We start from the raw sequence: 72089 nt of genomic DNA, 5'->3' as shown, positions 1-72089 counted from the left end.
TCTGGGAACATGGTGGAACTCACACCCCTCGAAGGGGTCGCTGAGCTGCTGGATGAGGAAGCGGTAGCTTGCCATGTTGGCGTCCCTGGCGTCTCATTCGCCAGAAACTTGCTATACCACCAAGTCTGAATTGCCAAAACATATGAGCCGCCGGATGCCAATCTCCTTGGCGAGCCGGAGGCCGTGGGAGAGTGCTTCATACTCGGCGACGTTGTTGGAGGCGGCGAAGTGGATCTGGAGAGCATACTTGAGCTGGTCTCCTTTCGGAGACGTCAAGACGATGTCGGCTCCCAGACCCGCCCGCATCTTCGAGCCGTCGAAGTGCATACGCCAATGCATAGAGTCTGGAGGCGGCGGCTCGAACTGGGTCTCGGCCCAGTCGACTAGGAAGTCGGCCACCACCTGAGATTTGATGGCGGTGCGAGGCTCGTACCGAATATCATGGTCCGCCATGGCGATGGACCATTTGGCAATTCTGCCCGTGGCATCACGGTTGCACATGATTTCTGAAAGTGGAGCAGTGCTCACCACAGTGATGGCATGCTCTTGGAAGTATTGCTTCAACTTCTTTGCAGCAAGGTAAACACCATAACACATTTTCTAGTAATGTGCGTAGTTCTGCTTGGAGGCGGACAAGACCTCTCTAAGGTAATAGACAGGGCGCTGCACTGGCAGTGCCTTGCCCTCCTCCTTCCGCTAAACTACCAACACTACACTAACCACGCGAGTGGTCGCTGCAATGTATATGAGTATGGGTTCCCTTTCAGCCGGTGCTGCCAAGATTGGCAGGCTCGAGATGACCCGCTTGAAGTCGCGGAAGGCTTCGTCCGCCTGGTCGTTCCACTTGAACTTCGTCGTCTTCTTCATGAGCTGGTAGAGTGGAAGGGGCTTCTCGCCAAGCCGGGTGACGAACCGGCTAAGGGACGCCAGGCAGCCGGCGAACTTCTAGACGTCTACGATTCGAGCCGGCCGCACCATCCGCTCGATGGTGCCGATCTTCTCGGGGTTCGCCTCGATGCCACGACCGGACACGAAGAACCCCAAGAGTTTGCCGCTTGGAACCCTGAAGACGCACTTCTCCGGGTTGAGCCGGATCTTGTACTCGCGCAGGTTGGCGAACGTCTCCCGCAGGTCGTCGAGGAGGCTGAAGTGCTGCTTCGTCTTGACGACGATGTCATCCACATAGACGTGGATGTTTCTATCGATCTGTGGTAGTAGGCACTGCTACATGCAGCGTTGGAACGTCGCACCAGCGTTCTTCAGACCGAACGTCATGGTGGTGTAGCAGTAGGCCCCAAAGGGCGTGATGAAGGAGGTCTTCAGGCGATCGGCTGGATCCAGCTTGATTTGATGGTAGCCTGAATAAGCATCCAGAAACGACAGCAATTTGCAGCCTGCAGTGGAGTCGATCACTTGATCTATCCTAGGCAACGCGAAAGGGTCTTTCGAACATGCCTTATTCAGGCTAGTGTAGTCGATACACATTCGCCAGGTGTTGTTCTTCTTCAGCACCAGGACTGGATTAGCCAGCCAGTCCGGGTGGAAAACCTCCATGATGAAGCCGGCTGCAAGGAGCCGGGTGATCTCTTCTCCGATTGTGCGCCGCTTCCCCTCGGCGAAGCGGCGCAAAGGTTGTTTCACCGGCTTTGCATCCGGTCGCACGTGAAGTTTGTGCTCCGCGTACTTCCACGGAACACCCGACATGTCCTTGGGGGACCATGCAAAGATGTCCAGATTCTAACGGAGGAAGTCGACGAGCTCATCTTCCTATTTGGGGCTGAGGCCAGCCCCGATGGTGACGCACTGCTTGGGGTTGGCAGGGTCAAGTGGGACCTACTTGGTCTCTTTGGCCGGCTTGAAAGAGCCCTCGCCGTCCGACTGGGACGGAAGAGAAGGAAACGCCAGCTACTCACTAGCCTGGGCCACGAGCTGGTCGATCTGCCGCTTCTCCTCAGCGATCACCACAGCGTCGGCGAGGCGGCTGCTATCTTGGGCACACTCGAGCGACTTCTTGTAGTCGCCAGCAACAGATGATGCCCTTGGGACCCGGAATCTTCATCTTCAGGTAGGCGTAGTGCGGGATAGCCATGAATTTGGCCAGAGCCGGTCTGCCCAGCAGCGCGTGATACGGGCTGTTGAGGTCCACTACCTCGAACCATATGGACTCTCGGCGGAAATGAGCTTTGTCGCTGAAGAGGATGTCCAGCTGGATTTTGCCAATGGGCGAGCAGGACTGTCCAGGCACGATGCCGTGGAAGACAGTACTGGTCGGCAGGATGTCCGTCTCCTTGAGCCCGAGCTTGAGGAGAGTGTCGAGGTAGAGGATGTTGATGCTGCTGCCGCCATCGACCAGCACCCGGGAGAACCGGCAGGTGAGCCTCTTGGAGGCGAAGGTGTGGTCGAGGACGAGCGCATATGAGCCCGGGTTGGGCATAACCGCAGGATGGTCCACCCGACTCGATGTGATTGGTTTGTCAGACCAATGCATGTACTGGGGAACCGGGGGAACCGTGGCGTTCACCTCGCGCCGTCTCTAGCGCAGGTTGTGCTTGTCGTCACCTTCACTGGTGAAGACGATGAATGCTCTGTCTTGATGAGGGTAGTCGTCATGGAGGTGGCCGTCGTCGCGAGGCGGCGGTGGTGGATCCGGAGCAGGACCAGGAGCCGGTGCACGAGGCGCCGCCTGCGCACCTGGGGGAGCCGGCAGGCCGTCCCCTTGCGACAGCCGGCGCGCGAAGCTGCACTGTCGAAGGGTGTGGCTGGATGGCTGCGCCCCAGAATGTATCGTGCAGGGGCGTCGAGCAGTTGCTCGAAGGACTGCTTGGGCAGCCAATTCGTGTAGTTCCTGTTGGAACGCTTCCGCGGAGGGCCGGCTTGAGGAGCCGACGTCTCGCCCTCCACGCTGGCTACCAACTTGCTGTTGGAGCACGAATCCATTCATCCGCCTTGCGCTTGTTGTTGTTCTGGCCGCCTCGGTTGTCCCCGGCCGGCTTGGGAGTAGCCGGCGTAGGGACAACTTTGTCCGAGGCGATCACCTTAACGCGCATCGCCGAGTCGGCCGTGGCGTACTTGTCCGCCTTGGCCATGAGCACCGCCAGAGAGGTGGGCTCGGAGCACATAAGCTTGTGCTTGAGGAGGGTGACGTCTCGGCAACCGTCGATGAAGTACTAAATGGCTTGTACCTCATGCACCCCCTCGCAGGAGTTGTCGAGCTCTGTCCACGGGGTGACGTAGTCGCGAAGGGGTTCGTCGGGCTTCTGGACGCACATGGCCAGCTCGCGAGGCCGGCCGGGGCGCTTGTAGGCACTAGTGAAGTTGCGGACAAACGCCTCCTCGAAGTCCACCCAGGAGTTGACGCTGCCGGCCGGAAGGCTGTTAAGCCAAGTCCGAGCCGAGCCGGCCAACATGAGTGGCACGTAGCGAACCGCTACGCGCTTGTTGCCCCTGGCGATGCCGACGGGCGTGGTGTAGTCGATCAACCAGTCCTCTGGCTTGGCCGTGTCGTTGTATTTGGGCGTATCCCGAGGCAGGGTGAAACCTCGGGGGAACGGCTCCCCTCGGATCCGGGGGCCGAAGCAGTCCGGACCGATGGGACCGTCCTCCTCCAGGAGGGCTGTCTGGGCCAGGACGATGAGACGCCTGTGGCCGTCCCGATCATCCCGGGGAGTGCGAGCGCCAATCCGAGTGGCGAGAGGGGAGGCGCCTCCCGAACCACAGACATGAGTTCTTCCCGGATGAAGAATCTCACACTCCGAATCGCCTTCGTCGCCTCCGCGACGCCTGCCCAAAGTGTGCTCGCTCTGGTGCTGGGAGCGCCGGTCTTGGCTTCCCTCGTCCCTCCAGCCGGAGGTGCGATGCGAGGAAGATCCTTCTGCGTGATGCTGACCGCTAGGGTTGCGGCGTGCTCCGGGGTTGGGTCCCGGAGATTCTGACTGGGCCTGACGGGGGTCAAGCCGAGTCTGTTGCTGGGTGGCGGCGTCAAGGAGATCCTTGACCCGCTTCTCTTGGAAAGCGCGCTCCTCGCCTTCCAGGCTCGCCATCTCGTCCATGGCCGCATGCGCCGCCCGCATGTTGGCTGCAGGGGTCTCGTAGGTGGGCTGATCGCCACCTAGGACTTCGGCAATGAACCGGCCGCGGCTGCGGACCGATCCAAGCCGTCTAGGGGCCTCGGAAATCGTAGTGAAGCCGTATGCGGAGTTATACTCACGCTGCGTGGCCTCCATCCGACGCTTGGCCGAGGCGACAGTGATGCCCTCCTCCAAGATATGCTTGCGAGCCTCCTCCAGTGAGGCCCGGGCGTCGCTAGGGTTCGCGAAAGCAGCGACGGGTGTCTTCAGGACGACGATGGCGTCCTGAAGTGTATCTGCGGTGGCAACAGGAGGCTCACCAGCGTCTGCTGATGCCTTGCCCTAAGCCGCGCTGGTGCCAGCGTCGATAACCATCACCTCCACGATGTTGGAGACGGTGGCGACATGGTATGGGGTGAAGAACCCCACCGAAGGCGGAGGGTCATCGAAGACGAGGACGTTGCTGGGATACACGTCATGGGCAGGCGTCTCAGCGATAGAGAGCCTGCTGAATCTGGCGCAGAGCGCCTCAACGTCGAAGTCCTCGCCGAAGTAGCACGGACCGTCATTGAGACGTAGGTCGCTAAAGAGAATGCTGAGGTTCTCCATAGCAGCAACGACGATGCTAGGAAGCGCCTCGTCATCAGAATCTTCGTCCGAATCTGCATGGCGGACAGGGACGTCGATCATCATCGGTGTTGCCTCGTCGAAAGCGGGCTCCACGGGCATGCAAACCGATCCGGACGCGATGTATCCAGTGGCGTAGGTGCAGGGCCCCGCCCAGCGCGTAAAGCCAGCCGATGCCGCGATCGGCACCACGGTGGGCGCCAAATGTTGGTGAATACTTACAACATATGCCATAGGTAGGCTAAAGTCGGTGAGAACCGAAGGGACAAAGGAGGGCGCTGGGAACGAGGTTGGTACAAGCATGGAACACATGATGTACCCAGGTTCAGGGCTCTCCGTAGAGATAAGACCCCTAGTCCTGCCGGAGTGTTTGATGTGTATGAATGGATTACAATGTCGCTCGTGGAGCTGTGTTGGGAGGAGGAAGAGGGGAGCAGCCGGCTCGTCTCTGCCTCTCTCTATGCGGTTGGTGGGTATGAAGTGTTGCTCGTATGTCGAATGATTGGATCCCCCTGCATGGAGGGCGACCCGGGGTTTTTATAGGCGAACCCACCGGCCTACAATATGGATAAAGGGTACAGGAGTGGGACCCAGTTGGCAGCCTCGCTGGCTGACTAGGGGCCCACGAGAGTCTTGTCTTGTCGCTTGAGGGGCCCGCCAACTGCATGGTCTCGATTGGCTGTGGGACCCGCCGGCTGGCCAATGGATCTCTCGCGTAAGGTTGACGCCGAGCACGCATTGTACGTCGAGCGTCCTCCAGCGAGATTCGTCATGGGCAGGTGGTACGACTGCCTCCACTATTCCCCACGCCGAGTGCAGTAATGGAGTGGGAGTGTGACGGTCCGACACTATGCTAGGTGATGGATCAGAGCCGGGGTAGGTCAGCGGCGTGGCCGCCGACGCTCGTACTCACTGGATGCTCCGATCCAGTACCTTTGCTGACGCGTAGCTACCTTTAATCGTAAGGTCTCATCCTGACCTACAATCTAATGTGACTTGTGATCCTTGGCCGGCTAGCCAGCTCGGTTAGCCGGCTTGGGCACGGCCGCCTCGTTCCTAGCCGGCTGGACTGACCAAGCTGGTCAGGAAGAGGTAACCGTCTCGACTCTAGACGGCAGGGGTTGCCTATCCGGCCAGAGAGATGGTCGCCTCGTCCTCCAGCCGGTAGGCGTGGCCTAGCCGGCCAGAAGACTTGGGCCTTGGGAAACTGTGTTTGTTTATATCCTTTGGGCAGGAAATAAAGGAGTAGGCTCGATGAGCCTACCCCGGGGTTATCCCCCCGACAGTATCATCATTTCACCTACATAGCATGTGCTAAAAAGTTGAGAGGATTGCGGAGAAAACTGGATGTTGTTCGTGTACAAATCGGACAATCTCTTTTGAAGTATCACGGTTTCCTACGAAAACTCATCTGTTACAAAAGGGATTTCATTTTTTAAACTTATTTGAACTCGAAACTTTTTGTGTGTTCAAAATGCATCATTCAAGGCCACATCATAAATTTTCAACACTTTCTGAGTTCATTTGGTATTTTTCATTCATTTACTGATTTTTTGACCTAAATGACCCAGAAATTGAAAAGTAGTACAGATGAACTCTGAATAAGTTGAAAGTTGGCATGTTATCATCATTTCATCCACATAGCATGTGCTAAAAAGTTGAGAGGGTTGTGGCAAAAACTGGATGCACTTCGTGTACAAATCGTACAATCTCTTTCGAAGTATTTGGGTTTCTTACGAAAACTCATCTCTTACAAAAGGGATTTCATTTTTCTGAACTTATTCGAACTCAATACTTTTTATGTGTTCAATGTGCAGCATTGAAGGCAACATCATCAATTTTCAACACTTTCCGAGTTCATTTGGTATTTTTCATGCATTCAGTGATTTTTTTGAGCTAAATGACCCATAAATTGAAAAGCAGTACAAATGAACTTTGAATAGGTTGAAAGTTGACATGGTATCATCATTTCACCTACATAGCATCTGCTAAAAAGTTGAGAGGGTTGCCGCAAAAACTGGATGCACTTCGTGTACAAATCGGACAATCCCTTTCGAAGTATCAGGGTTTCCTACGAAAACTCATGTGTTACAAAAGGGATTTCATTTTTTTGAACTTATTTGAACTCAAGACTTTTTGTGTGTTCAAAATGCACTATTCAAGGCCACATCATCAATTTTCAACACTTTATGAGTTCATTTGGTATTTTTCATGCATTTACTGAGTTTATTTGAGCTAAATGACCCAGAAATTGAAATTTACCTTTCGTCCTGGTTGGTGCCTCAAACCGACACGAAAGGGCATATTTCGTGTCGATTGGTGGCACAAACCGGGACTAAAGGACTGTGCCTGCCATGGTTTTGCAAATATACAACAAGGAAAAATTGTTTCACTACAACTAAAAAGAAATTGATCTTTATAGGATTCCAATGGAAGATATTGCTATCCTATGCAAGAAACCCTCAATTAACTATCCAATGGAACATATATAGAAACTGCATATTGCTATCCAATGGAACCTAGAGAGATCACTGTATGGAATTTTCATAACCTTGGATCAAAGAACGCCGCATAAAATTGTTTCACTACAACTAAAGAGAAATTGATCTTTATAGGATTCCAAAATGGAACATATTGCTATCGATCCTATCCAATTTTCATATCCTATGAATTGATCAAGAAACCCTTAATTAACTATCCAATGGAACATATATAGAAACTACATATTGCTATCCAGTGGAACCTAAAGAAATCACTATATATATGCAATTTTCATAACCTTGGATCAAAGAAAGCCTCAAAACATACCTCGCCCATTGGAAGATCAAGACATGGAGTTTGAAACATAGTTGGATGACGGCAACACCTTGTTGATCGGCCGTGTACTCCAGATCAAGCCTCAAGAACTTCTCATGCTCCACTGCGGCGTCAAGCCATCCCTTAACTACCTAAGAAAATGCGGCATCTGCCTGCTGTTGTTCGTGTACACGACATCGAGCTTGGTCTTGCCATGTGCGAGCACCTCTCTGTAGCGAGTTGGCATGGTGGAAGAAGAGAAGGAAGAAGAGAGGGGAAGAAGAGAGGAGAGAGAGAGAGAGAGAGAGAGAGAGAGAGAGAGAGAGGAGAAGAACAGAGAAATGGCGACGGATTCTGCTTCGGTTGTGCTTTTCATCGCTGGAAACGAAGCGAGATGCAAACCGTTTGGACCTTTAGTCCCGGGTTGATCCACCTGTTGGAATTATGCCCTAGAGGCAATAATAAATGTATAGTTATTATTATAATTCCTGTATCAAGATAATAGTTTATTATCCATGCTATAATTGTATTGAATGAAAACTCATTTACATGTGTGGATACATAGACAAAACACCGTCCCTAGCATGCCTCTAGTTGGCTAGCCAGTTGATCGATGATAGTCAGTGTCTTCTGATTATGAACAAGGCGTTGTTGCTTGATAACTGGATCACGTCATTGGGAGAATCACGTGATGGACTAGACCCAAACTAATAGACGTAGCATGTTGATCGTGTCATTTTGTTGCTACTGTTTTCTGCGTGTCAAGTATTTATTCCTATGACCATGAGATCATATAACTCACTGACACCGGAGGAATGCTTTGTGTGTATCAAACGTCGCAACGTAACTAGGTGACTATAAAGATGCTCTACAGGTATCTCCGAAGGTGTTAGTTGAGTTAGTATGGATCAAGACTGGGATTTGTCACTCCGTGTGACGGAGAGGTATCTCGGGGCCCACTCGGTAATACAACATCACACACAAGCCTTGCAAGCAATGTAACTTAGTGTAAGTTGCGGGATCTTGTATTACGGAACGAGTAAAGAAACTTGCCGGTAAACGAGGTTGAAATAGGTATGCGGATACTGACGATCGAATCTCGGGCAAGTAACATACCGAAGGACAAAGGAAATGACATAGGGGATTATACGAATCCTTGGCACTGAGGTTCAAACGATAAGATCTTCGTAGAATATGTAGGATCCAATATGGGCATCCAGGTCCCGCTGTTGGATATTGACTGAGAAGTCTCTCGGGTCATGTCTACATAGTTCTCGAACCCGCAGGGTCTGCACACTTAAGGTTCGATGTTGTTTTATGCGTATTTGAGTTGTATGGTTGGTTACCGAATGTTGTTCGGAGTCCCGGATGAGATCACGGACGTCACGAGGCTTTCCGGAATAGTTCGGAAACGAAGATTGATATATAGGATGACCTCATTTGATTACCGGAAGGTTTTCGGAGTTACCGGGAATGTACCGGGAATGACGAATGGGTTCCGGGAGTTCACCGGAGGGGGGCAACCCACTCCGGGGAAGCCCATAGGCATTTGGGGGGGTCACACCAGCCCTTAGTGGGCTGGTGGGACAGCCCACCAATCCCCTATGCGCCAAGAGAGAAAAAAATCAAAGGAAAGAAAAAAAAGGAAGAAGTGGGAAGGGGGAAGGACTCCCTCCCACCAAACCAAGTAGGACTCGGTTTGGGGGGGGAGAGTCCTCCCCCCTGGCTCGGCCGACCCCTTGGGGATCCCTTGGACCCCAAGGCAAGGTCCCCCTCCCTCCTCCTATATATATGGGGCTTTTAGGGCAGATTTGAGACGACTTTCTCACGGCTGCCCGACCACATACCTCCATAGTTTTTCCTCTAGATCGTGTTTCTGCGGAGCTCGGGCGGAGCCCTGCTGAGACAAGATCATCACCAACCTCCGGAGCGCCGTCACGCTGCTGGAGAACTCTTCTACCTCTCCGTCTCTCTTGCTGGATCAAGAAGGCCGAGATCATCGTCGAGCTGGACGTGTGCTGAACGCGGAGGTGCCCTCCGTTCGGTACTAGATCGTGGGACTGATCGCGGGATTGTTCGCGGGGCGGATCGAGGGACGTGAGGACGTTCCACTACATCAACCGCGTTCTCTAAACGCTTCTGCTGTACGATCTACAAGGGTACGTAGATCACTCATCCCCTCTCGTATATGGACATCACCATGATAGGTCTTCGTGCGCGTAGGAAAATTTTGTTTCCCATGCGACGTTCCCGAACAGTGGCATCATGAGCTAGGTTCATGCGTAGATGTCTTCTCGAGTAGAACACAAAAGGTTTTGTGGGCGGTGATGTGCGTTTTGCTGCCCTCCTTAGTCTTTTCTTGATTCCGCGGTATTGTTGGATTGAAGCGGCTTGGACCGACATTACTCGTACGCTTACGAGAGACTGGTTTCATCGTTACGAGTAACCCCCTTTGCTCAAAGATGACTGGCAAGTGACGGTTTCTCCAACTTTATTTGAATCGGATTTGACCGAGGAGGTCCTTGGATGAGGTTAAATAGCAACTCATATATCTCCGTTGTGGTGTTTGCGTAAGTAAGATGCGATCCTACTAGATACCCTTGGTCACCACGTAAAACATGCAACAACAAAATTAGAGGACGTCTAACTTGTTTTTGCAGGGTATGATTGTGATGTGATATGGCCAACGATGTGATGTGATATATTGGATGTATGAGATGATCATGTTGTAATAGAAATATCGACTTGCATGTCGATGGTACGGCAACCGGCAGGAGCCATAGGGTTGTCTTTATACTAACATATGTGCTTGCAGATGCGTTTACTATTTTGCTAGGATGTAGCTTTAGTAGTAATAGCATAAGTAGCATGACAACCACGATGGCAACACGTTGATGGATGATCATGGTGTGGCGCCGGTGACAAGAAGATCGTGCCGGTGCTTTGGTGATGGAGATTAAGAAGCACGTGATGATGGCCATATCATGTCACTTATGAATTGCATGTGATGTTAATCCTTTTTGCACCTTATTTTGCTTAGAACGACGGTAGCATTATGAGGTGATCTCTCACTAAAATTTCAAGACGAAATTGTGTTCTCCCCGACTGTGCACCGTTGCTACAGTTCGTTGTTTCGAGACACCACGTGATGATCGGGTGTGATAGACTCAACGTTCACATACAACGGGTGCAAAACAGTTGCGCACGCGGAACACTCGGGTTAAGCTTGACGAGCCTAACATGTACAGACATGGCCTCGGAACACATGAGACCGAAAGGTCGAGCATGAATCATATAGTTGATATGATTAGCATAGGGATGCTTACCACTGAAACTATACTCAACTCACGTGATGATCGGACTTGGGATAGTGTAAGTGGATCATGAACCACTCAAATGACTGGAGAGATGTACTTTTTGAGTGGGAGTTTAGCATATAATTTGATTAAGTTGAACTCTAATTATCTTGAACATAGTCTAAGTCCACTTTGAATATATTTGTGTTGTAGATCATGGCTCACGCAAGTGTCATCCTGAATTTTAATACGTTCCTAGAAAAAGCTAAGTTGAAAGATGATGGAAGCAACTTTGTAGACTGGGCTTGTAATCTTAAGCTAATCTTACAAGCTGGAAAGAAGGATTATGTCCTTAATGCTGCGCTAGGAGATGAACCACCCGCTACGGCTGATCAGGATGTTAAGAACGCTTGGTTAGCACGTAAGGAGGACTACTCAATAGTTCAATGTGCAGTCTTGTATGGCTTAGAACCGGGACTTCAACGTCGTTTTGAGCATCATGGAGCATTTGAGATGTTCCAGGAGTTGAAGTTTATCTTTCAGAAGAACGCCCGGATCGAGAGGTATGAGACCTCCGATAAATTCTATGCTTGCAAGATGGAGGAAAACTCGTCTGTCAGTGAACATGTGCTCAAAATGTCTGGGTACTCAAACCGTCTAGCTGAACTGGGGATTGAACTCCCGCAAGAAGCTATCACTGACAGAATCCTTCAATCACTGCCGCCAAGCTATAAAGGCTTTGTGTTGAACTACAACATGCAAGGGATGAACAAGTCTCCCGGCGAGTTGTTTGCGATGCTGAAAGTCGCAGAGTCTGAACTCCGTAAAGAGCATCAAGTGTTGATGGTGAGCAAGACCACTAGTTTCAAGAGAAACGGCAAAGGCAAGAAGGGCAATTCGAAGAAGAGCGGCAAGCCTGTTGCCAATCCGCCGAAGAAACCCAAGGCTGGACCTAAGCCTGAAACAGAGTGCTTCTATTGCAAGGGTATGGGTCACTGGAAGCGCAATTGCCCCAAGTATCTGGCAGATAAGAAGGCGGGCAAAGAAAAATCAGGTATATTTGATATACATGTTATTGATGTGTACTTAACCGGCTCTCGTAGTAGTGCCTGGGTATTCGATACCGGTTCTGTTGCTCACATTTGCAACTCGAAGCAGGAACTGCGGAATAGACGAAGGCTGGCAAAAGACGAAGTGACGATGCGCGTAGGAAACGGTTCCAAGGTTGATGCAATCGCCGTCGGCACAGTGTCACTTCAACTACCATCGGGATTAGTGATGAACTTAAATCATTGTTATTTAGTGCCTGCGTTGAGCATGAACATTATATCTGGATCTTGTTTATTGCGAGACGGTTACTCCTTTAAGTCTGAGAATAATGGTTGTTCTATTTCTATGAGTAACATCTTTTATGGTCATGCACCGAATGTGAGAGGATTGTTCATATTGAATCTTGATAGAGATACGCATATACATAACATTGAGACCAAAAGAGTTAGAGTAAACAATGATAGCGCCATATTTTTGTGGCACTGCCGCTTGGGTCATATTGGTGTAAAGCGCATGAAGAAACTCCATGCTGATGGACTTTTGGAGTCACTTGACTTTGATTCACTTGACACGTGCGAACCATGCCTCATGGGCAAGATGACTAAGACTCCGTTCTCCGGAACAATGGAGCGTGCAAGTGACTTGTTGGAAATCATACATACCGATGTGTGTGGTCCAATGAGCGTGGAGGCACGCGACGGATATCGTTATTTTCTCACCTTCACTGACGATTTAAGTAGATATGGTTATGTCTACTTGATGAAGCACAAGTCTGAAACATTTGAAAAGTTCAAGCAATTTCAGAGTGAAGTGGAAAATCATCGTAACAAGAAGATCAAGTTCCTACGGTCTGATCGTGGGGGTGAATATCTGAGTTTCGAGTTTGGTACTCACTTAAGACAATGCGGAATTGTTTCGCAGTTAACATCGCCTGGAACACCACAGCGTAATGGTGTGTCCGAACGTCGTAATCGTACTTTGTTAGAAATGGTGCGATCTATGATGTCTCTTACTGATTTGCAGTTATCGTTTTGGGGTTATGCATTAGAAACAACTGCATTCACTTTAAATAGGGCACCATCGAAATCCGTTGAGACGACACCATACGAACTGTGGTATGGCAAAAGGCCAAAGTTGTCGTTTCTTAAAGTTTGGGGATGTGATGCTTATGTCAAAAAGCTTCAGCCTGAAAAGCTGGAACCCAAAGCGAAAAGGTGCGTCTTCATAGGTTACCCAAAAGAGACAGTTGGGTACACCTTCTATCTCAAATCCGAGGGCAAAGTGTTTGTTGCTAAGAACGGAACTTTTCTCGAGAAGAAGTTTCTCTCGAGAGAATTGAGTGGGAGGAAGATAGAACTTGACGAGGTTGTCGAACCTCTCATCCCTCTGGATGGTGGCGCAGGGCAAGGGGAAACCTCTGTCATTGCGACGCCGGTTGAGGAGGAAGTTAATGATGATGATCATGAAACTCCAGTTCAAGTTTCTGTTGAACCACGCAGGTCGACGAGATCACGCGCTGCTCCAGAGTGGTACGGTAATCCTGTCTTATCAATCATGTTGTTAGACAACAATGAACCTGCAAATTATGAAGAAGCAATGGTGGGCCCAGATTCCAACAAATGGCTAGAAGCTATGAAATCCGAGATAGGATCCATGTATGAGAACAAAGTGTGGACTTTGGAGATACTGCCTGAGGGCTGCAAGGCTATTCAGAACAAATGGATCTTTAAGAAGAAGACGGACGCTGACGGTAATGTGACCGTTTATAAAGCTCGGCTTGTGGCAAAGGGTTTTTCACAAGTTCCAGGAATTGACTACGATGAGATTTTCTCTCCCGTAGCGATGCTTAAGTCCGTCAGAATCATGTTAGCAATAGCTGCATTTTTCGATTATGAAATCTGGCAGATGGATGTCAAAACGGCATTCCTTAACGGTTTCCTTAAGGAAGAGTTGTATATGATGCAACCCGAAGGTTTTGTCGATCCTAAAAATGCTGACAAGGTGTGCAAGCTCCAGCGATCCATTTATGGACTGGTGCAAGCATCTCGGAGTTGGAACAAACGCTTTGATGAGGTGATCAAAGCATTTGGGTTTATACAAGTGGTTGGAGAATCTTGTATTTACAAGAAAGTGAGTGGGAGCTCTGTGGCGTTTCTAATATTATATGTGGATGACATATTGCTGATTGGAAACAACGTAGAGCTTTTGGAGAGCATAAAAGGTTACTTGAATAAAAGTTTCTCTATGAAGGACCTAGGAGAAGCTGCTTACATACTAGGCATTAAGATCTATAGGGATAGATCAAAACGCCTGATAGGACTTTCACAAAGCACATACCTTGATAAAGTTTTGAAGAGGTTCAAAATGGAACAGTCCAAGAAAGGGTTCTTGCCAGTGTTACAAGGTACGAGATTGAGTAAGACTCAGTGCCCAGCAACTGATGAAGATAGAGAGCATATGCGCTCCGTCCCCTATGCTTCAGCCATAGGCTCTATCATGTATGCAATGTTGTGCACTAGACCGGATGTTAGCCTGGCCATAAGTATGGCAGGTAGGTTCCAGAGTAATCCAGGAGTGGATCACTGGACGTCGGTCAAGAATATCCTGAAGTACCTGAAAAGGACTAAGGAGATGTTTCTCGTGTATGGAGGTGACAAAGAGCTCGCCGTAAAAGGTTACGTCGATGCAAGCTTTGACACAGATCCGGACGACTCTAAGTCGCAAACCGGATACGTATTTATTCTTAATGGGGGTGCAGTAAGCTGGTGTAGTTCCAAGCAAAGCGTCGTAGCAGATTCTACATGTGAAGCGGAGTACATGGCTGCCTCGGAGGCGGCTAAGGAGGGTGTCTGGATGAAGCAGTTCATGACGGATCTTGGAGTGGTGCCAAGTGCACTGGATCCAATAACCTTGTTCTGTGACAACACTGGTGCCATTGCCTTAGCAAAGGAACCAAGGTTTCACAAGAAGACCAGACACATCAAACGACGCTTCAACCTCATCCGCGACTACGTCGAGGAGGAGGACGTAAATATATGCAAAGTGCACACGGATCTGAATGTAGCAGACCCGCTGACTAAGCCTCTTCCACGGCCAAAAACATGATCGACACCAGAACTGTATGGGTGTTAGATTTATTACAATGTAATTCACATGGTGATGTGAGGGCTAGATTATTGACTCTAGTGCAAGTGGGAGACTGTTGGAATTATGCCCTAGAGGCAATAATAAATGTATAGTTATTATTATAATTCCTGTATCAAGATAATAGTTTATTATCCATGCTATAATTGTATTGAATGAAGACTCATTTACATGTGTGGATACATAGACAAAACACCGTCCCTAGCATGCCTCTAGTTGGCTAGCCAGTTGATCGATGATAGTCAGTGTCTTCTGATTATGAACAAGGCGTTGTTGCTTGATAACTGGATCACGTCATTGGGAGAATCACGTGATGGACTAGACCCAAACTAATAGACGTAGCATGTTGATCGTGTCATTTTGTTGCTACTGTTTTCTGCGTGTCAAGTATTTATTCCTATGACCATGAGATCATATAACTCACTGACACCGGAGGAATGCTTTGTGTGTATCAAACGTCGCAACGTAACTGGGTGACTATAAAGATGCTCTACAGGTATCTCCGAAGGTGTTAGTTGAGTTAGTATGGATCAAGACTGGGATTTGTCACTCCGTGTGACGGAGAGGTATCTCGGGGCCCACTCGGTAATACAACATCACACACAAGCCTTGCAAGCAATGTAACTTAGTGTAAGTTGCGGGATCTTGTATTACGGAACGAGTAAAGAAACTTGCCGGTAAACGAGGTTGAAATAGGTATGCGGATACTGACGATCGAATCTCGGGCAAGTAACATACCGAAGGACAAAGGGAATGACATACGGGATTATACGAATCCTTGGCACTGAGGTTCAAACGATAAGATCTTCGTAGAATATGTAGGATCCAATATGGGCATCCAGGTCCCGCTGTTGGATATTGACCGAGGAGTCTCTCGGGTCATGTCTACATAGTTCTCGAACCCGCAGGGTCTGCACACTTAAGGTTCGACGTTGTTTTATGCGTATTTGAGTTGTATGGTTGGTTACCGAATGTTGTTCGGAGTCCCGGATGAGATCACGGATGTCACGAGGGTTTCCGGAATAGTCCGGAAACGAAGATTGATATATAGGATGACCTCATTTGATTACCGGAAGGTTTTCGGAGTTACCGGGAATGTACCGGGAATGACGAATGGGTTCCGGGAGTTCACCGGAGGGGGGCAACCCACTCCGGGGAAGCCCATAGGCATTTGGGGGGGTCACACCAGCCCTTAGTGGGCCGGTGGGACAGCCCACCAATCCCCTATGCGCCAAGAGAGAAAAAAATCAAAGGAAAGAAAAAAAAGGAAGAAGTGGGAAGGGGGAAGGACTCCCTCCCACCAAACCAAGTAGGACTCGGTTTGGGGGGGGAGAGTCCTCCCCCCTGGCTCGGCCGACCCCTTGGGGATCCCTTGGACCCCAAGGCAAGGTCCCCCTCCCTCCTCCTATATATATGGGGCTTTTAGGGCAGATTTGAGACGACTTTCTCACGGCTGCCCGACCACATACCTCCATAGTTTTTCCTCTAGATCGTGTTTCTGCGGAGCTCGGGCGGAGCCCTGCTGAGACAAGATCATCACCAACCTCCGGAGCGCCGTCACGCTGCCGGAGAACTCTTTTACCTCTCCGTCTCTCTTGCTGGATCAAGAAGGCCGAGATCATCGTCGAGCTGTACGTGTGCTGAACGCGGAGGTGCCGTCCGTTCGGTACTAGATCGTGGGACTGATCGCGGGATTGTTCGCGGGGCGGATCGAGGGACGTGAGGACGTTCCACTACATCAGCCGCGTTCTCTAAACGCTTCTGCTGTACGATCTACAAGGGTACGTAGATCACTCATCCCCTCTCGTAGATGGACATCACCATGATAGGTCTTCATGCGCGTAGGAAAATTTTGTTTCCCATGCGACGTTCCCCAACACCACCAACCGGGACTAAAGGGTGATACGAACGGTTGCCACCACCACTTCGTCCCGGTTTGTTCTACTAACCGAGACTAAAGGGGGATACAAACGGTCCACCTGGTCCCGGTTTGATCCACCAACCAGGACTAAAGGTGGATACGAACGATCCCTGTCTATTGGTCCCAGTTCGTGTCTGGAACCGGGACCAAAGGGTTGACACGAACCGGAACCAATGATCCATGATGCCCGGCTAGCGCCCTCGCCTCACGAACCGGGACCAATGAAACCATAGGTCACGGCTCGTGAGTGATCCGGGACTAATGAGATTTTTCTACTAGTGAATGCTAAAGGGAGAGAGAATGGAGTGGCGAGGTGTGGCGGTGCTCGCCGGCCATCACGTGGTGAAGCCGAGGTCCAGGTCGTCTTGCGATTGCTGACCTGCTCCTCTCTTTTTCCCCGTAGAACATTATTTTTAGTTGGTCCTGTAGATGCATCCATGCATGCGTAGCTTTTCAATCTTGCAAATTAGAGAATTTGATTATTACGTACATATTGGAATTCCACTGGTATGACGTGAACCTAAGTACCTTTACTAGCTTTCTGGGTTCTACCTGTAGTTGGCGGCATTTTTTTTATACTCTGAATCCTGTATCCCATACTTGATTTTTTTGGCATAAGAATAAATATCTATAGATCGCTGTTGTGTGAACAGTACAGATGATATACTTGATTTCACTGCTCCTAAATCACTTACAGCTAATTGAACTTATTGCGGAAACTTGGAGCATCCTGAGATCCGTGATGTGGTAGTTTGTTTCTTGCATATTACTTCCACATATATGCCAGTAGATATTTATTCAGAAATTACGGGCATTTGCTGCCGTCAAACCAGTGGATGGACGGTATACAAAATTACAAACCACAAATATTCTAGCCACTGTAAAAAAATCCCATACTATTTTAGCGCATCATGCATCAATAGAATTTTGGACCCTGGTTGAATGCATCCGCTACTAATCCACAATCCAGCAAGCAAAGAACTGTATTCTCAATCGATTCATCGTTTTAGTCATTAATGGCCCTTATTGAGTGATCCAATTCCTCGACGGGGACAACGTTGATTTATGAAAAGTGGTATTTGCACTCTAACATGTAATATCAAATTATATATGTCACGTGTGATGTTTTGTTTCTCCCGATGCAACGTACGAGCAATTTTCCTAGTTCATAGTAAAAGACAAGCTTACCCTTTATAACTTTTGAGGGGGTACCAAAACAGGTCACTTGTCATTGCAAAAATATATAAGAGCATCTTCAATATGCATTCAAAAATTACTCCGCTCGTTAAAATATTCGCTTCTTGGGCACCGGAGAGAGGAAACAACGCTCAACAGAAGCTCTAACATAAAGTGCACACAAAAAACGTCAACGCCTGCACTGCAAATTTTGAACGCGCTGGCTTTCGGCTGCATTATTGAGGCGTCGGATTACACGCGCTGGCCGTTGCAAGTTGGGCCGCCGGATTGGCTGCCGTGTTTTTCTGCATCTGTTAGAGAACAAAGTGTTAGCACGCCGCATTATTGCTATTTCGACGCTGAAAAAAAATTAAAGCATCCATTGGAGATGCTCTAAGAGCAACACAACAGATAGCTTTGGCAGGCACATACCTGAGCAAGCTTCCCTTTTTTCATATTTGGCGGTTTCACCAAAGCTTCCTTGTCCCAACCTGAATGAAAACAAGCCATCCCGATAAATAAAGTTTAACCGGGATAAGATAAGTTTTTTGCTAAAAGTGTACCTTCATGTACTCCGTTAACGTGGAAATTAACCACGGGGCCTGATTTGACCGGAGCTTTAAAATTATTCTCCAGCTCCACCTCCATGTGATCCTCATGTGCTGGTTCCCCCACAACTGCAGCAGCTGGTTCCTGTCGCATGTGATCCGAATGTGCTACTTCAACCGGAGAAAAAGCGTTGATCGCAGCCTCCACTCTGGAGTGGTCAGTGTCCTCAAGGTCACTTGGGATGAAGAAAACATGTGGCATGTTATGGTGGTTCCTTGCCTCAGCTTCCCACGCTTGCCTTGCTTCTTCATCCACATCAGGATGAAGGACAATTTCCTTTAGTTCAGGGAGGTGCCTGATTCCGACGCACGAGAGACCATCTAGATTCTTACAGATCAGCTGGAGCGAGCTAATGGCCAGCCCACCTCCATCTTCAATTGATAGGACCAATGGTCTCACAACTTTCAGCACAAGACATAGGCGCTTCAGGCTCCTGAACTTCCCATCTTCTATGACGAAACCATCGCCGTCGATGCTGTTCGCAGTCATCTTCAGGTACAACAATTTAGCCATCTCGCCAATGACTGACAGAAGATGTTGAGTCACAGTCATGCTAGTCGAAATGCTTAGCGTAGTGAGATCATGAAACAAGGCAACAAACTTAGGCAATGTGGCTGAGCTGGAGTTTCCGTGTAGCTTGAGCGAGCTGAGATGATATGAATCTCCTGCCCTCGAGCTGTGGTCTTCACAAAGTTGATCTAGAACAGTCAGGGAACCTTGGGGCAATTTCTGGAAGTGAAGGGACAGGGAGCGATCATTTAGCTCATCCATAGGAGGTTTCTTGATGTACTTTTGGATGGCCTTGAAGAGTTGATTATTCATGTCAATCTGACCTTGTTTGGTTTCCTCACCCTCACACCATATCTTGACCTTGTTTAACTTTTTCATATGGTCCATAAGTTGCAAACATCCCCGACCATTGTCGGCAACAATCCCCGCAACGGTCTCCAGCATACATTCTTTTGGCGGCTTCTTCATCTTGACGGGATCTTCAAGCTTAAACTTTCCAATCAGATGAATCAAACAGGGTAGTCCAATGGCCTCCACAGGGAGCACATTCACCCTTGTCTTGCTTACATCAAGTGTCTCCAGCAACTTCAGTTGTGCAATTTCCTTGGGTATCTCTGTGATATCAGGCCCGAGGCTTAGATATCTCAGATTCCATAGCTTGCATATGTCTTTAACATGACAATCTTTCACATCAATGCATCCTTCCAGGTCTAACACTCTTGCAAGTTTGTACTTGTTGAACCTGGAAATAGCACCACCTGCTTGCCCTGTGACAGTCAGAGATCGGGCCCGAGATAAATCCATGTCGGGCTTGATTTCATAATTTCCACATTGGCTATCATGGATAAACAAGTGGCGGACTTTTTTGTGCTGAGTACCAAAGGGCATGATGAACTTCCTGCACATGGATTTGTGCAACATGAAGGCGTGCATGATACCATGAATTTTGCACGCCTTCTCTATGAAATTACTGATTGGTACAGCAGGCAGAACAATACTCCTGTGGGTAAAGGCCTTGAAATTCTCATCAGCTACACTTTGGTGCCTCCCTTCATAATGGCGTGCATATCCTTCAGCCAGCCATCGCCTGATTATTACGTTCTTTTTTAGTGGACGGTCAATTGGGAATATACCTAGATACAACAAGCAGGTCCTTACAGTGTGATTGGACAGACTGGTGTAGTTTTCCCTAAGCACAACTCGAAGCCTTGCAAAGTTAGGCTCGTCGTCTTCGCGTTCCAGATATGTACCCAGGTCACTGCATAATTTTTTGCAGAATTTCCCCGTAGGTTCCATTTCAGAGCCTAGTTCGCAGGCCACACTATAAAGTGCTAGAGGAAGACCATCACATTTCTTCAGCAGTTTTTCTGAACCCATCACTATCTCAGGTGTATCTCTTCCAAGCAGAGCAATTTTTCTAGAATCTTCCTCTCCAAGACTTCTCATGTTATACACATGACCAAAGGTACATCTACCCTCTTCGCGGGGATGATTGCAGCATCTATTAGCTACGAACCGATTGTTCGTTGTCAAAATTATTCTCCCATTATTCCTGAAGGCATTCCTCACTGTATCCCAGTGTATCAAGTGCTTCTTCTTAATGTCATCAATAACGATTAAATGCCTGAAAGGTTCAAAAAAATGATTAAATACCTGATAGACAATTCGGCAAATGGAAATAAAAGTATAACACACATAGTATACTACAACCGATCTATAACTTTTCATATCAAAACAAATATTTTTAACTTTGTAAAGAGGGTGGAGTGTTGCAGCATTTGCTAGGTGACAACTATTTCTATTCACGCACGTTATAATCACAATCGGAGATCAAATCAGATGATTTGGAGCTCTGGAAGGGTACCATGCTTCAGGCTAAAAATAGTTTTTGCTACTATGAACTATATTTAAAAAATGTTTACTGTGATCAATAGGTTAATTTTTTTTAATGGAGGCAAAAGATTTGCCTCATCCATTAAATCAGGAGAGAGTTTTTTTTTCAACCTTCCCCTCCGCGCCCCCCGTGCGGACGGCCGAGGGGCCCCAGCCCTAACCGCCGGTCTCTCCCCATCCCACCCCTCCCCTTCGCCGTCGCTGGAGGAAACCGTTGGGCTAAGCCCAGGTGGCTGACGACGGTGGCGGAGGAGCCCCTTCTTCTCGCGCGCGTGGGTGGCGCGAGGCATCCAGGCGCGTGGATGTGCGTCCCCAGATCCGAGCCTCTTCGCGGTGGTGGCTCGCTCCCGGCGGCGAGCGGTGGAGCTGTTGCATCTGGCCATGGCGCTGCATCTCCTCGGATCGGTGGCGGCATGGAGGGATTTGGTGGGCTGGTCGGCTGCACGCGTAGTTGGCCCTACGGTCAGATCTGATCTGGCCTGAGTGGCTAGCTCACTCCCCGGTGTCGGAGATCGGTGGTCGTTGGTTCGCACGATGCGAGATGGAGGTTCGTCGAGCGGATCCGGGTGAAAACCTAGTTCTTGGCTTTTCGCTAAGTCCGGCGATGGCGGCACTCTTCTGTGGCGTTACCTTTTTGAGGCCATCACCATGGAGAAGCTCAAGACCTCTATCCGCTACCTCCGGAGAAAACCCTAGATCAGTAGATCGGATGACGGCGGCGCACAGGTGAGATTTTTCCTCTTGGGGATGTCATTCTTGGAGGTGTAAATGGGCTTGAGGGACCAGTGAAGGGCTTCTTTGGTGGAGTGGGGCTTCATCTTACTCATTGATGGCGGTGGATCTCGGTGGCATTTCGCAGCGGAGACTCCGCGTCTGATGCACGGAGATGGACTCGCGCAGGAGGTGGACGCTCTCTGATGTCATAGTGATGTCGATGGCAGAGAGGTCTGGCAAGTCGGTGTGTTAGTTTCTACTCTGAAGACCGAATGGTGGAAGATGGCGGCCACGACGCATGAGAGTGCGTCGGACCGGTTTGTATCCTAAACCCAATATGTGGCTCAGTTGGGGCTTCCGGCTGTAGATGTTAGGCTTTGGTGCGACGTCTATTTGATATTAGGCTCGGACTATCGGTACCCCTTCATCAAATGGTTAGGACTAGCGACAGTTGTTGTTAAGATGGTGGTTTCGAACAAACTGATGTACTACTTGTGGTCTTTACGAATAGTTAATAAAATGTTTGCATGCATCTCCAGATGCAAAGGTCGGGGAAAATCCTCGTTTTCTAAAAAAATCAAAACATAATAGAGTTCTACAATCACCCAAAATTACGGATGACAACTACTCGCATGATAACAAATGCTCTAAATTCCTGACACCGACGATAACCCAAAGCTTGGCCAACACAAGGATCTTGTGTAGGAGGATTAATGACGGAGCACTCTTATGTCGGAAAATCCTAGCATTTTGCTCGTTCCAAATAGCCCAGAAGACGAGTATGATCAGAAGGCCGATGCTCACCTATTGGGATTTTGTTTGCCGGTTCGTCTATCCCACCACTCAAGGATGGAGCCATCAAGGTGGAGGTGTCCATGTACACAAGACCAAGCTTTTGTATGATCAATGCCCAAGGTCTAATTGTGTACCGACACTTGAAGAGTAGATGGGTACCTGTTTCTTGCATCCTTTTGCAAAGAGAGCAAAGGACACAATTAACCCATCCATGCTTCTCCAACCTATAGGCGGTTCAAATCCAATTTATAGAGTCAGCTGTTAGTTTAATCCAAACATATACTCCCTTGGTTCCAAAATAATTGACTTAAAAATGACTTAACTTTACACTAACTTTAATACAAAGTTGAATCATTTTTGAGTCACTTATTTTGGGACGAAGGGACTATAAGTTTGGCTAGAAATGTACTAGTGTGTCAGGCTTGTAAGGCCACGCGCGACTCAAAATGGGAGTACTAGCTAGTTCAAATCTGATTAGAATTAGCAAAGGGTGATCAGCTTTGCCGGTTGATTAGTTTAGGGAAGTTATCATGTTTGAGTCCATGGCGTGGTAGGATAGGCTGTCCTGCCGTGTCCGTGTGTGCGCGAGTCTAGTCCTACTAGATTTGGTTAGTCCTCTCAGGTACGTGTAGGTATAGGTCTCAGTTGGGTGGCTGCTATGCTATATATAGATAGCAAGAGTCAGCAGATTTGTGTCCGAAGAAAAGAGAAATAAAGAGAGAAGAGGGGCACGACACGTGTGCTCGTTCGCCGTGATTTGATGTGATCGATCTGTGGACGATTTCCAACAATTGATATTAGAGCAAAGTCGAGGTGAAACTACATTTGCCCCGGGGTGGCGAGCCGACTAGCGCCTCGCGATGAGCGATATAGTCGCTGAGTGGTGGTGCGACGTGGAGGATTTGGTGGTGCTCATTGAGAGCGACGAAGAGAAGGTAGTGAGGGTGTTGTCAGAAGCGACACAAAAGTGATTGTTGTTCGGCGGAATGAACTAGAGTAGGGCGACATGATGTCGTCGACAAGGCAATGGTGATCGTTGATGATTGCGGGGGCGCTGAAATTGTGGCACTGAGAATATCATCGAGATCATCATTGGAAAGTGCAAGCAGGAGACGACAAAGTTGTGTGCCGTTGACAAGGTGTGCACGTCAGTTCTTGCAAGATGTGTCCAAGAGCTCGAGCTTTGAGTCTTCTGCTGCAGTTGAGGTACATCACTGATCAAGAAGAACTGACAGCGAGAGGGAATGAAAAAGGGTAATTCTGCCTTGCGTTTTCATTCATGATCAAGGAGTTCCAGCGAGTTCGTATACAGTAAAGTTGAGTTGCACATATATGACGAATTGTGTTGCTGCTGGACAGGAGGTGTCGTTCTGTCACGAACGACAAAAAGAAAAAGAAATGTGACGGGTGAAGAGATGTGTCCCCCTGTGTCTAAGTAACCGATGTGAAGATGAAGATCAACGTGAAGATGGATGAGGGAGTCCTGGATTAAGGGGTCCTCGTGGAGCTGAACCGTGGACCACGTCATCGAAGTCCGGATGGTGGGCAAACCCCGTACGTTGGAAAGAAAGCTCTGAAGACTGGCGTGGACTCCAAAATTAGAAGGACTAGGTCGGCTCACCTACCCCGACTGTAGTCGATAACTTGTAAACCCTAGGGCCCCTAGTGTCTATATAAACTAGAGGCCCCTATCCGAGTAGAACGGGCTGAATCATCTAGGGTTTTACATATACGATCTCGAGGTAGATCTACTCTGTAATCATCTTCATCAATACAATCTAGCACGACATAGAGTATTACCTCCATAGGAGGGCCCGAACCTGGGTAAACATTTGCCTTCCCCTTCTTCCTACAACCCATCGATCCAAGGTCCACAGTTCGGGATCCCCTATCCGAGATCTGCCAGTTTTGACACTGACATTGGTGCTTTCATTGAGAGTTCCACTGTGGGATCTCCAAAGGGTTCGATGGCCACGCCGGGTGATCAGCGAGGAGATCTGCAACAGGGACTTGTTCGTCCTCGGAAACAATTTCGCATTCAGAAGCATCGTTTTGCACGCCGATCCCGCTGGCCGCCTCGGTCAGACCAGAATTTTTTTTCCCCGGTGAGGAAGTCATGTTCGGGAGCCTAGAGTTCACTGCCGACCCCGGGGAGACCTTGTGTTAACAAGGCTTTCGTCCCCATTAAAGGAGCTCACAGACCTCGACGCTTCGGCCTCCGAGGCCGTGAACCCAATTATCGAGACAAACTTCATCCCTGATCCGACCTTGAAGCCTGCAATGCTCGGGGCATCCGAACTCACGTCAGCCGAGCTCTCCTCGAGGGTGATTTCAAACACCTTTGGGGGATTAAGGACATAGGCTAACCCCAAGCATACAAGCAGTGCAAGCACCGCCGGGATCCCAACATTGCACAAATTTGCTATGTGTATCTGTTGAATACTAAACATGAAGCTCTACACTACTTTAAAAGACAGAAGTTGAGAATCAACTTGAAAAGAAAATTCAACGAGTCTGGTCTGATCGTGGTGGAGAGTGCTTCTCGAATGAATTTGATTCTTTTTGTGCGGAACACGATATTATTCATGAGAGGACGCCTCCCTATTCACCCCACTCAAACGGGGTTGCCGAATGGAAAAACCGTACTCTAACTAATTTGGTTAACGCCATGTTAGATTCATCGGGTTTATCCAAGGCATGGTGGGAGAGGCTATATTAACTGTGTGTCATGTCCTGAATAAAGTTCCTACAAAAGTTAATAAGGTCACACCCTATGAGGAGTGGTCGAAGAGAAGGACGACGCTCTCGTACTTACGTACTTGGGGCTGCTTGGCGAAAGTCAATGTGTCGATCCCTAAAAAGTGTAATCTTGGACCAAATACTATGGTCTGCGTTAATTTGGGCTACATTAAGAATAGCGTTGGCTATAGATTTCTAGTACTGAAATCTAAGGTACCTGCGTGAAGGTCGGTACAATTATGGAGTTGATGGATGCTACATTCTTTGAGTATATTTTTTCTATGCGAGATATGCAAATCACTTCTAGGTAGGAATCCGAGGAACCTCCCGAGCATGTCATTCCTATGGAATATTATGAACGAACACATGATAAAAATCCTGAGGATGATGATGAGGAAACTCTTGGTTGGGGAAAGAGACAAAGGACTGCAAAGACCTTTGGTGATGATTTCTTCGTATACCTCGTGGATGATAACCCCACTTCTATTTCAGAAGCGTATGCATCTCCAGATGCTAACTACTGGAAAGCTACGGTCCGTGGGGAGATGTATTCCATGATGGCTAATAGGACATGGGAAATTACTGATCGTCCCTATTGTTGCAAAACATTGGGATGCATGTAGGTGTTCAAAAGTAAGCTTAGGCCCGATGGTACAATTGAAAAGTACAAGGCTAGGCTTGTGGCCAAGGGTGTTGGAATTATGCCCTAGAGGCAATGATAAATATAGTTATTATTATAATTCCTGTATCAAGATAATAGTTTATTATCCATGCTATAATTGTATTGAATGAAGACTCATTTACATGTGTGGATACATAGACAAAACACCGTCCCTAGCATGCCTCTAGTTGGCTAGCCAGTTGATCAATGATAGCCAGTGTCTTCTGATTATGAACAAGGTGTTGTTGCTTGATAACTGGATCACGTCATTGGGAGAATCACGTGATGGACTAGACCCAAACTAATAGACGTAGCATGTTGATCGTGTTATTTTGTTGCTACTATTTTCCGCGTGTCAAGTATTTGTTCCTATGACCATGAGATCATATAACTCACTGACACCGGAGGAATGCTTTGTGTGTATCAAACGTCGCAACGTAACTGGGTGACTATAAAGATGCTCTACAGGTATCTCCGAAGGTGTTAGTTGAGTTAGTATGGATCAAGACTGGGATTTGTCACTCCGTGTGACGGAGAGGTATCTCGGGGCCCACTCGGTAATACAACATCACACACAAGCCTTGCAAGCAAAGTAACTTAGTGTAAGTTGCGGGATCTTGTATTACGGAACGAGTAAAGAGACTTGCCGGTAAACGAGATTGAAATAGGTATGCGGATACTGACGATCGAATCTCGGGCAAGTAACATACCGAAGGACAAAGGGAATGACATACGGGATTATACGAATCCTTGGCACTGAGGTTCAAACGATAAGATCTTCGTAGCATATGTAGGATCCAATATGGGCATCCAGGTTCCGCTATTGGATATTGACCGAGGAGTCTCTCGGGTCATGTCTACATAGTTCTCGAACCCGCAGGGTCTGCACACTTAAGGTTCGACGTTGTTTTATGTGTATTTGAGTTATATGGTTGGTTACCGAATGTTGTTCGGAGTCCCGGATGAGATCACGGACGTCACGAGGGTTTCCGGAATGGTCCGGAAATGAAGATTGATATATAGGATGACCTCATTTGATTACCGGAAGGTTTTCGGAGTTACCGGGAATGAAGAATGGGTTCCGGGAGTTCACCGGGGGGGGGGGGGCAACCCACCCCGGGGAAGCCCATAGGCATTGGGGGAGCCACACCAGCCCTTAGTGGGCTGGTGGGACAGCCCACAAGTTCCCAATGTGCCAAGAGAAGAAAAATCAAGAGGAAAGAAAAAAAAAGGAAGGAGGTGGGAAGGAAGGGGCTTGGGGGTCCTTGGACCCCAAGGCAAGGCCCCCTCCCTCCCACCTATATATACGGAGGTTTTAGGGCAGATTTGAGACGACTTTCTCACGGCTGCCCGACCACATACCTCCACGGTTTTTCCTCTAGATCGCGTTTCTGCGGAGCTCGGGCGGAGCCCTGCTGAGACAAGGTCATCACCAACCTCCGGAGCGCCGTCACGCTGCCGGAGAACTCTTCTACCTCTCCGTCTCTCTTGCTGGATCAAGAAGGCCGAGATCATCGTCGAGCTGTACGTGTGCTGAACGCGGAGGTGCCGTCCGTTCGGTATTAGATCGCGGGACTGATCGCGGGATTGTTCGCGGGGCGGATCGAGGGACGTGAGGACGTTCCACTACATCAACCGCGTTCTCTAACGCTTCTGCTGTACGATCTACAAGGGTACGTAGATCACTCATCCCCTCTCGTAGATGGACATCACCATGATAGGTCTTCGTGCGCGTAGGAAAATTTTTGTTTCCCATGCAACGTTCCCCAACAATATATTGGATGTATGAGATGATCATGTTGTAATAGAAATATCGACTTGCACGTCGATGGTACGGCAACCGGCAGGAGCCATAGGGTTGTCTTTATACTAACGTTTGTGCTTGCAGATGCGTTTACTATTTTGCTAGGATGTAGTTTTAGTAGTAATAGCATAAGTAGCACGACAACCCTGATGGCAACATGTTGATGGATGATCATGGTGTGGCGCCGGTGACAAGAAGATCGTGCCAATGCTTTGGTGATGGAGATCAAGAAGCACGTGATGATGGCCATATCATGTCACTTATGAATTGCATGTGATGTTAATTCTTTTATGCACCTTATTTTGCTTAGAACGACGGTAGCATTATGAGGTGATCTCTCACTAAAATTTCAAGACGAAATTGTGTTCTCCCCGACTGTGCACCGTTGCTACAGTTCGTCGTTTCGAGACACCACGTGATGATCGGGTGTGATAGACTCAACGTTCACATACAACGAGTGCAAAACAGTTGCGCACGCGGAACACTCGGGTTAAGCTTGACGAGCCTAGCATGTGCAGACATGGCCTCGGAACACATGAGACCGAAAGGTCGATCATGAATCATATAGTTGATATGATTAGCATAGGGATGCTTACCACTGAAACTATACTCAACTCACGTGATGATCGGACTTGGGATAGTGTAAGTGGATCATGAACCACTCAAATGACTGGAGAGATGTACTTTTTGAGTGGGAGTTTAGCATATAATTTTATTAAGTTGAACTCTAATTATCTTGAACATAGTCTAAGTCCACTTTGAATATATTTGTGTTGTAGATCATGGCTCACGCAACAGTCACCCTGAATTTTAATACGTTCCTAGAGAAAGCTAAGTTGAAAGATGATGGAAGCAACTTTGTAGACTGGGCTCGTAATCTTAAGCTAATCTTACAAGCTGGGAAGAAGGATTATGTCCTTAATGCTGCGCTAGGAGATGAACCACCCGCTACGGCTGATCAGGATGTTAAGAACGTTTGGTTAGCACTTAAGGAGGACTACTCAATAGTTCAATGTGCAGTCTTGTATGGCTTAGAACCGGGACTTCAACGTCGCTTTGAGCGTCATGGAGCATTTGAGATGTTCCAGGAGTTGAAGTTTATCTTTCAGAAGAACGCCCGGATCGAGAGGTATGAGACCTCTGATAAATTCTATGCTTGCAAGATGGAGGAAAACTCGTCTGTCAGTGAACACGTGCTCAAAATGTCTGGGTACTCAAACCGTCTAGCTGAGCTGGGGATTGAACTCCCGCAAGAGGCTATCACTGACAGAATCCTTCAATCACTGCCGCCAAGCTATAAAGGCTTTGTGTTGAACTACAACATGCAAGGGATGAACAAGTCTCCCGGCGAGTTGTTTGCGATGCTGAAAGTCGCAGAGTCTGAACTCCGTAAAGAGCATCAAGTGTTGATGGTGAGCAAGACCACTAGTTTCAAGAGAAACGGCAAAGGCAAGAAGGGCAATTCGAAGAAGAGCGGCAAGCCTGTTGCCAATCCGCCGAAGAAACCCAAGGCTGGACCTAAGCCTGAAACAGAGTGCTTCTATTGCAAGGGTAAGGGTCACTGGAAGCGCAATTGCCCCAAGTATCTGGCAGATAAGAAGGCGGGCAAAGAAAAATCAGGTATATTTGATATACATGTTATTGATGTGTACTTAACTAGCTCTCGTAGTAGTGCCTGGGTATTTGATACCGGTTCTGTTGCTCATATTTGCAACTCGAAACAGGAACTGCGGAATAGGCGAAGGCTGGCGAAAGACGAAGTGACGATGCGCGTAGGAAATGGTTCCAAGGTTGATGCAATCGTCGTCGGCACAGTGTCACTTCAGCTACCATCGGGATTAGTGATGAACTTAAATCATTGTTACTTAGTGCCTGCGTTGAGCATGAACATTATATCTGGATCTTGTTTATTGCGAGACGGTTACTCTTTTAAATCTGAGAATAATGGTTGTTCTATTTCTATGAGTAACATCTTTTATGGTCATGCACCGAATGTGAGAGGATTGTTCATATTGAATCTTGATAGCGATACGCATATACATAACATTGAGACCAAAAGAGTTAGAGTAAACAATGATAGCGCCATATTTTTGTGGCACTGCCGTTTAGGTCATATTGGTGTAAAGCGCATGAAGAAACTCCATGCTGATGGACTTTTGGAGTCACTTGACTTCGATTCACTTGACACGTGCGAACCATGCCTCATGGGCAAGATGACTAAGACTCCGTTCTCCGGTACGATGGAGCGTGCAAGTGACTTATTGGAAATCATACATACCGATGTGTGTGGTCCAATGAGCGTGGAGGCACGCGGCGGATATCGTTATTTTCTCACCTTCACTGACGATTTAAGTAGATATGGTTATGTCTACTTGATGAAGCACAAGTCTGAAACATTTGAAAAGTTCAAGCAATTTCAGAGTGAAGTGGAAAATCATCGTAACAAGAAGATCAAGTTCCTACGGTCTGATCGTGGGGGTGAATATCTGAGTTTCGAGTTTGGTACTCACGTAAGACAATGTGGAATTGTTTCGCAGTTAACACCGCCTGGAACACCACAGCGTAATGGTGTGTCCGAACGTCGTAATCGTACTTTGTTAGAGATGGTGCGATCTATGATGTCTCTTACTGATTTGCCGTTATCATTTTGGGGTTATGCATTAGAAACAGCTGCATTCACTTTAAATAGGGCACCATCAAAATCCGTTGAGACGACACCATACGAACTGTGGTATGGCAAGAGGTCCAAGTTGTCGTTTCTTAAAATTTGGGGATGTGATGCTTATGTCAAAAAGCTTCAGCCTGAAAAGCTGGAACCCAAAGCGGAAAAGTGCGTCTTCATAGGTTACCCAAAAGAGACAGTTGGGTACACCTTCTATCTCAAATCCGAGGGCAAAGTGTTTGTTGCTAAAAATGGAGCTTTTCTCGAGAAGGAGTTTCTCTCGAGAGAATTGAGTGGGAGGAAGATAGAACTTGACGAGGTTGTCGAACCTCTCATCCCTCTGGATGGTGGCGTAGGGCAAGGGGAAACCTGTGTCGTTGCGACGCCGGTTGAGGAGGAAGTTAATGATGATGATCATGAAACTCCAGTTCAAGTTTCTGTTGAACCACGCAGGTCGACGAGATCACGCGCTGCTCCAGAGTGGTACAGTAATCCCGTCTTATCAATCATGTTGTTAGACAACAATGAACCTGCAAATTATGAAGAAGCAATGGTGGGCCCAGATTCCAACAAATGGCTAGAAGCCATGAAATCCGAGATAGGATCCATGTATGAGAACAAAGTGTGGACTTTGGCGATGCTACCTGAGGGCCGCAAGGCTATTCAGAACAAATGGATCTTTAAGAAGAAGACGGACGCTGACGGTAATGTGACCGTTTATAAAGCTCGACTTGTGGCAAAGGGGTTTTCACAAGTTCCAGGAGTTGACTACGATGAGACTTTCTCACCCGTAGTGATGCTTAAGTCCGTCAGAATGATGTTAGCAATAGCTGCATTTTTCGATTATGAAATCTGGCAGATGGATGTCAAAACGGCGTTCCTTAACGGTTTCCTTGAGGAAGAATTGTATATGATGCAACCCGAAGGTTTTGTCGATCCTAAAAATGCTGACAGGGTGTGCAAGCTCCAGTGATCCATTTATGGACTGGTGCAAGCATCTCGAAGTTGGAACAAACGCTTTGATGAGGTGATCAAAGCATTTGGGTTTATACAAGTGGTTGGAGAATCTTGTATTTACAAAAAAGTGAGTGGGAGCTCTGTGGCGTTTCTAATATTATATGTGGATGACATATTGCTGATTGGAAACAACATAGAGCTTTTGGAGAGCATAAAAGGTTACTTGAATAAAAGTTTCTCTATGAAGGACCTAGGAGAAGCTGCTTACATTCTAGGCATTAAGATCTATAGGGATAGATCAAAACGCCTGATAGGACTTTCACAAAGCACATACCTTGATAAAGTTTTGAAGAGGTTCAAAATGGAACAGTCCAAGAAAGGGTTCTTGCCAGTTTTACAAGGTAAGAAATTGAGTAAGACTCAGTGCCAGCAACTGATAAAGATAGAGAGCATATGCGCTCCGTCCCCTCTGCTTCAGCCATAGGTTCTATCATGTATGCGATGCTGTGCACTAGACCGGATGTTAGTCTGGCCATAAGTATGGCACGTAGGTTCCAGAGTAATCCAGGAGTGGATCACTGGACAGCGGTCAAGAATATCCTGAAGTACCTGAAAATGACTAAGGAGATGTTTCTCGTGTATGGAGGTGACGAAGAGCTCGCCGTAAAAGGTTACGTCGATGCAAGCTTTGACACAGATCCGGACGACTCTAAGTCGCAAACCGGATACATATTTATTCTTAATGGGGGTGCAGTAAGCTGGTGCAGTTCCAAGCAAAGCGTCGTAGCAGATTCAACATGTGAAGCGGAGTACATGGCTGCCTCGGAGGCGGCTAAGGAGGGTGTCTGGATGAAGCAGTTCATGACGGATCTTGGAGTGGTGCCAAGTGCACTGAATCCAATAACCTTGTTCTGTGACAACACTGGTGCCATTGCCTTAGCAAAGGAACCACGGTTTCACAAGAAGACCAGACACATCAAACGACGCTTCAACCGCATCCGCGACTACGTCGAGGGAGAGGACGTGAATATATGCAAAGTGCACACGGATCTGAATGTGGCAGACCCGCTGACTAAACCTCTTCCACGGCCGAAGCATGATCAACACCGGAACTGTATGGGTGTTAGATTTATTACAATGTAATTCACATGGTGATGTGAGGGCTAGATTATTGACTCTAGTGCAAGTGGGAGACCGTTGGAATTATGCCCTAGAGGCAATGATAAATATAGTTATTATTATAATTCCTGTATCAAGATAATAGTTTATTATCCATGCTATAATTGTATTGAATGAAGACTCATTTACATGTGTGGATACATAGACAAAACACCGTCCCTAGCATGCCTCTAGTTGGCTAGCCAGTTGATCAATGATAGCCAGTGTCTTCTGATTATGAACAAGGTGTTGTTGCTTGATAACTGGATCACGTCATTGGGAGAATCACGTGATGGACTAGACCCAAACTAATAGACGTAGCATGTTGATCGTGTCATTTTGTTGCTACTGTTTTCTACGTGTCAAGTATTTGTTCCTATGACCATGAGATCATATAACTCACTGACACCGGAGGAATGCTTTGTGTGTATCAAACGTCGCAACGTAACTGGGTGACTATAAAGATGCTCTACAGGTATCTCCGAAGGTGTTAGTTGAGTTAGTATGGATCAAGACTGGGATTTGTCACTCCATGTGACGGAGAGGTATCTCGGGGCCCACTCGGTAATACAACATCACACACAAGCCTTGCAAGCAAAGTAACTTAGTGTAAGTTGCGGGATCTTGTATTACGGAACGAGTAAAGAGACTTGCCGGTAAACGAGATTGAAATAGGTATGCGGATACTGACGATCGAATCTCGGGCAAGTAACATACCGAAGGACAAAGGGAATGACGTACGGGATTATACGAATCCTTGGCACTGAGGTTCAAACGATAAGATCTTCGTAGCATATGTAGGATCCAATATGGGCATCCAGGTCCCGCTATTGGATATTGACCGAGGAGTCTCTCGGGTCATGTCTACATAGTTCTCAAACCCGCAGGGTCTGCACACTTAAGGTTCGACGTTGTTTTATGTGTATTTGAGTTATATGGTTGGTTACCGAATGTTGTTCGGAGTCCCGGATGAGATCACGGACGTCACGAGGGTTTCCGGAATGGTCCGGAAATGAAGATTGATATATAGGATGACCTCATTTGATTACCGGAAGGTTTTCGGAGTTACCGGGAATGAAGAATGGGTTCCGGGAGTTCGCCGGGGGGGGGGGGGCAACCCACCCCGGGGAAGCCCATAGGCATTGGGGGAGCCACACCAGCCCTTAGTGGGCTGGTGGGACAGCCCACAAGTTCCCAATGTGCCAAGAGAAGAAAAATCAAGAGGAAAGAAAAAAAAGGAAGGAGGTGGGAAGGAAGGGGGACTCCTCCCACCAAACCAAGTCCAACTCGGTTTGGGGGGGGGGAGTCCTCCCCCCTTGGCTCGGCCGACTCCTTGGGGGTCCTTGGACCCCAAGGCAAGGCCCCCCTCCCTCCCACCTATATATACGGAGGTTTTAGGGCAGATTTGAGACGACTTTCTCACGGCTGCCCGACCACATACCTCCACGGTTTTTCCTCTAGATCGCGTTTCTGCGGAGCTCGGGCGGAGCCCTGCTGAGACAAGATCATCACCAACCTCCGGAGCGCCGTCACGCTGCCGGAGAACTCTTCTACCTCTCCGTCTCTCTTGCTGGATCAAGAAGGCCGAGATCATCGTCGAGCTGTACGTGTGCTGAACGCGGAGGTGCCGTCCGTTCGGTACTAGATCGCGGGACTGATCGCGGGATTGTTCGCGGGGCGGATCGAGGGACGTGAGGACGTTCCACTACATCAACCGCGTTCTCTAACGCTTCTGCTGTACGATCTACAAGGGTACGTAGATCACTCATCCCCTCTCGTAGATGGACATCACCATGATAGGTCTTCGTGCGCGTAGGAAAATTTTTGTTTCCCATGCAACGTTCCCCAACAATATATTGGATGTATGAGATGATCATGTTGTAATAGAAATATCGACTTGCACGTCGATGGTACGGCAACCGGCAGGAGCCATAGGGTTGTCTTTATACTAACGTTTGTGCTTGCAGATGCGTTTACTATTTTGCTAGGATGTAGTTTTAGTAGTAATAGCATAAGTAGCACGACAACCCTGATGGCAACATGTTGATGGATGATCATGGTGTGGCGCCGGTGACAAGAAGATCGTGCCAGTGCTTTGGTGATGGAGATCAAGAAGCACGTGATGATGGCCATATCATGTCACTTATGAATTGCATGTGATGTTAATTCTTTTATGCACCTTATTTTGCTTAGAACGACGGTAGCATTATGAGGTGATCTCTCACTAAAATTTCAAGACGAAATTGTGTTCTCCCCGACTGTGCACCGTTGCTACAGTTCGTCGTTTCGAGACACCACGTGATGATCGGGTGTGATAGACTCAACGTTCACATACAACGAGTGCAAAACAGTTGCGCATGCGGAACACTCGGGTTAAGCTTGACGAGCCTAGCATGTGCAGACATGGCCTCGGAACACATGAGACCGCAAGGTCGATCATGAATCATATAGTTGATATGATTAGCATAGGGATGCTTACCACTGAAACTATACTCAACTCACGTGATGATTGGACTTGGGATAGTGTAAGTGGATCATGAACCACTCAAATGACTGGAGAGATGTACTTTTTGAGTGGGAGTTTAGCATATAATTTGATTAAGTTGAACTCTAATTATCTTGAACATAGTCTAAGTCCACTTTGAATATATTTGTGTTGTAGATCATGGCTCACGCAACAGTCACCCTGAATTTTAATACGTTCCTAGAGAAAGCTAAGTTGAAAGATGATGGAAGCAACTTTGTAGACTGGGCTCGTAATCTTAAGCTAATCTTACAAGCTGGGAAGAAGGATTATGTCCTTAATGCTGCGCTAGGAGATGAACCACCCGCTACGGCTGATCAGGATGTTAAGAACGTTTGGTTAGCACTTAAGGAGGACTACTCAATAGTTCAATGTGCAGTCTTGTATGGCTTAGAACCGGGACTTCAACGTCGCTTTGAGCGTCATGGAGCATTTGAGATGTTCCAGGAGTTGAAGTTTATCTTTCAGAAGAACGCCCGGATCGAGAGGTATGAGACCTCTGATAAATTCTATGCTTGCAAGATGGAGGAAAACTCGTCTGTCAGTGAACACGTGCTCAAAATGTCTGGGTACTCAAACCGTCTAGCTGAGCTGGGGATTGAACTCCCGCAAGAGGCTATCACTGACAGAATCCTTCAATCACTGCCGCCAAGCTATAAAGGCTTTGTGTTGAACTACAACATGCAAGGGATGAACAAGTCTCCCGGCGAGTTGTTTGCGATGCTGAAAGTCGCAGAGTCTGAACTCCGTAAAGAGCATCAAGTGTTGATGGTGAGCAAGACCACTAGTTTCAAGAGAAACGGCAAAGGCAAGAAGGGCAATTCGAAGAAGAGCGGCAAGCCTGTTGCCAATCCGCCGAAGAAACCCAAGGCTGGACCTAAGCCTGAAACAGAGTGCTTCTATTGCAAGGGTAAGGGTCACTGGAAGCGCAATTGCCCCAAGTATCTGGCAGATAAGAAGGCGGGCAAAGAAAAATCAGGTATATTTGATATACATGTTATTGATGTGTACTTAACTAGCTCTCGTAGTAGTGCCTGGGTATTTGATACCGGTTCTGTTGCTCATATTTGCAACTCGAAACAGGAACTGCGGAATAGGCGAAGGCTGGCGAAAGACGAAGTGACGATGCGCGTAGGAAATGGTTCCAAGGTTGATGCAATCGTCGTCAGCACAGTGTCACTTCAGCTACCATCGGGATTAGTGATGAACTTAAATCATTGTTACTTAGTGCCTGCGTTGAGCATGAACATTATATCTGGATCTTGTTTATTGCGAGACGGTTACTCTTTTAAATCTGAGAATAATGGTTGTTCTATTTCTATGAGTAACATCTTTTATGGTCATGCACCGAATGTGAGAGGATTGTTCATATTGAATCTTGATAGCGATACGCATATACATAACATTGAGACCAAAAGAGTTAGAGTAAACAATGATAGCGCCATATTTTTGTGGCACTGCCGTTTAGGTCATATTGGTGTAAAGCGCATGAAGAAACTCCATGCTGATGGACTTTTGGAGTCACTTGACTTCGATTCACTTGACACGTGCGAACCATGCCTCATGGGCAAGATGACTAAGACTCCGTTCTCCGGTACGATGGAGCGTGCAAGTGACTTATTGGAAATCATACATACCGATGTGTGTGGTCCAATGAGCGTGGAGGCACGCGGCGGATATCGTTATTTTCTCACCTTCACTGACGATTTAAGTAGATATGGTTATGTCTACTTGATGAAGCACAAGTCTGAAACATTTGAAAAGTTCAAGCAATTTCAGAGTGAAGTGGAAAATCATCGTAACAAGAAGATCAAGTTCCTACGGTCTGATCGTGGGGGTGAATATCTGAGTTTCGAGTTTGGTACTCACGTAAGACAATGTGGAATTGTTTCGCAGTTAACACCGCCTGGAACACCACAGCGTAATGGTGTGTCCGAACGTCGTAATCGTACTTTGTTAGAGATGGTGCGATCTATGATGTCTCTTACTGATTTGCCGTTATCATTTTGGGGTTATGCATTAGAAACAGCTGCATTCACTTTAAATAGGGCACCATCAAAATCCGTTGAGACGACACCATACGAACTGTGGTATGGCAAGAGGTCCAAGTTGTCGTTTCTTAAAATTTGGGGATGTGATGCTTATGTCAAAAAGCTTCAGCCTGAAAAGCTGGAACCCAAAGCGGAAAAGTGCGTCTTCATAGGTTACCCAAAAGAGACAGTTGGGTACACCTTCTATCTCAAATCCGAGGGCAAAGTGTTTGTTGCTAAAAATGGAGCTTTTCTCGAGAAGGAGTTTCTCTCGAGAGAATTGAGTGGGAGGAAGATAGAACTTGACGAGGTTGTCGAACCTCTCATCCCTCTGGATGGTGGCGTAGGGCAAGGGGAAACCTGTGTCGTTGCGACGCCGGTTGAGGAGGAAGTTAATGATGATGATCATGAAACTCCAGTTCAAGTTTCTGTTGAACCACGCAGGTCGACGAGATCACGCGCTGCTCCAGAGTGGTACAGTAATCCCGTCTTATCAATCATGTTGTTAGACAACAATGAACCTGCAAATTATGAAGAAGCAATGGTGGGCCCAGATTCCAACAAATGGCTAGAAGCCATGAAATCCGAGATAGGATCCATGTATGAGAACAAAGTGTGGACTTTGGCGATGCTACCTGAGGGCCGCAAGGCTATTCAGAACAAATGGATCTTTAAGAAGAAGACGGACGCTGACGGTAATGTGACCGTTTATAAAGCTCGACTTGTGGCAAAGGGGTTTTCACAAGTTCCAGGAGTTGACTACGATGAGACTTTCTCACCCGTAGTGATGCTTAAGTCCGTCAGAATGATGTTAGCAATAGCTGCATTTTTCGATTATGAAATCTGGCAGATGGATGTCAAAACGGCGTTCCTTAACGGTTTCCTTGAGGAAGAATTGTATATGATGCAACCCGAAGGTTTTGTCGATCCTAAAAATGCTGACAGGGTGTGCAAGCTCCAGTGATCCATTTATGGACTGGTGCAAGCATCTCGAAGTTGGAACAAACGCTTTGATGAGGTGATCAAAGCATTTGGGTTTATACAAGTGGTTGGAGAATCTTGTATTTACAAAAAAGTGAGTGGGAGCTCTGTGGCGTTTCTAATATTATATGTGGATGACATATTGCTGATTGGAAACAACATAGAGCTTTTGGAGAGCATAAAAGGTTACTTGAATAAAAGTTTCTCTATGAAGGACCTAGGAGAAGCTGCTTACATTCTAGGCATTAAGATCTATAGGGATAGATCAAAACGCCTGATAGGACTTTCACAAAGCACATACCTTGATAAAGTTTTGAAGAGGTTCAAAATGGAACAGTCCAAGAAAGGGTTCTTGCCAGTTTTACAAGGTAAGAAATTGAGTAAGACTCAGTGCCAGCAACTGATAAAGATAGAGAGCATATGCGCTCCGTCCCCTCTGCTTCAGCCATAGGTTCTATCATGTATGCGATGCTGTGCACTAGACCGGATGTTAGTCTGGCCATAAGTATGGCACGTACGTTCCAGAGTAATCCAGGAGTGGATCACTGGACAGCGGTCAAGAATATCCTGAAGTACCTGAAAAGGACTAAGGAGATGTTTCTCGTGTATGGAGGTGACGAAGAGCTCGCCGTAAAAGGTTACGTCGATGCAAGCTTTGACACAGATCCGGACGACTCTAAGTCGCAAACCGGATACATATTTATTCTTAATGGGGGTGCAGTAAGCTGGTGCAGTTCCAAGCAAAGCGTCGTAGCAGATTCAACATGTGAAGCGGAGTACATGGCTGCCTCGGAGGCGGCTAAGGAGGGTGTCTGGATGAAGCAGTTCATGACGGATCTTGGAGTGGTGCCAAGTGCACTGAATCCAATAACCTTGTTCTGTGACAACACTGGTGCCATTGCCTTAGCAAAGGAACCACGGTTTCACAAGAAGACCAGACACATCAAACGACGCTTCAACCGCATCCGCGACTACGTCGAGGGAGAGGACGTGAATATATGCAAAGTGCACACGGATCTGAATGTGGCAGACCCGCTGACTAAACCTCTTCCACGGCCGAAGCATGATCAACACCGGAACTGTATGGGTGTTAGATTTATTACAATGTAATTCACATGGTGATGTGAGGGCTAGATTATTGACTCTAGTGCAAGTGGGAGACTGTTGGAATTATGCCCTAGAGGCAATGATAAATATAGTTATTATTATAATTCCTGTATCAAGATAATAGTTTATTATCCATGCTATAATTGTATTGAATGAAGACTCATTTACATGTGTGGATACATAGACAAAACACCGTCCCTAGCATGCCTCTAGTTGGCTAGCCAGTTGATCAATGATAGCCAGTGTCTTCTGATTATGAACAAGGTGTTGTTGCTTGATAACTGGATCACGTCATTGGGAGAATCACGTGATGGACTAGACCCAAACTAATAGACGTAGCATGTTGATCGTGTCATTTTGTTGCTACTGTTTTCTACGTGTCAAGTATTTGTTCCTATGACCATGAGATCATATAACTCACTGACACCGGAGGAATGCTTTGTGTGTATCAAACGTCGCAACGTAACTGGGTGACTATAAAGATGCTCTACAGGTATCTCCGAAGGTATTAGTTGAGTTAGTATGGATCAAGACTGGGATTTGTCACTCCATGTGACGGAGAGGTATCTCGGGGCCCACTCGGTAATACAACATCACACACAAGCCTTGCAAGCAAAGTAACTTAGTGTAAGTTGCGGGATCTTGTATTACGGAACGAGTAAAGAGACTTGCCGGTAAACGAGATTGAAATAGGTATGCGGATACTGACGATCGAATCTCGGGCAAGTAACATACCGAAGGACAAAGGGAATGACGTACGGGATTATACGAATCCTTGGCACTGAGGTTCAAACGATAAGATCTTCGTAGCATATGTAGGATCCAATATGGGCATCCAGGTCCCGCTATTGGATATTGACCGAGGAGTCTCTCGGGTCATGTCTACATAGTTCTCGAACCCGCAGGGTCTGCACACTTAAGGTTCGACGTTGTTTTATGTGTTTTTGAGTTATATGGTTGGTTACCGAATATTGTTCGGAGTCCCGGATGAGATCACGGACGTCACGAGGGTTTCCGGAATGGTCCGGAAACGAAGATTGATATATAGGATGACCTCATTTGATAACCGGAAGGTTTTCGAAGTTACCGGGAATGTACCGGGAATGACGAATGGGTTCCGGGAGTTCACCGGGGGGGGGGGGGCAACCCACCCCGGGGAAGCCCATAGGCATTGGGGGAGCCACACCAGCCCTTAGTGGGCTGGTGGGACAGCCCACAAGTGCCCAATGCGCCAAGAGAAGAAAAATCAAGAGGAAAGGAAAAAAAAAGGGAAGGAGGTGGGAAGGGAAGGGGACTCCTCCCACCAAACCAAGTCCAACTCGGTTTGGGGGGGGGAGTCCTCCCCCCCTTGGCTCGGCCGACTCCTTGGGGGTCCTTGGACCCCAAGGCAAGGCCCCCCTCCCTCCCACCTATATATACAGAGGTTTTAGGGCAGATTTGAGACGACTTTCTCACGGCTGCCCGACCACATACCTCCACGGTTTTTCCTCTAGATCGCGTTTCTGCGGAGCTCGGGCGGAGCCCTGCTGAGACAAGGTCATCACCAACCTCCGGAGCGCCGTCACGCTGCCGGAGAACTCTTCTACCTCTCCGTCTCTCTTGCTGGATCAAGAAGGCCGAGATCATCGTCGAGCTGTACGTGTGCTGAACGCGGAGGTGCCGTCCGTTCGGTACTAGATCGTGGGACTGATCGCGGGATTGTTCGCGGGGCGGATCGAGGGACGTGAGGACGTTCCACTACATCAACCGCGTTCTCTAACGCTTCTGCTGTACGATCTACAAGGATACGTAGATCACTCATCCCCTCTCGTAGATGGACATCACCATGATAGGTCTTCGTGCGCGTAGGAAATTTTTTGTTTCCCATGCGACGTTCCCCAACAAAGGGTTATCCCTAAAAAGAAGAAGAAGATTTATTTGACACTTATTCACCTATGGCCAGATTGACCATCATTCAAGTACTACTCTCGTTGGAGGCCTCGCATAGTCTTCTCGTTCATCAAATGGACATTAAGACGGCTTTCCTGAATGGAGAGCTAGTTAAGGAAATCTATATGCAACAGCGAGATGGCTTTGTGATAGATGGTTAGGAAGGAAAGGTGTGTAAGTTGTTGAAATCTTTATATGGCCAGAGACAAGCACCTAAACAATGGCATGAGAAGTTTAACACAACTTTGGCATCTTTTGGTTTCGTTGTTAATGAAGCTGACAAATGTGTATACTATCACCATAGTGGGGGCAAAGGAGTTATATTGTGCTTGTATGTTGATGGCATACTGATATTTGGAACCAACCTCAAAGTGATTGAGGAGGTTAAGTCTTTTCTATCTCAGAACTTTGAGATGAAGGACCTTGGGTGGGTGATGTTATCTTGGACATCAAGCTTTTAAGAGATGATGAGAGTGAGATTACACTTCTGCAATCCCACTATGTTGGGAAGATTTTGAGTCGCTATGGATATTCAGACTGCAAAATTTCTCAAACACCATATGATCCTAGAGTGCTGATTCGAAAGTTCACAGACACAGCTATAGATCAATTGTGATTCTCTCAAATTATTGGTTCACTTATGTATCTAGCTAGCGCAACGAGGCGTGACATCACGTTTGCTGTGAGCAAACTGAGCCGGTTTGTTGCCAATCCGGGTGATGTTCATTGGCGTGCTATTGAAAGAATCATGCGCTATCTGAAAGGTACTATCAACCACAGACTTCACTATACGGGATACCCTTTAGTACTTGAAGGGTATAGTGATGCGGACTGGAACTCTGATGCTGATGAGATGAACAACACTACTGAGTATATGTTTACTCTTGGAGGTAGTGTTGTTTCCTGGAAGTCTTGCAAGCAAACGATCTTAACGAGATCGACAATGGAAGCATAATTAACAGCATTAGACACATCTGGTGTAGAAGCAAAATTTCTTCGAGATCTTTTGATGGACTTGCCTGTGGTGAGAAGCCGGTTCCGGCTATCCTTATGAACTGCGATAATTAGACAATTATTATCAAAGTGAAGAGTTCAAAGGACAACATGAAGTCCAACAAACATATAAGAATGAGATTGAAGTCTGTCAGACGTTTAAGAAACTCCGAAGTGATAGCGTTGGATTACATCCAAACGTCTAAGAATCTGGCAAATCCCTTTACTAAAGGGCTATCACGTGTTGTGATAGATAGTGCATCGAGGGAGATGGGTATGAGATCCACATGAGTTGACATGGCAGTAACCCAACCTATATGATCGGAGATCCCGTGAAGTAGGACCTGAGAAAACAAGCGAGTGGTGAACTGAGGAGAGTAACTTTCCTAACCCACTCCGTTGGAGATGCAATACTCTTGGATATTGTATGATAGGATGACTACTGTCTTAATGTGTTCTAAAGCTTATGTGTAAGCAAGATGCTGTCCTACAGAGCGATCTTTAGAGGAACACACCTATATGACCCCGACTGGTGGTCACAATCAATGAGATTTGGGTGATCTCTAGTAAACTCATGAACAGACCAGTAGTGTGACTAATATTGCAGCCTAATACTAGTAAGACTTGTGGTGAACCTTCTTTACGCCAAACTGATAATTCAAGTCATAGTCCATTTTTCAGTTGTAGAGGAGTGTAGCTACTTGCTCCAGGTGAAGTTCAACCTTAACATGTCTTCACTGAAATGCTGGTATATCAAAAACGTGATTGGAACGAAAGAACACAATGTTCCCTTGAGATCTGGTGGGGGATTGTTGAAATTTGTGATGGGCCTAAGGTCCATGAGACAATTTCAGAAATCTCCAAGGGCCCATGTAGGTGGTGGCATGACAAGGGATGCTGGGAAGTTGAGTCCCACCTTGCTAGTGGAGTGGGAGTTGGACCACTTTATAAGGGTCTCTTCTACATGCTATTGGAGCATGAGAAGAGAAGAGGCCATCGTGCACTCCTCCTACGCCGCCCGCCTCGCCACGACGCGCCGCGCCGGGGGAATGAGCGAAGCCGAGCTCATACATACGCGCTTATTTTTGCCGGTCAAGAACAGAGAGTACGTAAAGAACGCGCCTTACACCTATGTAAGTAAGGCTAACGCCAGCCCTAGACGTAACGAGATCAGATCACCTCCGCCTCACGCGCTCGTTCCTTTTGCTGCTGTTGTCGCCGGCGACTCCGTCCTGTTCACCGCGTACACGGTCGACGGGAGAGCAGGGCTCCGAAACCCCGCCTCTCCGGATCCTGTATGGGAGAGGGGCGATTAGGTTTTGGAGGAGCGATCACGCGACTACTCGCCTTCGTCTGTCTGCTTCATCTACGTCTGTGTCGCCTTCTTCATCACCATGTCTTCATCAACCGAAGTCGACCGTCTCGCCCGCGAGAAGGTCGAAGCCGGGAAGAAGGCGAGGATGATGCTGCTACGGCCAACTGGCCGATTGAAGGGTATAGCTCGTTTATCCCGCTCATGTTTATTTTAGTTCTAGCAGTACTAGCTATATGCGTAGTATTTGCTAGTCTGCTTCGTAATCATACGTCATGAATCTAGTCAATATCATGTTAGTGATTATTTCATGGATTAATTTATTCGAAAAATTGCTCAAAACTTTATTCGTATCATCATGCTTTCTCCGTGTCAAAATAAATGTCTTTGATTTAGTATATAACTTTGTATTGATTTAGTGCAACTTTAATACAAAATTATATTTAATTAAAGATATTTATTTTGAAACGGAAGGAGTATTTAATCAGATATTGCAATCAAAAGTATGCTAGGCAACTTAATTATGTGCAACGAAATTTTACCTTTTTCCTTTGTCCTGGTGGAGAGATAACGTCGTGGAAGGGGGACACCCTTCACCGGAACGAAGCATGTCTTGTATATGTTTGACTATGCTATCAGCATCCGTATGATCCAGCGAGTGCCCGTCAATCCAAGCACAAGGAAGTGCCCGTTGCCTGTGGACTATTTCGTAGACTGCCCTTGCGAGGGTCGTCTTCCCCGAGCCACCAAATCCCACCATGGCGACCACCCGCAGCTGAGCCTGAATCGCAGCTCCATCTTGGTCGTTTGGTTCGATGTGGAGCAGAGCACGAAGCTCCTTTATGGCCTCTTCGATACCCACGGGTGGGCAACCCTGCATGGATCCCTGCTTGCTGGAGGATTGGGCACCACCGCTATCAGGCACACTTGCAGAAGCAGCACCAGTCGCAGCGTTCAACGCCCGCTCGCGTGCTTCCACGACGCGACTCCGGAACTCCTTGATCTTGGCGGCAAACCGGAGACGTCGGCGGAGCGACCTCAAGGCGTGTGCTGTCCGGCGAGCCCGCGAGGCTCCGGCCTTGCAGGTGATGCGGTGCAGGAAGCGCTCCACGCAGTCTTCGATGTCGTGGGTCAGCTCTCGGATCTGCTCGCCGTACACCCTCCTGACCACCGTGCTACAAGAACCTGCAACACTGACCTGCTGATCGTCTACGGCTGCCGCCAGGATCCTGAGGTCTTCCTGCAGAGACGAGATTTCAGTGTGGATGCTACTCCAAATCTGGTACTTGTTCTCCAGCTCCTTGATGAGTCTTCCCAGGACGACGTTCGCGAACGCAGTGGCCGCCGCTTTCTCCGCTACTAACCCCGCCGGCAACACCATCTCTCCCGTACGTCAATCGCGGTTGCTTTGGTGGTTCAGGCAGGTGAAGTTGACAAACTAGAGAGAAGGAGAGGGGAGGCCATAAGAGGTCACTAGTCAGCACTTGTTGCACAGCACTCCCTTATGTGTGGCCTAAGATGCAACGACAACGCTTGTGCATTGTTTTTTTGGAGGTGCTATTTTTGAAAAGCCTTTTTTTAATTTCAAATGGTGTATTTAATGATGGTTAGAGCGTTGCTGATGCGAGTGATTTTTCATCGTGACGGTGTCTTCTTTTTTCTTTCTTCTGTTCTTTTTATTTTATTTTTTGATCGTGTGTATCCTTGATGCCTTTGGACATCCTATTGATAAAGAGGCTGAATGTAAATGTTATCTTTGCGATATTAATATATCCCGTTTGTCAAAATTGTGTGGCTGCTATAGGCTAGAGCCTGGAGCGGGGTCGTTCTTCTTCTCCTTAATAAGTTCTCTTCCTTTGCTGCTATGGAACATCTAATACGACAACCTCTTGCAAGTTGCAATTTTTTTTTCCGATATGATTTGGTTTGATTTATAATACTCCCTCCGTCACGGTTTAGAAGGCACGCTTGAAAATCTCTGGGACCAAGGTAACATGTGTAGATGCTAATACGCCTAATCAACTGACAAAAATACTAGTAGTAATGCGTGAATAACAAATTGGGAGGGCGCATGCATGACTAGTACTAGTACCAATTAATCTATACTTCTATACTTACTTATACTAATTAGAGACTCTCAATAAATTACCACGTTAATTAGAAAATAACAGCCGTTCATCTGGTGTGGGTCCAAGTTATTATGATGTAGATTAAACCATCTAATTTTCAGCTGAAATTTTCCTCGAATAAAAAAAAAGTAAGGCCAACAATAAAAAAAAACGTATTCGTCATAAGGCCAACAATCTTTTCCGTGTAATCGTGGACTGGCCCTATGTAGATAAAATAAGTCAAAACAGATACGATTTGTATCTGCTAATCCACCATCTCTTCTCTTCACGTTAAAAAAACAAAAGCCAATCTGGGGACATGTATAGTTTCTACTATCTCTCCCCATATGAAACAAAACCATGTCTCTTTCTCTTCTCCCCCGTACATTGATCTTGAAGATCGGGTCATAGCATAAATGCCCATCAAGTGCGAGAATGCATGCACCCACTCCCTCTCGGTCTCTTTCCGTCTCTCTCCGCATGGAAAATAATCCACGTACCTCTACTGCCTCCTCTTCCATCACATGAAAATCAAATCCATGTCTCTCTTAAGCGGGTGCAAGTAAGTTTAGTCATGGATTTAGTGTTCTTTTAGAGAAACAAATTTTTTCTACCACTGATTTTATATATCATGTTCTTTCATGGTTTTATGCTCTCCAGGATTTCAATCCCAAATATTCTCACGTATAATATTGGGATACCTCTTGGAAATTGGTTTATGCCACAAATATGCCCATCAGGTGAGCTTCACCAGAGAGTAAATAAGTACCAATCATCAAAAGTTTGTGCTTTTTTACATGTGAATAGCTTTTTACAAACTACTGTCGTATTCATTTATTTGTTCCAATCTGTTTTTCTCCAGCTTTGCAAGTATAGATTTAGTCTAAGCCGTTATAAATTGGATTCATGATATAATTAGCGCTTATTCAATATTTTTAAATTTGTTTGTAGTATGGTCAGTGCGATTATCCATGAGAAGGATTCATGGAAATTGTAGCTCGGTGTTATTAGGCTACTCCATTATGCTTAATTGCGACGAACTTATTAGCCTTCACATGATACTACTAGATGAGGTGGTGTTTTATTAGTACAAGTATATGATTTCCTAACATATATAATCATGCCACTATAAGTTAATATTAGTTATTAGAAAAACTTAGACCTATTTGAACTGGATTGTAATTGTTTTAGGGCACTATGATACATGGAACGGTAAGGAGACATATGGGTAAAATGTTGAAGTCATTTATCCAACAAGGTTTAGTACTGTGCCTATTTGTTCTCTTAATTTTTTTTATGGTATTTGGACTATGTTTAGATCAAAAACAAGATGTGTAAAGGCATGTATGGTTCTAGCTCTTTGCCAAAACCGCTCTCTTCCTTGAGCGGTTTGGGAATTTTCGGTTGTGCTTCAGAAAAGATTGACAACTAGGACAAACCTTTATGAATTACATGCTCTATTGAAGGTTGTGTAGGGAAGGGCATTGAGGTCTCAAGGATGCTTGATGGTCTTACTTTATAATAGATTTGTGGCATGATGTTATGGTTTCTTATCATGTTCTCTTCCTTATGTTTTAACCTACGATCAGGTAGTAATTTTAAAATAAGTAGCTGCAGATAAAGAGGACTTCTTATTGAGTCGTGTATTATTGTATGACACACTTTTGCCATAGCCTCTACTTATTCATTGATCATCTGTGCCAGCTTCCCTTTTCATTTATACAACCATGAAGAGAGCCTAATACAAGTAGGTATTTTCAAGCTGTAGCAGTAACATTGAGTTAAAAAAACATTCCTATGTTGTATCTATTCAGTGTTATATTTTTTCTACACACTGTAATAAACTTTTCTGTTGCATTTGTATTTAAGAATTTTAAGCCTGTGCAGCTGTTCAGGCTTATGCTTGCAGGATCATTGATGTCGTCTACATGCTCAGTGGGTATATATTCATTTGGATACCCTTAAATCAATTGATTTCCACATGAGGTACAATAGGTTTTTTTTTCTATATATGTATAAATAAATTGGTATTTTATATGAACTTCTTCATTATCGTTTTATTAAATATAAGAAGTGGCATAAATTAACAAAATACTCCTAAATTGGATGGCTTATTTTAACAATGCCTCTAAATCAATTGATACGTGTACAGGCAAAACGAGATGGAGAAAACCAATACGTGCCTTTTGTGAAAATTCATGTACACCGTCACAACAGAATTATTAAGTACAAGAAAACAATGCAAAATTAAAATGGGTTAACTCTAATGTTTGTTTACTGTGTTCTTAGAGAGTTAATGTACTAAATACACTATCCCGTGCGAAAGCACGGGTTGACGACTAGTAAAAGTAATTGCTTTCGCGCCTTAAACCTTGTTTATTTTGGAAACGCACGCAAGTTTAACCGTGCCTTCTAAACCGTGACAGAGGGAGTAGCAAGTTGGAACAATTATTGTCTGTACAATAAGCAATGATATCTTTCATGATGAGGTGTGTGGTGTTCTCAATTGGTGAAGGAGTTGCATAACTTGCCACAATGATTGTGTCTAAACAACCTATGAACTCTATCATGTTGAACTGAGTTGTCTCATGTTCAATGCAAGCTCGCGTTCTAACTCTATCATTAAAGGTGTGACTCTAGAACTCCTTGATCTTGGTGGCAAATAGGATAGGGGGTGGAGCGTTCTAAAGGCGTGAGCCGTGTGGTGAATCCGCGAGGCTCCGGCCTTGCAGGTGATGGGGTGCAGGAAGCGCTTCATGCAGTCTTCGATGCCACGGGTCGGCTCACGGATCTGGTCGCCGTACACCAAAGCGACGGTCATGCGAGAAGAAGCCGCAACACTGACCTAGCGATCGTCTATGCCCGCAGGATCCTGAGGTCTTCCTGCAGAGACGGGACTACAACCTTGATGTTCTCCACATCTTGTACTTCCTCTCGATCAATATGTTGAATCTTCGAAAGACGACATTCGTGAAGCGGCCGCTTGCTCTGCAACTAGCGCCGCCGATGTTACAGTACCTCGATCGATTGCTTTGGAGGATTATGCAGACAACACTAATCACTGCTGGAGCACAAGCACCTATATGTGTGTGTGTGTGTGTCATTGCTGGAGCAACGTCTATTCATTATCTGCCCGTGTACAAGTTCTTACTTATTGCCGCTATGGAATATCTCTAATATGACATTTCTTACAACATTTTAAATTGTCCAAATAGGATTTGATTTGGTTCACAATTTTCAGTCAGTTGAAAGTTACAACCATGGTTGTCTCTACAAGCACCGATGGGGTCTGTCATGATTGTGTTTAACAATAATGTGTTTAACAATAATATTCCTTACTATCTCTATGTAACCTCTCGGTCGAGCATACAATAATGTGTTTAACAATGATGAGTTGTTTCGTGTTGTCAATTAGTCAAGTCACCACGTCGTTTCGGGTGAGTTACAAGTTACAACAATGGTTGCCTATAAACAACCTAAGATCCCTGTCATGATGAGCTGTTTCGTGTTCTTTACGTCGCATAATTTTCGAGGAGTAGCAACCTGCAATAAAATGGTTGGCTTCACAAGAACCTATGGTCTCTATTATAATGAGTTCTTTTGTGTTTAAAATTAGTCGAGTCGCTGCATCATTTCGTGTGAGTTGCAAGTTACAACAATGATTGCCTATAAACAACCTAAGATCCCTGTCATGATGAGTTGTTTCGTGTTCTTTACTCGGTCAACTAGATATGACGTTGCACGATTTTTGATGAGTAGCAGCCTGCAATAAAATGGTTTTCTTCACAAGAACCAATGATCTCTGTTATAATGAGTTCTTTTGTGTTTTAAATTAGTCGAGTCGTCGCATCGTTTCGTTTGAGTTGTAAGTTACAAGAATTATTGCCTATAAACAACCTAAGATCCCTGTCATGATGAGTTGTTTCGTGTTCTCAACTCAGTCAACTAGTGATGACGGCACACGATTTCCCGTGGATAGAAACCTACAATAAAATACTTGTCTTCACGAGGACCAATGATCTCTATTATGATGAGTTGTTCTGTGCTTCAAACTAAACTAGTCATCACATCGTTTCGCGTGAGTTACGAGTTGTAGCAATAGTTGCCTATAAGGCCACTTTCAATGCACTGGTGCTAAGATCAGATGATAATAAATACATTAAATAGTTTAGCAATTAAAGTTTTCAATGCATAGTTGTTTAGCTTATTGTAGCTAAGGCTGGTCGTAATGGTAGTATCATAAGTAGTATCATGCATGCCAACTAGGCATCTTTGATGAGGTGGCATAGAATTAAATGAAGAAAGAGAGGATTGAGTATCATATTATGATACCATATCATATTAAATGTTATCCTAGTATGTGTCATGCATGGCAATAAATGAACTATTCTATGATACTACTATATGATACTATCATTACGGATGTAGTATCATACACTAGTATCATATGCATGATACTAGTATATGATACTCTCCATTACAACCAGCCTAAGCTTTCTTATTTAATACTTTTGCAACTAAAGTTGTGCATGCATTGATGCATTTCTTTCATTTAAGTATTTTGTCTAGGTTTACGTGCTTGGCGTTGTTTCTTCCTGGTGGCATCACACTCATCTCTCTTCTTTTAATTATGTTGCCACATCAATTTTTTGCTTACATGGAAGCCTTAGCATTTGTACAAGGTGGAGCATTGGGAGGGGCCTAAACAATCTAAGATCCCTGTCATGATGAGGTGTTTTGTGTTCTTAACTCAGCCAGCTAGTTATGGGCACGATTCCCGTGTAGCAACCTGCAATAATGGTTGTGTGTAGAAGAACCAATGATCTCTTCCATGATGAGTTGTTTCATGTGGTAAACTAACCGAGTCGTCGCGCCGTTTCGCGTGGGTTGCAAGTTGCAGCAATGGTTGTTTATAAATAACCTAAGATCCCTGTTATGATAAACTTTTACGTGTTATTTCTTAATTTAGTCCGTTAGTTATTATGTCACATGATTTCCCGTGGGTAGCAACCTGCAATAATGGCTGTTTCTACAAGAACCAATATCTCTGTCATGACTAGCTATTTGGTGTGGTAAACTAGCCGAGTCGTTGCATCATTTTGTGTGAATTGCATGTTTTTTTTTGAGTTGTAAGTTGCAGCAATGGTTGCCTATAAACAGCCTAAGATCCCTGTCATGCTCAACTTTTATGTGTTCTTGATTCAGTCAGCTAGTTATGACATCGCATGATTTCCAGTGAGTTGTTTCGTGATGTCATGAACAACCTAAGATCCCTGCAATAATGGTTGTCAAAATTCAGAAAAAGCAAAAACAAGTGATGATTGTGTCAAAAACCAATGATCTCTGCCGTGATGAGTTGTTTTGTGCTGTGACTTAGCCAAGTCGTCATGTCACTTCGCGTGAGTTGCAAAAATGGTTGCCTATAAACAACCTAGGGACACTTCCAATGCTAGGCTCTTAGCACGAGTACATAAGTAAAATGTTGAAGTGGCATATCAATTAAATCAGTTTCATTAAAGTAACACAATTAAATCATTTAATCATACAGTAGTATAAAAGTTCACACAATTTTCTTTGGAGAAGATACACAACTAGACTGGTGTTACCGGTCGACCGGAAAGAAATAAAACCAAACCTTACCCTAAGCTGTTGATCAGAGGAGGATATGCTCTATTCCACATGCCTGTTTAAGGGAGACGTATAGGCTAAAGTTGGTTCAACAACACACATGTAGCATCATCAGACTTCGTAACCTATCCCTGCCTAATGGTAGCCCCGAAAATGACATCTCATATTTGGAGGAGATGCAAGATGGAGGCTACCAGAAACCCTGACGCTAAACCCTATGGGTGAGCTAGTGCCCGGGGCACGCCCCGAGAACAGCATTATTTCATCTCCCTTTGGCCGCTGACTGTTTACCTATAGCAAGGCTAGCACAAGAAACATATTCTATGTGTTGACTTTGCTTCCCTTGTCATGTTTTCCGCTTAATCTTGCACGCTTATGATCAAGTCGTAGATCGATCTGAAGCTCTGAAATCTGAACTGTGGAGTAGGAGAAGCTCAGCCAAATATACTGGCAAATAGTTTTGATGTAGTTAAGTCACTCGTCCTAGTTAGATTTTACATATGTTTCTGATTTTGCCCATTAGACTGCTAACATTATTTGTATAAGTTGCTTTGTATATAAAGCGGGGAAAAGCCTTTTTCAAAAAACATTATTTGTATAAAAACTCTAGCCAGGATGCCTATGATAATTCTCACATTATTAGACTTCTTTTTGGAAGCTTAACAGAAAGACACTATTAGTGGTACCGTGGCCAAATACATTGACGGGATAAATTACAACTAACTTTGCCTTTTGTCTAATTTTGCCTTGTTTCCATTTCACCTATCTTCCCAAGTGCATGGCTGAAAGCCTGTAAATTCTTTTGTCTTCCTGCAAAAAGGAAAGAAATAATATTCCATGGTATTATGTGCAAAACAACAATAAACACCAACGAAGGTAGGGATCAGTTCTATCCACTAATTATTGCAGCTGTTAGAAAATCTACAGCCGGAAATAGCATATAACCCCTAAATGCTCCTGGACGCGTCCCGTCAGTGACCGGACATGTTTTTTATTTGTCCTTCTATACAGCCATATTTTTTTATTTTTTTCTTCATATATTCGGTCACTTGCACGTAATTGGTGAGAGGAAGAGAGAAAGAAAATAATGAATAAAGAAAGAGAAAAGGTGGTTCGGGTGGGGTCGTGTCCTATGTGATGGACTGAGCGGCCGCGTCCGGACTTGTCCACAAGCCCTCACATCCTACCCGTATTTGAGATGAATATGAGAGTTTGCGGACAGCACAAATGTATAGGAAGGATATGAGGGGTCCGGTTGTGTCACTTTTTTCCTTCTTTCTCTTGCCCGTTCATTGACCGGACGTGTCTGCGGACATATGCGGGGTCGTTTGAGGCGTCTGGTTGTAGATGCTCTTATGCCTGCAAAACGAAGTCAACTCTTGTGTTAGAGGTAACTATCATGCCGCGTCATGAGTATTTAATCCGCACTTGTCCTAATTGGTTATGCAACTATGTTCAGCTACTGCACATTTATGTATAAAGCCCCATCGATCCCCAGCCACACAGCTAGCAGTGCTTTCTCGATGGTCAGGCATTCTGTTTCCTAATCCACCTGGTTAGTGGTTCATGCTCCCTCTTGTTTCTGGTCTCCCGTCCTGCTCTTTTCAATTAAGTTCTTTATAAGATCTTATGGCGTTCATGCCAGTTTTAGATTTATTACTACGCATCTATGTTCATCGTGTTTACTCCACAACCATGTACTCAATATGTATATTTCAGTCATCTTACCCATGAATATGTTCAACATAATATATACCTCCTTCGTTTTTGAATATAAATCTTTTTAGAGATTGCATTACGGAATACATACAGAGGAAATGAGTGAATCTATATTTTAAAATATATCTATATCTATTCATATGTACTCCATAGTGGAATATCTAGAAAGACTTATACTACCTCTCTACCATAATATTTGTTGTTGGAGAGAACTAATTTAGTTTTCCTCAACAACAAGTATTTAGGAACAGAGAAAGTTTTTGGGAACGAAGGAAGTAGGATCTTGACAAATTAAATCAGATATGCAAGAGTTATCTTCACAATAATAGATGGAAATATAAATAAATTCAATGCATGTGGATCCACATGATTTGATGGATTAAAGCTAATTAGTTGGATGCATGGTGAAGGCATCGAAGATGTATCAAGTTCGAACTATCACATTCGTCCAACATAGTTAGTTTCATGTTGTTTTCAGTTTATGCTTTAAGGGGACATGGCATGTACTAGTATATGTTGAAAATCATGAGTGTAGAAATATATTTTTCTCACACTTTTGTATGAGAATTAAAATGGTGGTTTGATGATAAAAAGGCCAATGCACAACTTTATTTCCTTTTTTCCTAGAATCATAGGGCTACACGATGCAAACAATAATGTTAGACCTACAAAGACCTACAAACAATAATGTATCATCTCTTAGCACGTACTCATATGCGCAATAAAAATATAAAAAACAACTAGTACAATGCATTGTATCTTATGTGTTCTATCTAAATTTAATGATTTATGGCTCATGCACGCATGCGATTGGGTTAGCATGTCTTTTTTGCCTATGCTCACGTGTTAAGGTTGTATGTTAGCTAAGATACAACCTCACTGTCTCTTTTTATTAAATACAATGCCACATAAACAAAATGCATATGAAACCGTGCTAAGTGACTTGTATTGATACAGGCCTAAGGCCCGTGCCAATGTATCGTCTCTTTGCATAGGGGCGGACCTATGTTGAGGTGAGTGGGGGCCTAGCCATCACTCAAAATTTAAAACTGCAGCAATATTTGCTTGTGGTTTTTAAAAAATATGCTTAAATTCATTAAATTTTTTAAAAAACATGCCCTCATTCAAATAGTTTGCCTTCACTCAAAATACTCTCTAGGTCCGCCACTGTCTTATCACCTAATCATATGCATAATATAAACATAAGAAACAACTAATACAATGCATTGTATCTAATGTGTTGTATCTAAATTTAATGATTTGTGACTCATGCATGCATGTGATTGGATTAGCATCTTTTTTTTTGGCCTATGACCACTTGACAAGGTTATATGTTAGGTAAGATACAACCTCACTATCTCTCTCCATTAAATACAGTGCCACATAAGCAAATATATACCTATAAAATCGCAATAAAAGACTTGCGTTGGTATATGTCTAAGTAAGCCTTTGTGAATGTAGCATTAGTGGGACACCAGTACGAAATCATCCACAAGCCGGACATGACACTAAGATATTAATAGCATACTACACATGGCTACGCGGCTACGCCTCCACGTAGGCGAGGCCTGGTGTAGGGATGGGCATTCTGTCGTCGTGGATGTAGATGAGCTTTTCCAGGCTGGTTCCTAGCAACACCACTGGGTCGGTCCAGACCACATCTGGGACCTCATTGCCGGGCATAACAGAGTGGTAGTCTTCATACTTGTGTGTCAGCTCGTCATCCCATCGATTGCAGCTCCGTCGTACACATCACGAAATTCTTTGCGTCGCCGGCGATTGCGGCTACACCAGCAATAACGAGTTCTACATTGACCATGACTTCTTTGACTATGGCTACATCACGATCAACAACCTCTACAATGGCTACACGACTACGCCTACCGCAACTTATCGGCAACAACTTCAATCAACAGCGTCCGAATTGTTAACTCCTGCTGTCACTGTGGTAGAAATAGTAAAGAGACAAGGAAAGTAACAGAAGGGGACGCAGTCACCGTCCTAAATACAAACGTAGTTGATGAGGGCACAACGGAGAAGACGACGTAAGCACGAGCAGCCGTAATTGTCCGCTTCACTCCTAGTACAACTGAGGGGGAATGTTAGAGTATAATTATGTTTAGCTATTGATTAGGAGTTAGAGATAGAATAGGTTTAAATCATATACGACTTGCCCTTTAATCCAAGTCTCTCTCACTCATATTATACTCTATATATATCCCTATGAGGATCGGACCAATATAACAACAGAAATAATTTCGGCCATACTACAATTTGTACACTTGGTGTACCCATGGATTGGCTAGTTCCTAGGCCCTGTTTGGATACTCTAACTCGGTTAGAGGTTAGAGTTAGATTCTAACTCTAGACTAACCCTGAACTAACTCTAACCAAAGAGGTGTTTGGATGCAGGGGTTAGATTGTCAATAAATGCACTTTTTCAATCATTTGGCTCCTTTATCTAGGATTTTGTATGGTGGAGGGAGAAAGAAAAGTAACTTTTTCTAGGCCCCACCTAACTCTAACCCAAAAAAGCACCTCTTGGATGGGTTAGATTTTTGGGGTGGGTTAGATGCATCTAACCAACTCTAACCCACCCTGTTTGGATTTTTGAGGGTTAGATGAGTTCAATCTAACCAACTCTAACTCTAACCCTAGGATCCAAACAGGGCCCTAGTTGAAAGATTGTAGTTTCTTTAACCGCATCAGTTTCTATCCGGTGAATAGTTTAGCACACTATTGTTGCTACTATGGGCCCTAGAAGCGCAAGGGGATTTTACTCATTGGTGTCAGTTAGGCGGTCGATGTGCTTTTGTCGTTGGTCGGACAGCGATGGGAGACAATTCATTTTTCCTTTCTTTTTAGAAAAAAGTCTATATACAAGTTGAATCTACTGTGAGAGGACACTCGGCTTCTGTTCGCCGTGTGGGGGCGTGAATTAATATAGATATCTTTTTGTAAACCAAGTGTTCTTCTGGTGTTTGTTAGCATACGACTCAGTAATTGTGGCTGATACATCACTATCGGCTTATATCCAGATACACGGCAACTTCGGATTTCTTGTAGTTTCTTTTTCTTCCAAACCATATCACTGTCATTTTATCTTCTTTGAGCGTGTTGGAAGTGTGCATTTTGTTATGTAGTCACCGGGTTTGTACTCGAATTGATGCTTGACTTGATATAAGTACTTTTATGAAAAAACTAGTGCATTACTTGTCCTGTGTAGGCCCTATTTGAAACCACTATAGATTGCGATAATTTGGATTATGAAGATAGATTATATAATTTGGTTTATAAAAACAATCTAGATGGACATGTTTGAAATCCAGATTATATAAACTGTAGTCCAGGTTTTATATTGCATAATGACATGTCTGTCCTTTGTTTTCTTTAAAAAATAGGAGGTTGCCGGTGGCAGGCAAAGAAAAAACTAGCGCTCTTATAGCGTATTTGGAAAGCAGTCGCTATATTTTAGCAAATTTAGCCACTGCGATGCTATTCACGTAATTAGCGCGCTACACGACCCTATATAATTTGTCTTGTTTAGAGAGAAAATAGATTATAAAAACTGAATTATATAATCCGAGTGGTTCCAAACAGGGTCGTAGTCTAGGAAAAAACAAATAGTATACATCCGCTTGTGGGGTATTTTTAAAAAATACGAATAGTTTGACCTACTACAGTTTGGATAAACACAAATGATAAAAAATCACTCATGGCCTAGCTAATCCGCTGTTTGCGTAATGTTTAAGCCAGTCTTTGGTCAATCGTCCCTCAACAATTCTACAGATCCGGACCTGCTGGAATGGACAGAAAGTTCATTGTTGTTTTTAAAATCGTCACAGGAAAAGACTCTCCATCTGAATATATTTCAAAGTGACCTTAATACAAAGATACTGATTCAGTTTATAAGAAAAACCAGATCAAAAACCTAAACAAGTTGACGACAGAAAGTTCATGTGTAAGCTATGAGACGCATCACGCATGCACTTTAAACTGAAGAGAGCTCCCTATTATTCACATATATCTCCCTATTACTCCCTTCATTTTTATATACAAGGCAACAAACCCATATTACAGATACCAAGGCAAAAGTTAATGCTTTCTTATTTATTGTATAAATTAATGTGTATTTTTCTCTCTCATGCACATTAAACCAATGATCTCACTCCCGCATGCATGCAAGAGATAATTAATGTCCTCCTTTGTTAATACTACGAGGCAAACATCATTAATATTGCATCGATTAGTGTTAGTGATCTTGTATTTCTGCAAATTGTAATTTTAGAGATTGCACTATAAACTACATACGGATGTACATGGACATATTTTAGAGTATAGATTCACTCATTTTGCTCCGTATGTAGTCTCCTAATGAAATCCCTAAAATGTCTTATATTTTAGAACGGAGGGAGTAGTATACAGTAGTGAAGATGTATAGTACAGTACATCTGAAGAGGGTTGGTTCTCTTCAGGAAGGACTACAGACCGGGGATGGAGGTCCCTATCGGTATCAGCGCTTCCCAGGGAGCCATGCGATCCCTCCCTATGAAGCTGGAATCGTTACTGTCGGGATTGGGGAACAGGCTGCAGGCGGAGGAGAAGAAGAAGCTCCGCATGCTCCAGGGGGATCTCCAAGGACTCATAGACAACTACCTGCTGGAGCCATCGGAGGTGGAGTCCCCTGCCTCGACGGCCAGCTCCTGGATGGAAGGCGTGCGCGAACTGTCGTACGACATCGACGACTTCATCTATGAGCTCACCCATGTTGCCCGTGGCGGCGCCAGGATCAACGTCGTCCTGAAACGCTCCCGCTTCAAGATCTCCCGGTTTCCAGGGAATGTGAGACGGCGCCAGTGGATCACCGACGAGATCTCGACATTCAGGACTCGCGTGCAGGAAGCCATTCGACGGCACACAGATTATCTCGGCAGTAACTGCAAGTGGCGGCCTAGCAGCAGCGGTCAGCCTCCTCCTCCGTCATTGCGGTCCGGCGAGGCCGCCACTCACCTTGTTGGAGTGGACAGCTCCATCAAGCAGCTCCGTGGCTGGCTGGAGAACGATGGACAGCCCCAGCACAAGGTGGCTTCCATTGTTGGACCTGGTGGCTATGGCAAGACCACCCTCGCCAAACAAGTGTACCGTATGCTTGGAGGTCAGTTCGACTGCCTAGCTTTTGTGCGGACATCGCCTAAGGCAGACATGAAGGGCCTCCTCACCAGCATACTCTCGCAAGTTGGACGGCATCGGCTCCCTGCCGACCACGCTTGCAATGTGCATCATCTGGTACTCAACATCAACGCCCACCTACAAGACAAGACGTAAGTGTTCTCTTAATTTAATCCCGGGCAATGTGCATTTTTGTTATGGCTGCATATGCATCGATTGATGTAGAGGCCGGGGACTTGATCCTCTTCTTTTTTTTAAATGTGCATTTTTGTTGTCAGTTTTTGAAGGTGGTTCTCCGTATTGTTTTACATGATAATAAATGATATAATACGAATATTTTTGGCAGGTACTTAATTGTTATTCAAGATCTGTGGGCATTATCAACCTGGGACCTTATAAATCGTTCTTTGCCAAAGGGGAACCGTTGCAGTAGGATATTAACGACGACCCAAGTTGAAGTCATCGCCCAGGCATGCTGTGCAGATAATTCCAAGAGTATTCCTACTACGAAGAAAGAAGATGATTCCAGATATATCATCAGGAAGACAACACTTACTGAATATGAGTCAAGAGAGCTATTTCTGAGTACAGCTTTCGGCAAGCAAGCAGAATGTCCTCAACACCTCAAGGAAGTTTCAAATGAAATTATAACAGCAAGTGGTGGCTTGCCTCTAGCAATTATTATATTGGCCAGTATCTTGGCACGTCAGCCAGCCAACAGCATAGAGCAATGGCATTACATAAGGAATTCACTTGGTCCTGCTTTGATTACAAGTTCTAGTTTGGAAAGGATAAATCAAGTTCTTAACCTTGGATATGGCAGCCTTCCTCACTGTTTGAAAGCATGCATGCTATATCTGTGTCTGTATGAAGAGGGTTGCGTAATCTGGAAGGATGATTTGGTGAAGCAGTGGATAGCCGAAGGTTTCACCGGTGCAGTGGAAGGTCATGAAGCGGAAGAAGTTGCACGCAGCTATTTTGGTGAGCTTGTTAACAGGGGAATGATCCAACCTGTGGACATCAACTGCAACGATGAAATTCTGTCGTGTACAGTGCACTACATGGTACTTCATTTTGTCAGGGACAAGTCCATGGAAGAGAATTTCTGCATTGCAGTAGATCATTCTCAGACCACCATAAAGCTTGCTGACAAGGTTCGTCGGCTGGCCCTCCACTTCGGCAATGTGGAAGATGCCACTCCGCCGGGCCCAGAATGTATGAGACTGTCAAAACTTCGATCAATGGTCTTTTCTGGTTTTCCCAAGTGCATGCCATCAATTGTGGATTTCCGGTTTCTTCAGGTTCTGACCCTTAAATTGTTGGTGGAACCCGACAAAATGAGTGACAACCTTACTGCATCTGATGACCTGTGTGTCAACATCACTGAACCTGATGACTTGAGTGACAACCGCAGTGAATGTGATGGTGACCTGAGGTATAACCTGACTGAAATTTCGGAGCTCTTCCGACTGAGGTATTTTCATCTTGATGCATGTAATATGAGTGTGCTGCTTCCAGTCCAGATTCGACAGCTGAAATATTTGGTGGCATGGGAAATTTATGCCGAAGTAACTGCAGTTCCATCGGATATTGTCGATCTGCCGGGCTTGTTGTACCTCAGCATTCCTAGCGAGGCACATCTGCCAACTGGTATTGACCGCATGACGTCTCTTCGCACTCTGGGACTTTTCAATCTCAACAAGAACTCATCAGAAACCATTATGGGCCTCAGCAAGCTAACCAATCTCCAGGAACTTCGTCTCACATGTGACACATTACAACCTGGTAACCTGGAAAAGAACCTGGATTGCTTGGGGGTGATAGTTCGGAAATTAAGGAATCTCAAACGTGTAACTCTAGTACCTGCAGCTTCCTCTCTTGTGAATACTCAGAATGATGGAGGTTCTTCAAGCATGAGCATTTCCTGGCCTGGCTTCAGCATCCAGCCCCTTTCTCCAGCCCTTCTTCAGACACTAGAGTTGTCACGGCACTGTTGCATCTTCTCCACCCTACCTGAGTGGACCAAAGAACTTACCAACCTTTGCATTTTAAAGATCGCAGTTAAGAGGTTGTCGAGGAAAAGTATTGATATTCTTAAAGGACTGCCTTCCCTAGCTGCTCTCTCGTTGTTCCTCTGGACTGCTTATACCGCCCCTGCGAGGATCATGTTTGACGATGAGGGATTCTCAGTTCTCAACTACTTCAAGTTTGTGTGTGCCACACCATGTCTTGAGTTTCTGGATGGAGCAATGCCCAATGTCCGAAAGCTCAAGCTGGGTTTCAATGCTAACCGATTGGAGCAATATAGCTTGGGTGATACTGGTTTCGACCGCCTAACTGGCCTAACTGAGATCTCCACAAAAATTGGGGGTACCGGTACTGCTAATGAACACGACATAAGGTCAGCTGCACTGTCAATCTTGACCACCGTCGTTGCCAAGCATCCAAGCAACCCCATCATCAATGTGCAAAGGGTGGATTGGAATTTTTGTGGTGACGAGGAGATGGGCATGGATGAAGAACACGCAATTCAAAAGAAGAACTGGGAGAAAGATGCCCAGAAAGAAGTTTATATAAGGTACCGTGCAAAAAAAGAAGTTGATACAAGGTACTAATAGATTAAGTTCTCCATATCTTTTATTTCTGCACTTGAATGCCCCTGAAATTTACTTTCTTGCTTCAATGACATGTCAATGGCTTGCTGTGATCAGGACTTACACGCCACCAGAATCCACCTTGCATCCGGGGAATACAGGTAATCTTCTCTTTTCCCCTTATTTCGCAAGCTCGCCCCCTCAAGGACGTAATTTGATGCCAATTTTTTATATATTAGAATACCACAGCTCCCACACACACACACACAAAACAGATTTGCCCAATTTTCTTCATCTTTATCCATGGTTCCAAACACCTAAACGTAAAATTTAAAAGCTTTTGAATGAGAACTTTAATTTTCTTGATATTTCACATATGAGAAACTTCAAGGCTTTTGAAAAAAAAAACTAAACACCTTGAAATTTCAAATTTACAAAAAAGTTTAACTTCTGATTTTTTTTCAAACTTACAAAAACCCCGGTTTCGGGTGGTGATACAATTCGGATCGGATTGGTATTTAAATGTGTAGTCTGCTACGCGGTTGATTGCGTGTGGCCTTGGTCGTAATTTTACAGGCATCCAGAGCCAGATCATGTGCAGTCGGTGCAGTACCTGTCTACTATACCGCAAAGGGGCCCCGGCCGTGTTATGCGCGGTGTGCAAAGCCGTCAGCTACCCCAAAGGTAACGTAGATGCAACCCATGAGCTGGTGTTATGCCTGGCTTTGTCGTTTCTGCAAATATCAAAAGCAAAAGTTCAATTTTGTCGTCCATGTTTGGAATTACATCTTTCTTTGTTTGGAAATTGATTTTGGAGCTCTACAAGTGGGATGGCGATGAATCGATAGGGAAATGATGGACACACTAGGAATTTTTTGTCCTAAAGCAGGTTACGGGAAAACCTCACATGACAATTTTATAGCCTAAATAAGACAGTAGATTCATGTAATGTGTGGTCCACTTGTAGGTTTGATTCTGCTAGCTAGCTTCACATGCTCAATCATCGACCTGTGGTTCTCATTTGGATCGATGATTTATCGTGTGGTTTAATCCACGGAAAAATCAAATTCTAATTTCAAAGCCATGGGGGCAGATGATTTGCAGGTTGCAACATTTTCCTAATGATATTCCTAACAAATTTGATTAGAAAGCCATGGGGCAGACGACAGGAGAAGGCACCGAATAATGTACATGCAATAATTTAGGGAGGATTTATATCCTTGTGAATTTTTCCATAATTTTTCTAGCTGGCATTCTTTTTTAATGGATGAACGAAGCCTCCGACCTTGCATTAAAATGATGCATAAAGCCATTTTTTCTAGTTGACATGCTTATGCAAACAAATGTATTTTTTTTTCCTGCAGGAATGGAGACTGATCATGATCACCTTATATGCGGCGGCTGTCAAACTTTATTGATATATATTCGCAATGCGACTACTGTCAGATGCTCATGTTGTGATACAGTCAATCTTGCCAGACCAAAACCGTGAGGTCCTGAAGTATGTGTTGAAGATCCTTGAGCTTGTAAGTTGGAAGTGTAGTCTGAACCCTCGGTTGGCACCTGCTGGGACCGTGCGGATCCTGATGTATGTGTGGTACCTTATTAGGTTGGTCAGAGTATAAAATTCTTTCAGGTAAGTGAGAAGTTTTTATGCGGTACGGTACACATTTATTAAAAAAACATTGTACAAATTAAAAGTTATGTGCAATCAGAACAATTTTCTTAAGACACGTGAAACATTGATTTTTATATAGATTAACATTTTTTTCAAGCGAAAAAATGGTTTATGTTGATTTTGGAGCATAGAAGAAATGTTTAGAGACATTATCTCTGTGGTAACAATCTTTGCTAGATGCAATACCAATAGGACTTGAGTAAATACCTGCAATTGGGCTGAAACGTCGCTATTGCCCATCAACGGTAAGTATTACCACTAGCAAACGTCGCCCTAACCGTCACTGCTGAGTAAATAGGTATTTTTTTAACTAATTTAATTCATAAATAGATGACTAGCATGACATTGACAGAATTAACGACATGCTGATACTGATCTAAACAAGCACGTACTACGCAAGCAGTAGACAAATCTACACAAGCACGTACTACGCAAGCAGTAGACAAATCTACACATGATGCTAGTACTGTTAATACAGAAATAATCAGCGTCGGTGGACATGGTGATGACGACGCAGATGTAGAGGAAGTAGTGGATCGGAGGCGAGAAGTCGCATAGTCGCTTCCCAAAAACCTATTCGCCTCTCTCCCGTACAGGAACCGGAGAGACGTGACGGCTCGGCTAATTCCCGCAACCCGCGTCGTGGCGTGGCGGGCGGCGGAGGAGTGCGCGAGGGTCTCTTCTCTTCTCACTCTTCAATAGCATGTACTCCCTCCGTTCCTAAATATAAGTCTTTTAAGAGATTTACTAGGGGTCTACATACGGAACAAAATAAATGAACCTACGCTCTAAACTATGTCTATATACATCCGTATGTAGTCCACTAGTGAAACCTCTAAAAAGACTTATATTTAGGAACGGAGGGAGTAGAAGAGAGACCCTTATAAAGGGGTCCAATTTCTTCTCCACTAGCGGGATGTGAGTAAACTTTCCACCACCACCTTGTCATGCCACCACCTACATGGGTCCTTGGAGATTTCTGAAATTCTCTTATGGGCCTAAAGCCCACTACTAATTTCAACATCATCGGACACGTGCGGTCGAGACGGCCAGCGTCATGCAGCTTCATCAACAGTCTAATTTGTAACCTGGGCGCTTAAAGCGCCCCAGGGGACAAGCATAGTCTAGCTCACAAGCTACACATAGCTTGGCATATAAGCTACCCGTTGTAGCTTACATCTCAAGCATCTTGGTATGTAAACCTACCAAGCCACACACTCACACTCATGCCATATAAGGGGCCTCATGCCCACCACATATGGCAAGGCCTCCCTCTCACACATACGTGAGGCTAAGGAAGGAAGCACTCAGCTCCCACTCCCCATCTAATACAGCAACAGAAGGAACCTTGTACTGCAAAAACACCTCATGTACAAACATGCAGAAGTAAGAGTATTATCTTTCGAGAGAGCCCTAAACCTAGATAAACCGTCGCGTGCTACTACACTATCCCGTCCCAGATCCTACACGACAGTCTTGCTCTCACCTGTATTAGGCACCCACTGTCATGTGTCGTGAGAAAACAACGACGCCTACCGTGGTGCTCGAGATGCGGTCCCTCCTTGCCCTGACCAGCATCCCTGCCTCGTTGCGCCCCCATCGCCGCATAGCTGCGCCGGACACGTGGCGCCCCCGCGTTGCTTCACCGCCTAAACGATGCTTCGCTGCCGCACCCGTGCGCCAGCGTGGGCGCGCCTCCTCTGGCACCCTGTGCCGCTCCGGCGCGCCCGTCCGCTTCTTCCACGCTCGTGTTCCAGGCTTGTGGACATTGCTAGCCCTTTTCTTGCTCCTCTCGTTCAAGAACACACATACATATGGACACTGCTAGCCCTTTTCCACGCCTCGACCAGTTTTAGCCAAAAGGGTCGGCTCCACACCAAATGCACGCGCTCGTCACGCCGTGCCGTGCTTGGTTCCCGCAGCAGCACACGACTTCGGTCCTCTGCCCCTTAGCGCTTCTCAGCCAGCTCCTCGCGCTTGGCCGGTTCAACATGAGCATTCCTCCTTCCCGGCCGGATCCGCACGTCCGCTGCGCCAAGCTCGATCGGTTCCGCCTCGCCGCACGCTTCTCTGCCCCCGCGTCGGACGTCTCCGGGCGTCTGCCGCCCGCAGGCTCCGGCTCCGCTTCGGTCGTGCACTGTGTCGGCTGTCGGCTCCTGCCATCGAGCGCTCAGCCTCACGCCGTCCCCCATGGTCGCGCGCCCCACACGACCGCACGCCTCGCCCCGGACCGGCACCGGCCCGCCTCATTCGGCTCCACCCTGCCCCTGCCCCGGCCACGAGCACCGGCCGGCTCCCACTGCTGCGCCCGGCCGCCGCTGCCGCGTCCCGCCCACGTCGGCTACACTTTCGCCGCAGCCGGCTCCGCCTCCGCGCTCCTGCTGGCTCCGCCTCGGCCGACCTCCAACTCCGCCCGCGTAGGCTCCCACTGCTGCGCTCCTCCGCCGGCTCGCCGATGCTGCGTCCCGCCCGCGCCGGCCCCGCCTTCTGTCAAGCACTGGCTACCTCTGATGAACTCAAACAAGCACAACAAGGCGATCAGAGTGAATTCAGAGGGAGAACAGGGGAATTTAGAGCTCTCATATAACGAAAATGGACAAGTAGCTCGCCTCCGGCGGCTAGGGTTCAACCCTGATTTACAATAAGCATAAAGTAGCATGATTACATGGCTTTATAGCCAAAGGGGAAAGAAGGACGCGTCGGCCAGCGAGAGAGGGACGCGCGATCATCTTTTCAGGGGTGTTGTCGGAATTCCACAGTGTCTTCATCATCAAGCGACCGTTAGATGGGCATCGAATGGCTGAGACGGCTTCCGAGAGACTCCACAGTGTAATGGCGCAAACTGAACTAACTGCAGCCTGACAATACCCCCCAATGAGACACAGCTTGTCCTCAAGCTTGGAATGCAGGAAAAACTTTCTGTATGAAGGCTGCATCCTCCCACGTAGCTTCTTCAATCGGCATGTTGATCCATTTGACTAACAAATGCACAACTGGAATGCTTATGTCACCCTGCCGACGAGGGACCAGTTTCCTCTCAAGAACAGCCTCTGATTCCCTTTTGATTGTTCCATCAGCATTAACAAGTGGCAGTTGTGGGGATGGCACCACATGCTGGCTAATGTGTTTCTTGAGCTGGCTCACATGGAAAGTATGATGTAGCTGACAACCTTCTGGTAACAACAACTTATAAGCATGTTTGCCCACTTTCTCTAGCACTCTAAAAGGACATAATATTTTGAATGCAGCTTGAGATGCTTATGGAGGCTGAGTGATGTGTGTCTATAGGGTTGCAGCTTTAAGTACACCATGTCCCCCACCAAGAATTCTCTTTCCTTTCTCTTTTGATCACATAGAGCTTCATTCTGGCTTGTGCCTTACTAAGGTTATGCTTGATCACTTCCATAGCCAATTCCCTGTTCTGCATCAGGTTCTCACTAGCTTCCCAAATAGAATCTCGTAAAGCTGATTCAGCTACTAATGGTGGAGGAAAACCATACAGATCCTGGAATGGTGTCATCTTCAATGATGTGTGGAAGGATGTATTGTACCACCATTCTCCCAGGGCCAGCCACCCATGCCATTTCCTAGGCTGTTGAAAACACATACATCTCAAATAATTTTCCAAGCATTGATTCACTCTCTCTGTTTGACCATCAGTCTGTGGGTGGTAACTGGTGCTCATATGCAGTTTAACCTTCATAGATCTGAACAGTTGCTGCCACAAGTGACTGTCACAATCACCACACATCATATCCCTGTCTGTCACAATCACCACACATCATACCACACACAAGTACTGGTAAAGATCCTATCCCTGTCTGTCACAATCACCACAGGCATGCCATGTAACCTAAACACACTGTCAGAAAAGGCTCTAGCTACAGACGGGACTGATATGGGATGTTTCATGGCTATAAAGTGTGCATATTTAGTAAACCTGTCCACCACCACTAGGATAAGATCCTTATTGTCTGAGACAGGTAGCCCTTCAACAAAATCCATGCTGATGTGTGCCCAAGCAAAATCAGGGACAGGCAGGGGCTCTAGCAGTCCAGGATATGGAGTATGCTCTGCTTTGTTGATTTGACACAGTCGACAGTTTTTTACGAAAACAATTATGTCCTGCTTTAACCCAGACCAGTGAAATACCAGCTTAACTCTCTGATAAGTGGCTCTTTCTCCAGAATGTCCTCCAAGCTCTGAGTTATGAAACACTTTCATGATTTCTTGCCTGAGATCAGTGTTTCTTCCCACCACAATCTTGCTCTTATATCTGAGTATGCCATTCCGGAAGGTGTATGCACTGTTGCCATCTTGAGAAGCTACAGATGCAGCAATGAGCTCTGTAATCTTGTTATCATTTTCATAGCTTTTAACCACTTCTTTGACCCATGTAGGTGTAGTAGCTGTTGCTATCAGAGCTGAAATCCTATGCTTTACCCTGGATAATGCATCAGCAGCTTTGTTTTCTTTCCCCTTTCTGTATTCCACTGTAAAGTTGTACCCTAGTAGCTTCAGTAACAGTTTGTGCTGGATTCCTTCAGTGATTTTCTGTTCCTGGATGTACTTGAGACTTTCCTGATATGTCCTGATGATCAGTGCAGTTGCAGCAAAGTAGTGTTTCCATTTCTTAACTGCTTCTATGATTGCGAGTGCTTCTTTATCATAAGTGGACATAGCTGTTGCTTTAGGATCAACTGCCTTGCTGAAAAATGAAAGAGGTCTTCCATCCTGCATCAATACAGCTCCTAATCCATATCCACTAGCATCAGTATCGAGGACAAAGGGCTTAGTGAAATCAAGCAAGGCCAGTACAGGAGTGTGAGTAAGTTTTTGCTTAAGTGTCTGAAATGCCCTGGTCTGTTCATCCTTCCATTCAAATGAATTCTTCTTCAAACAATCAAATAAAGGCCTGCAGATAATTCCATACCCCTGAATAAACCTCCTGTAATAACCACTTAAGCCCAAGAAGCTTCTTAGCTCAGTAATGTTAGCAGGTACTGGCCACTCTTGAACAACTTTTATCTTGCAGGGATCTGTGGATACACCCTCCTCATTGATGATGTGGCCCATGTACTCCACTTCCTTTTGACCAAATGAGCATTTTTCCAGTTTAGCATATAGTTTGTTCTCTTGCAGAATGTCAAATACTTGTTGTAAGTGCTGCTTGTGCTCCTCCCAAGATATACTAAACACCAGTATGTCATCAAAGAACACCACCACAAATTTCAGCAACCCAAACAACAAGTTCATTAATGCTTGGAATGATGGTGGGCCATTTGTTAGTCCAAAGGACATCACCAAGTACTCAAACAGTCCCATGTGAGTGGAAAATACAGTTTTTGCTATGTCTTCCTTAGCCATCCTGATTTGATGATACCCATTCCTTAAATCAATTTTGGAGAAGTATTTTGCTCCTTTTAACTGATCCAACAGATCCTCAATCACAGGAATTGGATATTTGTTTTTGACTGTAATAGCATTAAGTTTCCTATAATGAGTGCAAAGTCTCCATGAGCCATCTTTATTTTTCACAAGCAGAACTGGAGAAGAAAAGGGGCTTGTGATGGGTCTGATTAATCCCTTTTTCAATAAATCCAGTATAATCTTCTCTAGTATTTCCTTTTGGTGATGTGGTACCCTGTATGGCCTCTGGTTGACTATCTTTGCTACCTCCATCAGTGGTATTTTATGATCACAAGGCCTGCTAGGAGGTAATCCACTAGGTTCCTGAAACAGCTGTTCATATTGCTGCAGCAGTGGTTGCAAATCATCAGGTATCACAGTAGCTGCTAACTCATACCCCTCCCCACACAAAGGGAATAGGAAGAAACCAGAACCTGCTTGATCCATGATGGGGTTATAGTCCTAGGGTAGGGTCATAGGCCTGCCCTACAGGTCCTACCCAAGGACTACCCTTCATAAGGGACAAGGCCCTTAGTCAGTTCCGACTGAATTAAGGACTTCCCTTCATCCAGTCGGCGACGATTCTTCCATCATCCAGTCGGAAATGAGCATTCGGAGTGTATCAAACTTACCGACTGGATTCCACTCTATACATCGTAACCCCCTGGAGGGCAACGGTCATACGCTTTCATATACCTTTATTAGCATTTAAGACATATGTTACCTGTAACGTAGACATTTAATCACCACTACTCCACCCCTGTGCACCGAACCGTTGTGAAGGGCAACACACTCTATATAAGTCGCCCTTCCCCACTGGTGCAGGGGTTGGCAATTCACTGTAACCCATATTCCACTCGACATCAAGCTCCCAAGAGCACTGAGACGTAGGGCTTTTACCTCCACCGTAGAGGGGCCTGAACTCATACAACCTTGTCGTAGCTAAGGCTCTACCCATCCTTTCGTACCCCATACATCTACTGTCAGACTTATACCCACGACAGTTGGCCCCCACCGTGGGGCAGGCGTCTAAGCGACTTTTTGACGAGTTTGCGACTACATCTTTTCGTCATGTCGTCCGGTGGAGATTTGTGCATGGGTCGCGAGATCCTCTTCGGCGCTCTCTCCTTCATCGTCGACGATTCGGCATGGCTTCGGGATGCTCCTCTCGACGTCGAGGCGCTCCCAGTCGCGGGTCTACGCATTTCCGTGCCGGCGCCCGCGGCATCCTTCTTCTCCAGCAGTCGGCTCCGGTGTCGACCTTCGCCCCCGTCATGTGCCGCAACAAGCGGTCTCGTCGTCCGCGGCTCCAGCGTTGGGTGCAACACACCGAGGCGCGCCAGAGTGCGTCTTCACAAGTGGCAGTCCTCGAGTCGGTTGTAGTTGCGCCACCGTCCCAGCGCTCGGACTCAGTTCCGACTGAGTTTCCTTCCGAGTACGGGGGTCGCGGGCCTGCAGCCGAAGTGCACATGGCCAACTCCCATGAAAGTCCCCGCCAAACCGGCCGGAACGAGCACGAGGTCGGCGAAACCTCCGGCACTCGCCGTCAGCCCCGCCGTTCTGCGAGTCGGCGCACTTGTCAGAGCAACGTGGAGGTGTTCCGTACACCCATCCTCAACCTGGCTGCCGCTGCCAAGATAGCCGATTCCCTCTAGCTGACTGATTCAGAGGCTGGCAGAGGGATTGAGCAGATCCGTGCCCTGCTGCACACGGCGCGGCAGCAAAATTCGGCGGTCTCCCAGTCGCACAACAGGATCCTCAATAGTTCTGTTCGCGCAAACACGCATCGATCAGTTCACAGCCCCGGTTCTCATCAGTGACACAGGGGAGGCAGTCGTTCCATGAATCCCGAAGATCGTCGCCGTTCACGCACTCCTCCGTGGGGTGGGCCCTACGGGCCCCGACATCATGATGATCGGCATTCGGTCGGTGACACTTATGATCCAAGACCTGACGCAAGAGGATATATCGCCCAGAGGAGGGTCGACAGGGGCCGGGACCACCACGATGGTCACGACATAGACCGTCCGAGTGGAAGCAGGACCATCGTCTCTGGCCCCGAGTGTTTCAGTCGAGCCATCCGTTCGGCTGATATCCCTCCCAACTTCCGATTGGCGACGGGGATCAACAAGTTTACAGGAGAATCCAAGCCAGAAACGTGGCTGGACGACTACCGAGTGGCAGTCCAGATCGGCGGTGGAGATGACCAGGTCGCCATGAAACATCTCCCCTTGATGCTCGACGGCTCGGCACGAGCGTGGCTGAACCAGTTGGCTCCTTCAAGCATCTATAGTTGGGCAGATCTGGCCCGAGTCTTCATCAGAACCTTCGAGGGGACGTGCAAACGCCCTGCTGGTCTCGTGGAGCTCCAGCACTGTGTCCGGAAGCAGAATGAGCTCCTACGTGATTTCATCCAGCGTTGGACAACCCTCTACCACACGGTGGAGAACGTCACAGAGCACCAAGCAGTCTGTGCCTTCAAGGAAGGCGTGCGGTACAGAGATCTGTACCTGAAGTTCGGTCGAACAGGCGACATCTCCATGAGCAAGATGATGGAGATAGCGGCACGCTATGCAAATGGCGAAGAAGAGGACCGCATTCGTAGCGGCAAGCACAAGGCAGCCGCCGATGGAGATGGAAACAACACTCGGAAGAAGAAGCAGAAAGCTCCATCCACTCCGCAGTCAGAGGCCGCAGCCATTACCAATGCCAAGTTCAAGGGCAAGGGGAAGGCTCAGTTCACCCCCAAGAAGAAGCAGTTCGGGAACCACATCCTGGACCAGCCATGTCCAATCCACACGAAGATGGATGAAGAGGGCAACGCCATATTTCCAAAGCATACCACTCGGCAATGTCGCCTCCTGATCCAGGGGTTCGGCAAAGGGCAGCCGAGTGAAAAGGACAATGAACAGGATGAACAGGACAAGGAGGATCAGTTCCCCCAAGTCCATGCAACACTGATGATTTTTGCTGACGTTGAAAGCAAGAGTCGACTGAAGCTGGTGAACAAGGAGGTGAACATGGCCACCCCGACCAACCCCACGTTCCTCAAATGGTCTCAAACTGCGATCACCTTTGACCAGTCGGATAATCCAGCACAAGTACCCACCCCAGGGAGGCAGGCCCTGGTCGTCGAGCCGGTGGTGGAAGGACTCTGACTGCACAAAGTCCTCATGGACGGGGGCAGCGGCCTGAACATCATGTACGCTGACACTCTCAAGGGGATGGGCATTCCAATGTCCAAACTTAGCGAGAGCAGCATGCAGTTCCATGGAGTCATCCCTGGACGAAAGGCCAAGTCACTCATCCAGATCGCGTTGGACGTCGTCTTCGGCTCCGACAAGAACTTCCGCAAGGAAAAACTGACGTTCGAGGTGGTGGACTTCCAGAGTGCGTACCACGCGATTCTGGGCTGCCCGGCGTATGCGCGTTTCATGGCCCGTCCATGTTACGTGTACCTGAAGCTGAAGATGCCAGGCCCAAAGGGTGTGATCACTATCACAGGCAATCGGCAGCGGGCCGAGGAGTGTCTGCAGCAGGGATCGAGGATCGCCGATCAACAGATGGCTGTCCTCGAGCTCGACGAGTACAAGAAGACAGTCGACCCCGCTGACTTGATGCGTTCGAAGAAGCCAGCTTCGGAGTCCGCATTCTAGTCGGCAGGAGAGACGAAGAAGGTCAGCATCCACCCGACGGACGACACCGCTGCTCCGACGAACATCTTCACCACCCTCGATCCTAAATTGGAAGCCGAGCTCATCCAATTCCTCCGTGAGAACTGGGACATTTTTGCATGGAAGCCCGCTGACATGCTAGGTGTACCCAGGGAGTTGGCTGAGCACCGACTGCATGTGGATCCTGCTGCTCGGCCTGTCCGAGAATGCCTGCGTCGGTCCACCGCGCATAAGAGGAAGGCAATCGGAGAAGAGGTGGCTAAGCTTTTGGCAGCGAACTTCATTCGCGAGGTACACCACTCCGAATGGCTCGCCAATGTTGTCATGGTACCCAAGAAGAACAAGTCTCTCCGAATGTGCATCGACTTTTCAAGCACCTCAATAAGGTCTACCCGAAAGATCATTTCCCGCTCCCCCGCATCGATCAAATTGTTGATGCGACTGCGGATTGCGAGCGTTTGTCATTCCTTGATGCCTACTTGGGCTATCACCAGATCCGTCTGTATGGCCCCGATGAATTAAAAACAGCCTTCATCACCCCATTCAGGTGCTTCTGCTACATCACTATGCCATTTGGTTTGAAGAATGCAGGAGCAACCTTTATGCGCATGATCCAAAAATGTGTCCTTGACCAGATCGGTCGAAATGTGGAGGC

General features: G+C 46.3%; 2 protein-coding genes across 2 annotated transcripts; one reads left to right on the top strand and one right to left on the bottom strand.

The window, feature by feature from the left end:
* Positions 1–18127: 18127 nt before the first annotated feature.
* On the bottom strand, positions 18128–45003 carry LOC123397691 (disease resistance protein RGA4-like). Its single transcript, XM_045092229.1, has 4 exons — positions 43998–45003; positions 18641–20820; positions 18510–18568; positions 18128–18388 (listed from the first exon to the last, which is right to left on the bottom strand). The coding sequence occupies exons 1-4, from the start codon at positions 44834–44836 to the stop codon at positions 18314–18316; spliced, it is 3153 nt and encodes a 1050-aa protein (XP_044948164.1). The 5' UTR covers positions 44837–45003; the 3' UTR covers positions 18128–18313.
* Positions 45004–52710: 7707 nt separating this feature from the next.
* On the top strand, positions 52711–64179 carry LOC123452762 (disease resistance protein RGA5-like). Its single transcript, XM_045129472.1, has 8 exons — positions 52711–52746; positions 57386–58231; positions 58426–60687; positions 60791–60834; positions 61250–61383; positions 62140–62199; positions 62283–62309; positions 63847–64179. Exons 2-8 carry the CDS (start codon positions 57405–57407, stop codon positions 64177–64179), a joined length of 3687 nt encoding a protein of 1228 aa, XP_044985407.1. The 5' UTR covers positions 52711–52746; positions 57386–57404.
* The last annotated feature ends 7910 nt before the right edge of the window (positions 64180–72089 follow it).

Source organism: Hordeum vulgare, chromosome 5H, assembly GCF_904849725.1.
Source record: "Hordeum vulgare subsp. vulgare chromosome 5H, MorexV3_pseudomolecules_assembly, whole genome shotgun sequence".
NCBI lineage: Eukaryota > Viridiplantae > Streptophyta > Magnoliopsida > Poales > Poaceae > Hordeum > Hordeum vulgare.
The sequence above is the reverse complement of the archived record's forward strand: the minus strand, read 5'-3'. Positions and strand labels throughout refer to the sequence as shown.

Bases quoted from the DNA above. Each gene is read 5' to 3' on its own strand.
- LOC123452762 (XM_045129472.1), top strand. From the start codon at position 57,405: ATGGAGGTCCCTATCGGTATCAGCGCTTCCCAGGGAGCCATGCGATCC. The intron at 60,688-60,790 runs GTACTAATAGAT...TGCTGTGATCAG, and splicing joins AAAAAAGAAGTTGATACAAG to GACTTACACGCCACCAGAAT. The intron at 62,310-63,846 runs GTAAGTGAGAAG...CACCTGTATTAG, and splicing joins AGAGTATAAAATTCTTTCAG to GCACCCACTGTCATGTGTCG.
- LOC123397691 (XM_045092229.1), bottom strand. From the start codon at position 44,836: ATGGTGTTGCCGGCGGGGTTAGTAGCGGAGAAAGCGGCGGCCACTGCG. The intron at 20,821-43,997 runs GTAAAATTTCGT...TGAACCTTTCAG, and splicing joins CACCAGGACAAAGGAAAAAG to GCATTTAATCGTTATTGATG. The intron at 18,569-18,640 runs GTACACTTTTAG...GTTTTCATTCAG, and splicing joins CGTTAACGGAGTACATGAAG to GTTGGGACAAGGAAGCTTTG.